The sequence below is a fragment of the Myxine glutinosa genome, chromosome 3 (assembly GCF_964187855.1).
Source record: "Myxine glutinosa chromosome 3, kmMyxGlut1.1, whole genome shotgun sequence".
Lineage (NCBI taxonomy): Eukaryota > Metazoa > Chordata > Myxini > Myxiniformes > Myxinidae > Myxine > Myxine glutinosa.
In genome coordinates, this window is record NC_136263.1 from 50,199,928 (window position 1) to 50,272,016 (window position 72,089).

Consider the following 72,089-nt stretch of genomic DNA (forward strand, 5'->3'; position numbering starts at 1 on the left):
AAAATCCACTTTTCGCACTTGTGTTGGTGCAGGAAACCACTTTTGCACTTGTATTAGTGTGGAAAAAACACTTTTGCACTTGTGATAGTGTTGGAAAACCACTTTTCGCACTTGTGTTAGTGTTGAAAAACCACTTTTCGCACTTGTGTTGGTGCAGGAAACCACTTTTGCACTTGTATTAGTGTGGAAAAAACACTTTTTGCACTTGTGTTAGTGTTGAAAAACCACTTTTCGCACTTGTGTTAGTGTTGAAAAACCACTTTTCGCACTTGTGTTGGTGCAGGAAACCACTTTTGCACTTGTGTTAGTGTTGAAAAACCACTTTTCGCACTTGTGTTAGTGTTGAAAAACCACTTTTCGCACTTGTGTTAGTGTTGAAAAACCACTTTTTGCACTTGTGTTAGTGTTGAAAAACCACTTTTCGCACTTGTGTTGGTGCAGGAAACCACTTTTGCACTTGTATTAGTGTGGAAAAAACACTTTTCGCACTTGTGTTAGTGTTGAAAAACCACTTTTCGCACTTGTGTTAGTGTTGAAAAACCACTTTTCGCACTTGTGTTAGTGTTGAAAAACCACTTTTCGCACTTGTGTTAGTGTTGAAAAACCACTTTTCGCACTTGTGTTGGTGCAGGAAACCACTTTTGCACGTGTATTTGTGTGGAAAAACCACTTTTCGCACTTGTGTTAGTGTTGAAAAACCACTTTTCGCACTTGTGTTAGTGTTGAAAAACCACTTTTCGCACTTGTGTTAGTGTTTAAAAACCACTTTTCGCACTTGTGTTGGTGCAGGAAACCACTTGCACTTGTATTAGTGTGGAAAAACCACTTTTCGCACTTGTGTTAGTGTTGAAAAACCACTTTTGCATTTGTATTACTGTGGAAAAAACACTTTTCGCACTTGTGTTAATGTTGAAAAACCACTTTTCGCACTTGTGTTAGTGTTGAAAAACCACTTTTCGCACTTGTGTTAGTGTTGAAAAACCACTGTTGCACTTGTAATAGTGTTGAAAAACCACTTTTCGCACTTGTGTTAGTGTTGAAAAACCACTTTTCGCACTTGTGTTGGTGCAGGAAACCACTTTTGCACTTGTATTAGTGTGGAAAAAACACTTTTCGCACTTGTGTTAGTGTTGAAAAACCACTTTTCGCACTTGTGTTAGTGTTGAAAAACCACTTTTCGCACTTGTGTTGGTGCAGGAAACCACTTAGGAACTTGTATTAGTGTGGAAAAACCACTTTTCGCACTTGTGTTAGTGTTGAAAAACCACTTTTCGCACTTGTGTTAGTGTTGAAAAACCACTTTTCGCACTTGTGTTGGTGCAGGAAACCACTTTTGCACTTGTGTTAGTGTTGAAAAACCACTTTTCGCACTTGTTTAATTTGTTGAAAAACCACTTTTCGCACTTGTGTTAGTGTTGAAAAACCACTTTTCGCACTTGTGTTAGTGTTGAAAAACCACTTTTCGCACTTGTGTTGGTGCAGGAAACCACTTTTGCACTTGTATTAGTGTGGAAAAAACACTTTTCGCACTTGTGTTAGTGTTGAAAAACCACTTTTCGCACTTGTGTTAGTGTTGAAAAACCACTTTTCGCACTTGTGTTAGTGTTGAAAAACCACTTTTCGCACTTGTGTTAGTGTTGAAAAACCACTTTTGCACTTGTACTAGTGTGGAAAAAACACTTTTGCACTTGTATTAGTGTGGAAAAAACACTTTTCACACTTGTGTTAGTGTTGAAAAACCACTTTTCGCACTTGTGTTAGTGTTGAAAAACCACTTTTCGCACTTGTGTTGGTGCAGGAAACCACTTTTCGCACTTGTGTTGGTGCAGGAACCACTTTTGCACTTGTATTAGTGTGGAAAAGACACTTTTTGCACTTGTGATAGTGTTGAAAATCCACTTTTCGCACTTGTGTTGGTGCAGGAAACCACTTTTGCACTTGTATTAGTGTGGAAAAAACACTTTTGCACTTGTGATAGTGTTGGAAAACCACTTTTCGCACTTGTGTTAGTGTTGAAAAACCACTTTTCGCACTTGTGTTGGTGCAGGAAACCACTTTTGCACTTGTATTAGTGTGGAAAAAACACTTTTTGCACTTGTGTTAGTGTTGAAAAACCACTTTTCGCACTTGTGTTAGTGTTGAAAAACCACTTTTCGCACTTGTGTTGGTGCAGGAAACCACTTTTGCACTTGTGTTAGTGTTGAAAAACCACTTTTCGCACTTGTGTTAGTGTTGAAAAACCACTTTTCGCACTTGTGTTAGTGTTGAAAAACCACTTTTCGCACTTGTGTTAGTGTTGAAAAACCACTTTTCGCACTTGTGTTGGTGCAGGAAACCACTTTTGCACTTGTATTAGTGTGGAAAAAACACTTTTCGCACTTGTGTTAGTGTTGAAAAACCACTTTTCGCACTTGTGTTAGTGTTGAAAAACCACTTTTCGCACTTGTGTTAGTGTTGAAAAACCACTTTTCGCACTTGTGTTAGTGTTGAAAAACCACTTTTGCACTTGTATTAGTGTGGAAAAAACACTTTTGCACTTGTATTAGTGTGGAAAAAACACTTTTCGCACTTGTGTTAGTGTTGAAAAATCACTTTTCGCACTTGTGTTAGTGTTGAAAAACCACTTTTCGCACTTGTGTTGGTGCAGGAAACCACTTTTCGCACTTGTGTTGGTGCAGGAACCACTTTTGCACTTGTATTAGTGTGGAAAAAACACTTTTTGCACTTGTGATAGTGTTGAAAATCCACTTTTCGCACTTGTGTTGGTGCAGGAAACCACTTTTGCACTTGTATTAGTGTGGAAAAAACACTTTTGCACTTGTGATAGTGTTGGAAAACCACTTTTCGCACTTGTGTTAGTGTTGAAAAACCACTTTTCGCACTTGTGTTGGTGCAGGAAACCACTTTTGCACTTATATTAGTGTGGAAAAAACACTTTTTGCACTTGTGTTAGTGTTGAAAAACCACTTTTCGCACTTGTGTTAGTGTTGAAAAACCACTTTTCGCACTTGTGTTGGTGCAGGAAACCACTTTTGCACTTATATTAGTGTGGAAAAATCACTTTTTGCACTTGTGATAGTGTTGAAAAACCACTTTTCGCACTTGTGTTGGTGCAGGAAACCACTTTTGCACTTGTATTAGTGTGGAAAAAACACTTTTTGCACTTGTGTTAGTGTTGAAAAACCACTTTTCGCACTTGTGTTAGTGTTGAAAAACCACTTTTCGCACGTGTGTTGGTGCAGGAAACCACTTTTGCACTTGTATTAGTGTGGAAAAAACACTTTTTGCACTTGTGTTAGTGTTGAAAAACCACTTTTCGCACTTGTGTTAGTGTTGAAAAACCACTTTTCGCACTTGTGTTGGTGCAGGAAACCACTTTTGCACGTGTATTAGTGTGGAAAAACCACTTTTCGCACTTGTGTTAGTGTTGAAAAACCACTTTTCGCACTTGTGTTAGTGTTTAAAAACCACTTTTCACACTTGTGTTGGTGCAGGAAACCACTTTTGCACTTGTATTAGTGTGGAAAAACCACTTTTCGCACTTGTGTTAGTGTTGAAAAACCACTTTTGCATTTGTATTACTGTGGAAAAAACACTTTTCGCACTTGTGTTAATGTTGAAAAACCACTTTTCGCACTTGTGTTAGTGTTGAAAAACCACTTTTCGCACTTGTGTTAGTGTTGAAAAACCACTGTTGCACTTGTTATAGTGTTGAAAAACCACTTTTCGCACTTGTGTTAGTGTTGAAAAACCACTTTTCGCACTTGTGTTGGTGCAGGAAACCACTTTTGCACTTGTATTAGTGTGGAAAAAACACTTTTCGCACTTGTGTTAGTGTTGAAAAACCACTTTTCGCACTTGTGTTAGTGTTGAAAAACCACTTTTCGCACTTGTGTTGGTGCAGGAAACCACTTAGGAACTTGTATTAGTGTGGAAAAACCACTTTTCGCACTTGTGTTAGTGTTGAAAAACCACTTTTCGCACTTGTGTTAGTGTTGAAAAACCACTTTTCACACTTGTGTTGGTGCAGGAAACCACTTTTGCACTTGTGTTAGTGTTGAAAAACCACTTTTCGCACTTGTGTTAGTGTTGAAAAACCACTTTTCGCACTTGTGTTAGTGTTGAAAAACCACTTTTCGCACTTGTGTTAGTGTTGAAAAACCACTTTTCGCACTTGTGTTGGTGCAGGAAACCACTTTTGCACTTGTAATAGTGTGGAAAAAACACTTTTCGCACTTGTGTTAGTGTTGAAAAACCACTTTTCGCACTTGTGTTAGTGTTGAAAAACCACTTTTCGCACTTGTGTTAGTGTTGAAAAACCACTTTTCGCACTTGTGTTAGTGTTGAAAAACCACTTTTCGCACTTGTGTTGGTGCAGGAAACCACTTTTCGCACTTGTGTTGGTGCAGGAACCACTTTTGCACTTGTATTAGTGTGGAAAAAACACTTTTTGCACTTGTGATAGTGTTGAAAATCCACTTTTCGCACTTGTGTTGGTGCAGGAAACCACTTTTGCACTTGTATTAGTGTGGAAAAAACACTTTTGCACTTGTGATATTGTTGGAAAACCACTTTTCGCACTTGTGTTAGTGTTGAAAAACCACTTTTCGCACTTGTGTTGGTGCAGGAAACCACTTTTGCACTTGTATTAGTGTGGAAAAAACACTTTTTGCACTTGTGTTAGTGTTGAAAAACCACTTTTTGCACTTGTGTTAGTGTTGAAAAACCACTTTTCGCACTTGTGTTGGTGCAGGAAACCACTTTTGCACTTATATTAGTGTGGAAAAAACACTTTTTGCACTTGTGTTAGTGTTGAAAAACCATTTTTCGCACTTGTGTTGGTGCAGGAAACCACTTTTGCACTTGTATTAGTGTGGAAAAACCACTTTTTGCACTTGTGATAGTGTTGAAAACCCACTTTTTGCACATGTGTTAGTGAAGGAAACCACTTTTCGCACTTGTGTTGGTGCAGGAACCACTTTTGCACTTGTAATAGTGTGGAAAAAACACTTTTTGCAGTTGTGATAGTGTTGAAAAACCACTTTTCGCACTTGTGTTAGTGTTGAAAAACCACTTTTCGCACTTGTGTTGGTGCAGTAAACCACTTTTGCACTTGTATTAGTGTGAAAAAACCACTTTTCGCACTTGTGTTAGTGTTGAAAAACCACTTTTCGCACTTGTGTTGGTGCAGGAAACCACTTTTGCACTTGTATTAGTGTGGAAAAAACACTTTTTGCAGTTGTGATAGTGTTGAAAAACCACTTTTCGCACTTGTGTTAGTGTTGTAAAACCACTTTTCGCACTTGTGTTGGTGCAGGAAACCACTTTTGCATTTGTATTAGTGTGGAAAAAACACTTTTCGCACTTGTGTTAATGTTGAAAAACCACTTTTCGCACTTGTGTTAGTGTTGAAAAACCACTTTTCGCACTTGTGTTAGTGCAGGAAACCACTTTTGCACTTGTATTAGTGTGGTAAAACCACTTTGCGCACTTGTGTTAGTGTTGAAAAACCACTTTTCGCACTTGTGTTAGTGTTGAAAAACCACTTTTCGCACTTGTGTTAGTGTTGAAAAACCACTTTTCGCACTTGTGTTAGTGTTGAAAAACCACTTTTCGCACTTGTGTTAGTTTTGAAAAACCACTTTTCGCACTTGTGTTAGTGTTGAAAAACCACTTTTCGCACTTGTGTTAGTGTTGAAAAACCACTTTTCGCACTTGTGTTGGTGCAGGAAACCACTTTTGCACTTGTATTAGTGTGGAAAAAACACTTTTCGCACTTGTGTTAGTGTTGAAAAACCACTTTTCGCACTTGTGTTAGTGTTGAAAAACCACTTTTCGCACTTGTGTTGGTGCAGGAAACCACTTAGGAACTTGTATTAGTGTGGAAAAACCACTTTTCGCACTTGTGTTAATGTTGAAAAACCACTTTTCGCACTTGTGTTAGTGTTGAAAAACCACTTTTCGCACTTGTGTTGGTGCAGGAAACCACTGTTGCACTTGTAATAGTGTTGAAAAACCACTTTTCGCACTTGTGTTAGAGTTGAAAAACCACTTTTCGCACTTGTGTTGGTGCAGGAAACCACTTTTGCACTTGTATTAGTGTGGAAAAAACACTTTTCGCACTTGTGTTAGTGTTGAAAAACCACTTTTCGCACTTGTGTTAGTGTTGAAAAACCACTTTTCGCACTTGTGTTGGTGCAGGAAACCACTTAGGAACTTGTATTAGTGTGGAAAAACCACTTTTCGCACTTGTGTTAGTGTTGAAAAACCACTTTTCGCACTTGTGTTAGTGTTGAAAAACCACTTTTCGCACTTGTGTTGGTGCAGGAAACCACTTTTGCACTTGTGTTAGTGTTGAAAAACCACTTTTTGCACTTGTGTTAGTGTTGAAAAACCACTTTTCGCATTTGTGTTAGTGTTGAAAAACCACTTTTCGCACTTGTGTTGGTGCAGGAAACCACTTTTGCACTTGTATTAGTGTGGAAAAAACACTTTTCGCACTTGTGTTAGTGTTGAAAAACCACTTTTCGCACTTGTGTTAGTGTTGAAAAACCACTTTTCGCACTTGTGTTAGTGTTGAAAAACCACTTTTCGCACTTGTGTTAGTGTTGAAAAACCACTTTTGCACTTGTATTAGTGTGGAAAAAACACTTTTGCACTTGTATTAGTGTGGAAAAAACACTTTTCGCACTTGTGTTAGTGTTGAAAAACCACTTTTCGCACTTGTGTTAGTGTTGAAAAACCACTTTTCGCACTTGTGTTGGTGCAGGAAACCACTTTTCGCACTTGTGTTGGTGCAGGAACCACTTTTGCACTTGTATTAGTGTGGAAAAAACACTTTTTGCACTTGTGATAGTGTTGAAAATCCACTTTTCGCACTTGTGTTGGTGCAGGAAACCACTTTTGCACTTGTATTAGTGTGGAAAAAACACTTTTGCACTTATGATAGTGTTGGAAAACCACTTTTCGCACTTGTGTTAGTGTTGAAAAACCACTTTTCGCACTTGTGTTGGTGCAGGAAACCACTTTTGCACTTGTATTAGTGTGGAAAAAACACTTTTTGCACTTGTGTTAGTGTTGAAAAACCACTTTTCGCACTTGTGTTAGTGTTGAAAAACCACTTTTCGCACTTGTGTTGGTGCAGGAAACCACTTTTGCACTTATATTAGTGTGGAAAAAACACTTTTTGCACTTGTGATAGTGTTGAAAAACCACTTTTCGCACTTGTGTTGGTGCAGGAAACCACTTTTGCACTTGTATTAGTGTGGAAAAAACACTTTTTGCACTTGTGTTAGTGTTGAAAAACCACTTTTCGCACTTGTGTTAGTGTTGAAAAACCACTTTTTGCACGTGTGTTGGTGCAGGAAACCACTTTTGCACTTGTATTAGTGTGGAAAAAACACTTTTTGCACTTGTGTTAGTGTTGAAAAACCACTTTTCGCACTTGTGTTAGTGTTGAAAAACCACTTTTCGCACTTGTGTTGGTGCAGAAAACCACTTTTGCACGTGTATTAGTGTGGAAAAAGCACTTTTCGCACTTGTGTTAGTGTTGAAAAACCACTTTTCGCACTTGTGTTAGTGTTGAAAAACCACTTTTCGCACTTGTGTTAGTGTTTAAAAACCACTTTTCGCACTTGTGTTGGTGCAGGAAACCACTTTTGCACTTGTATTAGTGTGGAAAAACCACTTTTCGCACTTGTGTTAGTGTTGAAAAACCACTTTTGCATTTGTATTACTGTGGAAAAAACACTTTTCGCACTTGTGTTAATGTTGAAAAACCACTTTTCGCACTTGTGTTAGTGTTGAAAAACCACTTTTCGCACTTGTGTTAGTGTTGAAAAACCACTGTTGCACTTGTAATAGTGTTGAAAAACCACTTTTCGCACTTGTGTTAGTGTTGAAAAACCACTTTTCGCACTTGTGTTGGTGCAGGAAACCACTTTTGCACTTGTATTAGTGTGGAAAAAACACTTTTCGCACTTGTGTTAGTGTTGAAAAACCACTTTTCGCACTTGTGTTAGTGTTGAAAAACCACTTTTCGCACTTGTCTTGGTGCAGGAAACCACTTAGGAACTTGTATTAGTGTGGAAAAACCACTTTTCGCACTTGTGTTAGTGTTGAAAAACCACTTTTCGCACTTGTGTTAGTGTTGAAAAACCACTTTTCGCACTTGTGTTGGTGCAGGAAACCACTTTTGCACTTGTGTTAGTGTTGAAAAACCACTTTTCGCACTTGTGTTAGTGTTGAAAAACCACTTTTCGCACTTGTGTTAGTGTTGAAAAACCACTTTTCGCACTTGTGTTAGTGTTGAAAAACCACTTTTCGCACTTGTGTTGGTGCAGGAAACCACTTTTGCACTTGTATTAGTGTGGAAAAAACACTTTTCGCACTTGTGTTAGTGTTGAAAAACCACTTTTCGCACTTGTGTTAGTGTTGAAAAACCACTTTTCGCACTTGTGTTAGTGTTGAAAAACCACTTTTCGCACTTGTGTTAGTGTTGAAAAACCACTTTTGCACTTGTATTAGTGTGGAAAAAACACTTTTGCACTTGTGATAGTGTTGAAAAACCACTTTTCGCACTTGTGTTAGTGTTGAAAAACCACTTTTCGCACTTGTGTTGGTGCAGGAAACCACTTTTGCACTTGTATTAGTGTGGAAAAAACACTTTTCGCACTTGTGTTGGTGCAGGAAACCACTTTTGCACTTATATTAGTGTGGAAAAAACACTTTTTGCACTTGTGTTAGTGTTGAAAAACCACTTTTCGCACTTGTGTTGGTGCAGGAAACCACTTTTGCACTTATATTAGTGTGGAAAAAACACTTTTTGCACTTGTGATAGTGTTGAAAACCCACTTTTCGCACTTGTGTTAGTGTTGAAAAAACACTTTTCACACTTGTGTTAGTGTTGAAAAACCACTTTTCGCACTTGTGTTAGTGTTGAAAAACCACTTTTCGCACTTGTGTTGGTGCAGGAAACCACTTTTCGCACTTGTGTTGGTGCAGGAACCACTTTTGCACTTGTATTAGTGTGGAAAAAACACTTTTTGCACTTGTGATAGTGTTGAAAATCCACTTTTCGCACTTGTGTTGGTGCAGGAAACCACTTTTGCACTTGTATTAGTGTGGAAAAAACACTTTTGCACTTGTGATAGTGTTGGAAAACCACTTTTCGCACTTGTGTTAGTGTTGAAAAACCACTTTTCGCACTTGTGTTGGTGCAGGAAACCACTTTTGCACTTGTATTAGTGTGGAAAAAACACTTTTTGCACTTGTGTTAGTGTTGAAAAACCACTTTTCGCACTTGTGTTAGTGTTGAAAAACCACTTTTCGCACTTGTGTTGGTGCAGGAAACCACTTTTGCACTTGTGTTAGTGTTGAAAAACCACTTTTCGCACTTGTGTTAGTGTTGAAAAACCACTTTTCGCACTTGTGTTAGTGTTGAAAAACCACTTTTCGCACTTGTGTTAGTGTTGAAAAACCACTTTTCGCACTTGTGTTGGTGCAGGAAACCACTTTTGCACTTGTATTAGTGTGGAAAAAACACTTTTCGCACTTGTGTTAGTGTTGAAAAACCACTTTTCGCACTTGTGTTAGTGTTGAAAAACCACTTTTCGCACTTGTGTTAGTGTTGAAAAACCACTTTTCGCACTTGTGTTAGTGTTGAAAAACCACTTTTCGCACTTGTGTTGGTGCAGGAAACCACTTTTGCACTTGTATTAGTGTGGAAAAAACACTTTTCGCACTTGTGTTGGTGCAGGAAACCACTTTTGCACTTATATTAGTGTGGAAAAAACACTTTTTGCACTTGTGTTAGTGTTGAAAAACCACTTTTCGCACTTGTGTTGGTGCAGGAAACCACTTTTGCACTTATATTAGTGTGGAAAAAACACTTTTTGCACTTGTGATAGTGTTGAAAACCCACTTTTCGCACTTGTGTTAGTGTTGAAAAACCACTTTTCGCACTTGTGTTGGTGCAGGAAACCACTTAGGAACTTGTATTAGTGTGGAAAAACCACTTTTCGCACTTGTGTTAGTGTTGAAAAACCACTTTTCGCACTTGTGTTAGTGTTGAAAAACCACTTTTCGCACTTGTGTTGGTGCAGGAAACCACTTTTGCAGTTGTGTTAGTGTTGAAAAACCACTTTTCGCACTTGTGTTAGTGTTGAAAAACCACTTTTCGCACTTGTGTTAGTGTTGAAAAACCACTTTTCGCACTTGTGTTGGTGCAGGAAACCACTTTTGCACTTGTATTAGTGTGGAAAAAACACTTTTCGCACTTGTGTTAGTGTTGAAAAACCACTTTTCGCACTTGTGTTAGTGTTGAAAAACCACTTTTCGCACTTGTGTTAGTGTTGAAAAACCACTTTTCGCACTTGTGTTAGTGTTGAAAAACCACTTTTGCACTTGTATTAGTGTGGAAAAAACAGTTTTGCACTTGTATTAGTGTGGAAAAAACACTTTTCGCACTTGTGTTAGTGTTGAAAAACCACTTTTCGCACTTGTGTTAGTGTTGAAAAACCACTTTTCGCACTTGTGTTGGTGCAGGAAACCACTTTTCGCACTTGTGTTGGTGCAGGAACCACTTTTGCACTTGTATTAGTGTGGAAAAAACACTTTTTGCACTTGTGATAGTGTTGAAAATCCACTTTTCGCACTTGTGTTGGTGCAGGAAACCACTTTTGCACTTGTATTAGTGTGGAAAAAACAATTTTGCACTTGTGATAGTGTTGGAAAACCACTTTTCGCACTTGTGTTAGTGTTGAAAAACCACTTTTCGCACTTGTGTTGGTGCAGGAAACCACTTTTGCACTTGTATTAGTGTGGAAAAAACACTTTTTGCACTTGTGTTAGTGTTGAAAAACCACTTTTCGCACTTGTGTTAGTGTTGAAAAACCACTTTTCGCACTTGTGTTGGTGCAGGAAACCACTTTTGCACTTATATTAGTGTGGAAAAAACACTTTTTGCACTTGTGATAGTGTTGAAAAACCACTTTTCGCACTTGTGTTGGTGCAGGAAACCACTTTTGCACTTGTATTAGTGTGGAAAAAACACTTTTTGCACTTGTGTTAGTGTTGAAAAACCACTTTTCGCACTTGTGTTAGTGTTGAAAAACCACTTTTCGCACGTGTGTTGGTGCAGGAAACCACTTTTGCACTTGTATTAGTGTGGAAAAAACACTTTTTGCACTTGTGTTAGTGTTGAAAAACCACTTTTCGCACTTGTGTTAGTGTTGAAAAACCACTTTTCGCACTTGTGTTGGTGCAGGAAACCACTTTTGCACGTGTATTAGTGTGGAAAAACCACTTTTCGCACTTGTGTTAGTGTTGAAAAACCACTTTTCGCACTTGTGTTAGTGTTGAAAAACCACTTTTCGCACTTGTGTTAGTGTTTAAAAACCACTTTTCGCACTTGTGTTGGTGCAGGAAACCACTTTTGCACTTGTATTAGTGTGGAAAAACCACTTTTCGCACTTGTGTTAGTGTTGAAAAACCACTTTTGCATTTGTATTACTGTGGAAAAAACACTTTTCGCACTTGTGTTAATGTTGAAAAACCACTTTTCGCACTTGTGTTAGTGTTGAAAAACCACTTTTCGCACTTGTGTTAGTGTTGAAAAACCACTGTTGCACTTGTAATAGTGTTGAAAAACCACTTTTCGCACTTGTGTTAGTGTTGAAAAACCACTTTTCGCACTTGTGTTGGTGCAGGAAACCACTTTTGCACTTGTATTAGTGTGGAAAAAACACTTTTCGCACTTGTGTTAGTGTTGAAAAACCACTTTTCGCACTTGTGTTAGTGTTGAAAAACCACTTTTCGCACTTGTGTTGGTGCAGGAAACCACTTAGGAACTTGTATTAGTGTGGAAAAACCACTTTTCGCACTTGTGTTAGTGTTGAAAAACCACTTTTCGCACTTGTGTTAGTGTTGAAAAACCACTTTTCGCACTTGTGTTGGTGCAGGAAACCACTTTTGCACTTGTGTTAGTGTTGAAAAACCACTTTTCGCACTTGTGTTAGTGTTGAAAAACCACTTTTCGCACTTGTGTTAGTGTTGAAAAACCACTTTTCGCACTTGTGTTAGTGTTGAAAAACCACTTTTCGCACTTGTGTTGGTGCAGGAAACCACTTTTGCACTTGTATTAGTGTGGAAAAAACACTTTTCGCACTTGTGTTAGTGTTGAAAAACCACTTTTCGCACTTGTGTTAGTGTTGAAAAACCACTTTTCGCACTTGTGTTAGTGTTGAAAAACCACTTTTCGCACTTGTGTTAGTGTTGAAAAACCACTTTTGCACTTGTATTAGTGTGGAAAAAACACTTTTGCACTTGTATTAGTGTGGAAAAAACACTTTTCACACTTGTGTTAGTGTTGAAAAACCACTTTTCGCACTTGTGTTAGTGTTGAAAAACCACTTTTCGCACTTGTGTTGGTGCAGGAAACCACTTTTCGCACTTGTGTTGGTGCAGGAACCACTTTTGCACTTGTATTAGTGTGGAAAAAACACTTTTTGCACTTGTGATAGTGTTGAAAATCCACTTTTCGCACTTGTGTTGGTGCAGGAAACCACTTTTGCACTTGTATTAGTGTGGAAAAAACACTTTTGCACTTGTGATAGTGTTGGAAAACCACTTTTCGCACTTGTGTTAGTGTTGAAAAACCACTTTTCGCACTTGTGTTGGTGCAGGAAACCACTTTTGCACTTGTATTAGTGTGGAAAAAACACTTTTTGCACTTGTGTTAGTGTTGAAAAACCACTTTTCGCACTTGTGTTAGTGTTGAAAAACCACTTTTCGCACTTGTGTTGGTGCAGGAAACCACTTTTGCACTTGTGTTAGTGTTGAAAAACCACTTTTCGCACTTGTGTTAGTGTTGAAAAACCACTTTTCGCACTTGTGTTAGTGTTGAAAAACCACTTTTCGCACTTGTGTTAGTGTTGAAAAACCACTTTTCGCACTTGTGTTGGTGCAGGAAACCACTTTTGCACTTGTATTAGTGTGGAAAAAACACTTTTCGCACTTGTGTTAGTGTTGAAAAACCACTTTTCGCACTTGTGTTAGTGTTGAAAAACCACTTTTCGCACTTGTGTTAGTGTTGAAAAACCACTTTTCGCACTTGTGTTAGTGTTGAAAAACCACTTTTGCACTTGTATTAGTGTGGAAAAAACACTTTTGCACTTGTATTAGTGTGGAAAAAACACTTTTCGCACTTGTGTTAGTGTTGAAAAATCACTTTTCGCACTTGTGTTAGTGTTGAAAAACCACTTTTCGCACTTGTGTTGGTGCAGGAAACCACTTTTCGCACTTGTGTTGGTGCAGGAACCACTTTTGCACTTGTATTAGTGTGGAAAAAACACTTTTTGCACTTGTGATAGTGTTGAAAATCCACTTTTCGCACTTGTGTTGGTGCAGGAAACCACTTTTGCACTTGTATTAGTGTGGAAAAAACACTTTTGCACTTGTGATAGTGTTGGAAAACCACTTTTCGCACTTGTGTTAGTGTTGAAAAACCACTTTTCGCACTTGTGTTGGTGCAGGAAACCACTTTTGCACTTGTATTAGTGTGGAAAAAACACTTTTTGCACTTGTGTTAGTGTTGAAAAACCACTTTTCGCACTTGTGTTGGTGCAGGAAACCACTTTTGCACTTGTATTAGTGTGGAAAAAACACTTTTTGCACTTGTGTTAGTGTTGAAAAACCACTTTTCGCACTTGTGTTAGTGTTGAAAAACCACTTTTCGCACTTGTGTTGGTGCAGGAAACCACTTTTGCACTTGTATTAGTGTGGAAAAACCACTTTTCGCACTTATGTTAGTGTTGAAAAACCACTTTTCGCACTTGTGTTAGTGTTGAAAAACCACTTTTCGCACTTGTGTTAGTGTTGAAAAACCACTTTTCGCACTTGTGTTGGTGCAGGAAACCACTTTTGCACTTGTATTAGTGTGGAAAAACCACTTTTCGCACATGTGTTAGTGTTGAAAAACCACTTTTCGCACTTGTGTTAGTGTTGAAAAACCATTTTTCGCACTTGTGTTAGTGTTGAAAAACCACTTTTCGCACTTGTGTTAGTGTTGAAAAACCACTTTTCGCACTTGTGTTAGTGTTGAAAAACCACTTTTCGCACTTGTGTTGGTGCAGGAAACCACTTTTGCACTTGTATTAGTGTGGAAAAACCACTTTTCGCACATGTGTTAGTGTTGAAAAACCACTTTTCGCACTTGTGTTAGTGTTGAAAAACCATTTTTCGCACTTGTGTTAGTGTTGAAAAACCACTTTTCGCACTTGTGTTAGTGTTGAAAAACCACTTTTCGCACTTGTGTTGGTGCAGGAAACCACTTTTGCACTTGTGTTAGTGTTGAAAAACCACTTTTCGCACTTGTGTTAGTGTTGAAAAACCACTTTTCGCACTTGTGTTAGGGTTGAAAAACCACTTTTCGCAATTGTGTTAGTGTTGAAAAACCACTTTTCGCACTTGTGTTGGTGCAGGAAACCACTTTTGCACTTGTATTAGTGTGGAAAAAACACTTTTCGCACTTGTGTTAGTGTTGAAAAACCACTTTTGCACTTGTATTAGTGTGGAAAAAACACTTTTGCACTTGTATTAGTGTGGAAAAAACACTTTTCGCACTTGTGTTAGTGTTGAAAAACCACTTTTCGCACTTGTGTTAGTGTTGAAAAACCACTTTTCGCACTTGTGTTGGTGCAGGAAACCACTTTTCGCACTTGTGTTGGTGCAGGAACCACTTTTGCACTTGTATTAGTGTGGAAAAAACACTTTTTGCACTTGTGATAGTGTTGAAAATCCACTTTTCGCACTTGTGTTGGTGCAGGAAACCACTTTTGCACTTGTATTAGTGTGGAAAAAACACTTTTGCACTTGTGATAGTGTTGCAAAACCACTTTTTGCACTTGTGTTAGTGTTGAAAAACCACTTTTCGCACTTGTGTTGGTGCAGGAAACCACTTTTGCACTTGTATTAGTGTGGAAAAAACACTTTTTGCACTTGTGTTAGTGTTGAAAAACCACTTTTCGCACTTGTGTTAGTGTTGAAAAACCACTTTTCGCACTTGTGTTGGTGCAGGAAACCACTTTTGCACTTATATTAGTGTGGAAAAAACACTTTTGCACTTGTGATAGTGTTGGAAAACCACTTTTCGCACTTGTGTTAGTGTTGAAAAACCACTTTTCGCACTTGTGTTGGTGCAGGAAACCACTTTTGCACTTGTATTAGTGTGGAAAAAACACTTTTTGCACTTGTGTTAGTGTTGAAAAACCACTTTTCGCACTTGTGTTAGTGTTGAAAAACCACTTTTCGCACTTGTGTTGGTGCAGGAAACCACTTTTGCACTTGTATTAGTGTGGAAAAAACACTTTTCGCACTTGTGTTAGTGTTGAAAAACCACTTTTCGCACTTGTGTTAGTGTTGAAAAACCACTTTTCGCACTTGTGTTGGTGCAGGAAACCACTTAGGAACTTGTATTAGTGTGGAAAAACCACTTTTCGCACTTGTGTTAGTGTTGAAAAACCACTTTTCGCACTTGTGTTAGTGTTGAAAAACCACTTTTCGCACTTGTGTTGGTGCAGGAAACCACTTTTGCACTTGTGTTAGTGTTGAAAAACCACTTTTCGCACTTGTGTTAGTGTTGAAAAACCACTTTTCGCACTTGTGTTAGTGTTGAAAAACCACTTTTCGCACTTGTGTTAGTGTTGAAAAACCACTTTTCGCACTTGTGTTGGTGCAGGAAACCACTTTTGCACTTGTATTAGTGTGGAAAAAACACTTTTCGCACTTGTGTTAGTGTTGAAAAACCACTTTTCGCACTTGTGTTAGTGTTGAAAAACCACTTTTCGCACTTGTGTTAGTGTTGAAAAACCACTTTTCGCACTTGTGTTAGTGTTGAAAAACCACTTTTGCACTTGTATTAGTGTGGAAAAAACACTTTTGCACTTGTATTAGTGTGGAAAAAACACTTTTCGCACTTGTGTTAGTGTTGAAAAACCACTTTTCGCACTTGTGTTAGTGTTGAAAAACCACTTTTCGCACTTGTGTTGGTGCAGGAAACCACTTTTCGCACTTGTGTTGGTGCAGGAACCACTTTTGCACTTGTATTAGTGTGGAAAAAACACTTTTTGCACTTGTGATAGTGTTGAAAATCCACTTTTCGCACTTGTGTTGGTGCAGGAAACCACTTTTGCACTTGTATTAGTGTGGAAAAAACACTTTTGCACTTGTGATAGTGTTGGAAAACCACTTTTCGCACTTGTGTTAGTGTTGAAAAACCACTTTTCGCACTTGTGTTGGTGCAGGAAACCACTTTTGCACTTGTATTAGTGTGGAAAAAACACTTTTTGCACTTGTGTTAGTGTTGAAAAACCACTTTTCGCACTTGTGTTAGTGTTGAAAAACCACTTTTCGCACTTGTGTTGGTGCAGGAAACCACTTTTGCACTTATATTAGTGTGGAAAAAACACTTTTTGCACTTGTGATAGTGTTGAAAAACCACTTTTCGCACTTGTGTTGGTGCAGGAAACCACTTTTGCACTTGTATTAGTGTGGAAAAAACACTTTTTGCACTTGTGTTAGTGTTGAAAAACCACTTTTCGCACTTGTGTTAGTGTTGAAAAACCACTTTTCGCACGTGTGTTGGTGCAGGAAACCACTTTTGCACTTGTATTAGTGTGGAAAAAACACTTTTTGCACTTGTGTTAGTGTTGAAAAACCACTTTTCGCACTTGTGTTAGTGTTGAAAAACCACTTTTCGCACTTGTGTTGGTGCAGGAAACCACTTTTGCACGTGTATTAGTGTGGAAAAACCACTTTTCGCACTTGTGTTAGTGTTGAAAAACCACTTTTCGCACTTGTGTTAGTGTTGAAAAACCACTTTTCGCACTTGTGTTAGTGTTTAAAAACCACTTTTCGCACTTGTGTTGGTGCAGGAAACCACTTTTGCACTTGTATTAGTGTGGAAAAACCACTTTTCGCACTTGTGTTAGTGTTGAAAACCCACTTTTGCATTTGTATTACTGTGGAAAAAACACTTTTCGCACTTGTGTTAATGTTGAAAAACCACTTTTCGCACTTGTGTTAGTGTTGAAAAACCACTTTTCGCACTTGTGTTAGTGTTGAAAAACCACTGTTGCACTTGTAATAGTGTTGAAAAACCACTTTTCGCACTTGTGTTAGTGTTGAAAAACCACTTTTCGCACTTGTGTTAGTGTTGAAAAACCACTTTTCGCACTTGTGTTGGTGCAGGAAACCACTTTTGCACTTGTATTAGTGTGGAAAAACCACTTTTCGCACATGTGTTAGTGTTGAAAAACCACTTTTCGCACTTGTGTTAGTGTTGAAAAACCATTTTTCGCACTTGTGTTAGTGTTGAAAAACCACTTTTCGCACTTGTGTTAGTGTTGAAAAACCACTTTTCGCACTTGTGTTGGTGCAGGAAACCACTTTTGCACTTGTGTTAGTGTTGAAAAACCACTTTTCGCACTTGTGTTAGTGTTGAAAAACCACTTTTCGCACTTGTGTTAGGGTTGAAAAACCACTTTTCGCAATTGTGTTAGTGTTGAAAAACCACTTTTCGCACTTGTGTTGGTGCAGGAAACCACTTTTGCACTTGTATTAGTGTGGAAAAAACACTTTTCGCACTTGTGTTAGTGTTGAAAAACCACTTTTGCACTTGTATTAGTGTGGAAAAAACACTTTTGCACTTGTATTAGTGTGGAAAAAACACTTTTCGCACTTGTGTTAGTGTTGAAAAACCACTTTTCGCACTTGTGTTAGTGTTGAAAAACCACTTTTCGCACTTGTGTTGGTGCAGGAAACCACTTTTCGCACTTGTGTTGGTGCAGGAACCACTTTTGCACTTGTATTAGTGTGGAAAAAACACTTTTTGCACTTGTGATAGTGTTGAAAATCCACTTTTCGCACTTGTGTTGGTGCAGGAAACCACTTTTGCACTTGTATTAGTGTGGAAAAAACACTTTTGCACTTGTGATAGTGTTGCAAAACCACTTTTCGCACTTGTGTTAGTGTTGAAAAACCACTTTTCGCACTTGTGTTGGTGCAGGAAACCACTTTTGCACTTGTATTAGTGTGGAAAAAACACTTTTTGCACTTGTGTTAGTGTTGAAAAACCACTTTTCGCACTTGTGTTAGTGTTGAAAAACCACTTTTCGCACTTGTGTTGGTGCAGGAAACCACTTTTGCACTTATATTAGTGTGGAAAAAACACTTTTGCACTTGTGATAGTGTTGGAAAACCACTTTTCGCACTTGTGTTAGTGTTGAAAAACCACTTTTCGCACTTGTGTTGGTGCAGGAAACCACTTTTGCACTTGTATTAGTGTGGAAAAAACACTTTTTGCACTTGTGTTAGTGTTGAAAAACCACTTTTCGCACTTGTGTTAGTGTTGAAAAACCACTTTTCGCACTTGTGTTGGTGCAGGAAACCACTTTTGCACTTGTATTAGTGTGGAAAAAACACTTTTCGCACTTGTGTTATTGTTGAAAAACCACTTTTCGCACTTGTGTTAGTGTTGAAAAACCACTTTTCGCACTTGTGTTGGTGCAGGAAACCACTTAGGAACTTGTATTAGTGTGGAAAAACCACTTTTCGCACTTGTGTTAGTGTTGAAAAACCACTTTTCGCACTTGTGTTAGTGTTGAAAAACCACTTTTCGCACTTGTGTTGGTGCAGGAAACCACTTTTGCACTTGTGTTAGTGTTGAAAAACCACTTTTCGCACTTGTGTTAGTGTTGAAAAACCACTTTTCGCACTTGTGTTAGTGTTGAAAAACCACTTTTCGCACTTGTGTTAGTGTTGAAAAACCACTTTTCGCACTTGTGTTGGTGCAGGAAACCACTTTTGCACTTGTATTAGTGTGGAAAAAACACTTTTCGCACTTGTGTTAGTGTTGAAAAACCACTTTTCGCACTTGTGTTAGTGTTGAAAAACCACTTTTCGCACTTGTGTTAGTGTTGAAAAACCACTTTTCGCACTTGTGTTAGTGTTGAAAAACCACTTTTGCACTTGTATTAGTGTGGAAAAAACACTTTTGCACTTGTATTAGTGTGGAAAAAACACTTTTCGCACTTGTGTTAGTGTTGAAAAACCACTTTTCGCACTTGTGTTAGTGTTGAAAAACCACTTTTCGCACTTGTGTTGGTGCAGGAAACCACTTTTCGCACTTGTGTTGGTGCAGGAACCACTTTTGCACTTGTATTAGTGTGGAAAAAACACTTTTTGCACTTGTGATAGTGTTGAAAATCCACTTTTCGCACTTGTGTTGGTGCAGGAAACCACTTTTGCACTTGTATTAGTGTGGAAAAAACACTTTTGCACTTGTGATAGTGTTGGAAAACCACTTTTCGCACTTGTGTTAGTGTTGAAAAACCACTTTTCGCACTTGTGTTGGTGCAGGAAACCACTTTTGCACTTGTATTAGTGTGGAAAAAACACTTTTTGCACTTGTGTTAGTGTTGAAAAACCACTTTTCGCACTTGTGTTAGTGTTGAAAAACCACTTTTCGCACTTGTGTTGGTGCAGGAAACCACTTTTGCACTTATATTAGTGTGGAAAAAACACTTTTTGCACTTGTGATAGTGTTGAAAAACCACTTTTCGCACTTGTGTTGGTGCAGGAAACCACTTTTGCACTTGTATTAGTGTGGAAAAAACACTTTTTGCACTTGTGTTAGTGTTGAAAAACCACTTTTCGCACTTGTGTTAGTGTTGAAAAACCACTTTTCGCACGTGTGTTGGTGCAGGAAACCACTTTTGCACTTGTATTAGTGTGGAAAAAACACTTTTTGCACTTGTGTTAGTGTTGAAAAACCACTTTTCGCACTTGTGTTAGTGTTGAAAAACCACTTTTCGCACTTGTGTTGGTGCAGGAAACCACTTTTGCACGTGTATTAGTGTGGAAAAACCACTTTTCGCACTTGTGTTAGTGTTGAAAAACCACTTTTCGCACTTGTGTTAGTGTTGAAAAACCACTTTTCGCACTTGTGTTAGTGTTTAAAAACCACTTTTCGCACTTGTGTTGGTGCAGGAAACCACTTTTGCACTTGTATTAGTGTGGAAAAACCACTTTTCGCACTTGTGTTAGTGTTGAAAACCCACTTTTGCATTTGTATTACTGTGGAAAAAACACTTTTCGCACTTGTGTTAATGTTGAAAAACCACTTTTCGCACTTGTGTTAGTGTTGAAAAACCACTTTTCGCACTTGTGTTAGTGTTGAAAAACCACTGTTGCACTTGTAATAGTGTTGAAAAACCACTTTTCGCACTTGTGTTAGTGTTGAAAAACCACTTTTCGCACTTGTGTTAGTGTTGAAAAACCACTTTTCGCACTTGTGTTGGTGCAGGAAACCACTTTTGCACTTGTGTTAGTGTTGAAAAACCACTTTTGCACTTGTATTAGTGTGGAAAAAACACTTTTGCACTTGTGATAGTGTTGAAAAACCACTTTTCGCACTTGTGTTAGTGTTGAAAAACCACTTTTCGCACTTGTGTTGGTGCAGGAAACCACTTTTGCACTTGTATTAGTGTGGAAAAAACACTTTTCGCACTTGTGTTGGTGCAGGAAACCACTTTTGCACTTATATTAGTGTGGAAAAAACACTTTTTGCACTTGTGTTAGTGTTGAAAAACCACTTTTCGCACTTGTGTTGGTGCAGGAAACCACTTTTGCACTTATATTAGTGTGGAAAAAACACTTTTTGCACTTGTGATAGTGTTGAAAACCCACTTTTCGCACTTGTGTTAGTGTTGAAAAAACACTTTTCACACTTGTGTTAGTGTTGAAAAACCACTTTTCGCACTTGTGTTAGTGTTGAAAAACCACTTTTCGCACTTGTGTTGGTGCAGGAAACCACTTTTCGCACTTGTGTTGGTGCAGGAACCACTTTTGCACTTGTATTAGTGTGGAAAAAACACTTTTTGCACTTGTGATAGTGTTGAAAATCCACTTTTCGCACTTGTGTTGGTGCAGGAAACCACTTTTGCACTTGTATTAGTGTGGAAAAAACACTTTTGCACTTGTGATAGTGTTGGAAAACCACTTTTCGCACTTGTGTTAGTGTTGAAAAACCACTTTTCGCACTTGTGTTGGTGCAGGAAACCACTTTTGCACTTGTATTAGTGTGGAAAAAACACTTTTTGCACTTGTGTTAGTGTTGAAAAACCACTTTTCGCACTTGTGTTAGTGTTGAAAAACCACTTTTCGCACTTGTGTTGGTGCAGGAAACCACTTTTGCACTTGTGTTAGTGTTGAAAAACCACTTTTCGCACTTGTGTTAGTGTTGAAAAACCACTTTTCGCACTTGTGTTAGTGTTGAAAAACCACTTTTCGCACTTGTGTTAGTGTTGAAAAACCACTTTTCGCACTTGTGTTGGTGCAGGAAACCACTTTTGCACTTGTATTAGTGTGGAAAAAACACTTTTCGCACTTGTGTTAGTGTTGAAAAACCACTTTTCGCACTTGTGTTAGTGTTGAAAAACCACTTTTCGCACTTGTGTTAGTGTTGAAAAACCACTTTTCGCACTTGTGTTAGTGTTGAAAAACCACTTTTCGCACTTGTGTTGGTGCAGGAAACCACTTTTGCACTTGTATTAGTGTGGAAAAAACACTTTTCGCACTTGTGTTGGTGCAGGAAACCACTTTTGCACTTATATTAGTGTGGAAAAAACACTTTTTGCACTTGTGTTAGTGTTGAAAAACCACTTTTCGCACTTGTGTTGGTGCAGGAAACCACTTTTGCACTTATATTAGTGTGGAAAAAACACTTTTTGCACTTGTGATAGTGTTGAAAACCCACTTTTCGCACTTGTGTTAGTGTTGAAAAACCACTTTTCGCACTTGTGTTGGTGCAGGAAACCACTTAGGAACTTGTATTAGTGTGGAAAAACCACTTTTCGCACTTGTGTTAGTGTTGAAAAACCACTTTTCGCACTTGTGTTAGTGTTGAAAAACCACTTTTCGCACTTGTGTTGGTGCAGGAAACCACTTTTGCAGTTGTGTTAGTGTTGAAAAACCACTTTTCGCACTTGTGTTAGTGTTGAAAAACCACTTTTCGCACTTGTGTTAGTGTTGAAAAACCACTTTTCGCACTTGTGTTGGTGCAGGAAACCACTTTTGCACTTGTATTAGTGTGGAAAAAACACTTTTCGCACTTGTGTTAGTGTTGAAAAACCACTTTTCGCACTTGTGTTAGTGTTGAAAAACCACTTTTCGCACTTGTGTTAGTGTTGAAAAACCACTTTTCGCACTTGTGTTAGTGTTGAAAAACCACTTTTGCACTTGTATTAGTGTGGAAAAAACAGTTTTGCACTTGTATTAGTGTGGAAAAAACACTTTTCGCACTTATGTTAGTGTTGAAAAACCACTTTTCGCACTTGTGTTAGTGTTGAAAAACCACTTTTCGCACTTGTGTTGGTGCAGGAAACCACTTTTCGCACTTGTGTTGGTGCAGGAACCACTTTTGCACTTGTATTAGTGTGGAAAAAACACTTTTTGCACTTGTGATAGTGTTGAAAATCCACTTTTCGCACTTGTGTTGGTGCAGGAAACCACTTTTGCACTTGTATTAGTGTGGAAAAAACAATTTTGCACTTGTGATAGTGTTGGAAAACCACTTTTCGCACTTGTGTTAGTGTTGAAAAACCACTTTTCGCACTTGTGTTGGTGCAGGAAACCACTTTTGCACTTGTATTAGTGTGGAAAAAACACTTTTTGCACTTGTGTTAGTGTTGAAAAACCACTTTTCGCACTTGTGTTAGTGTTGAAAAACCACTTTTCGCACTTGTGTTGGTGCAGGAAACCACTTTTGCACTTATATTAGTGTGGAAAAAACACTTTTTGCACTTGTGATAGTGTTGAAAAACCACTTTTCGCACTTGTGTTGGTGCAGGAAACCACTTTTGCACTTGTATTAGTGTGGAAAAAACACTTTTTGCACTTGTGTTAGTGTTGAAAAACCACTTTTCGCACTTGTGTTAGTGTTGAAAAACCACTTTTCGCACGTGTGTTGGTGCAGGAAACCACTTTTGCACTTGTATTAGTGTGGAAAAAACACTTTTTGCACTTGTGTTAGTGTTGAAAAACCACTTTTCGCACTTGTGTTAGTGTTGAAAAACCACTTTTCGCACTTGTGTTGGTGCAGGAAACCACTTTTGCACGTGTATTAGTGTGGAAAAACCACTTTTCGCACTTGTGTTAGTGTTGAAAAACCACTTTTCGCACTTGTGTTAGTGTTGAAAAACCACTTTTCGCACTTGTGTTAGTGTTTAAAAACCACTTTTCGCACTTGTGTTGGTGCAGGAAACCACTTTTGCACTTGTATTAGTGTGGAAAAACCACTTTTCGCACTTGTGTTAGTGTTGAAAAACCACTTTTGCATTTGTATTACTGTGGAAAAAACACTTTTCGCACTTGTGTTAATGTTGAAAAACCACTTTTCGCACTTGTGTTAGTGTTGAAAAACCACTTTTCGCACTTGTGTTAGTGTTGAAAAACCACTGTTGCACTTGTAATAGTGTTGAAAAACCACTTTTCGCACTTGTGTTAGTGTTGAAAAACCACTTTTCGCACTTGTGTTGGTGCAGGAAACCACTTTTGCACTTGTATTAGTGTGGAAAAAACACTTTTCGCACTTGTGTTAGTGTTGAAAAACCACTTTTCGCACTTGTGTTAGTGTTGAAAAACCACTTTTCGCACTTGTGTTGGTGCAGGAAACCACTTAGGAACTTGTATTAGTGTGGAAAAACCACTTTTCGCACTTGTGTTAGTGTTGAAAAACCACTTTTCGCACTTGTGTTAGTGTTGAAAAACCACTTTTCGCACTTGTGTTGGTGCAGGAAACCACTTTTGCACTTGTGTTAGTGTTGAAAAACCACTTTTCGCACTTGTGTTAGTGTTGAAAAACCACTTTTCGCACTTGTGTTAGTGTTGAAAAACCACTTTTCGCACTTGTGTTAGTGTTGAAAAACCACTTTTCGCACTTGTGTTGGTGCAGGAAACCACTTTTGCACTTGTATTAGTGTGGAAAAAACACTTTTCGCACTTGTGTTAGTGTTGAAAAACCACTTTTCGCACTTGTGTTAGTGTTGAAAAACCACTTTTCGCACTTGTGTTAGTGTTGAAAAACCACTTTTCGCACTTGTGTTAGTGTTGAAAAACCACTTTTGCACTTGTATTAGTGTGGAAAAAACACTTTTGCACTTGTATTAGTGTGGAAAAAACACTTTTCACACTTGTGTTAGTGTTGAAAAACCACTTTTCGCACTTGTGTTAGTGTTGAAAAACCACTTTTCGCACTTGTGTTGGTGCAGGAAACCACTTTTCGCACTTGTGTTGGTGCAGGAACCACTTTTGCACTTGTATTAGTGTGGAAAAAACACTTTTTGCACTTGTGATAGTGTTGAAAATCCACTTTTCGCACTTGTGTTGGTGCAGGAAACCACTTTTGCACTTGTATTAGTGTGGAAAAAACACTTTTGCACTTGTGATAGTGTTGGAAAACCACTTTTCGCACTTGTGTTAGTGTTGAAAAACCACTTTTCGCACTTGTGTTGGTGCAGGAAACCACTTTTGCACTTGTATTAGTGTGGAAAAAACACTTTTTGCACTTGTGTTAGTGTTGAAAAACCACTTTTCGCACTTGTGTTAGTGTTGAAAAACCACTTTTCGCACTTGTGTTGGTGCAGGAAACCACTTTTGCACTTGTGTTAGTGTTGAAAAACCACTTTTCGCACTTGTGTTAGTGTTGAAAAACCACTTTTCGCACTTGTGTTAGTGTTGAAAAACCACTTTTCGCACTTGTGTTAGTGTTGAAAAACCACTTTTCGCACTTGTGTTGGTGCAGGAAACCACTTTTGCACTTGTATTAGTGTGGAAAAAACACTTTTCGCACTTGTGTTAGTGTTGAAAAACCACTTTTCGCACTTGTGTTAGTGTTGAAAAACCACTTTTCGCACTTGTGTTAGTGTTGAAAAACCACTTTTCGCACTTGTGTTAGTGTTGAAAAACCACTTTTGCACTTGTATTAGTGTGGAAAAAACACTTTTGCACTTGTATTAGTGTGGAAAAAACACTTTTCGCACTTGTGTTAGTGTTGAAAAATCACTTTTCGCACTTGTGTTAGTGTTGAAAAACCACTTTTCGCACTTGTGTTGGTGCAGGAAACCACTTTTCGCACTTGTGTTGGTGCAGGAACCACTTTTGCACTTGTATTAGTGTGGAAAAAACACTTTTTGCACTTGTGATAGTGTTGAAAATCCACTTTTCGCACTTGTGTTGGTGCAGGAAACCACTTTTGCACTTGTATTAGTGTGGAAAAAACACTTTTGCACTTGTGATAGTGTTGGAAAACCACTTTTCGCACTTGTGTTAGTGTTGAAAAACCACTTTTCGCACTTGTGTTGGTGCAGGAAACCACTTTTGCACTTGTATTAGTGTGGAAAAAACACTTTTTGCACTTGTGTTAGTGTTGAAAAACCACTTTTCGCACTTGTGTTGGTGCAGGAAACCACTTTTGCACTTGTATTAGTGTGGAAAAAACACTTTTTGCACTTGTGTTAGTGTTGAAAAACCACTTTTCGCACTTGTGTTAGTGTTGAAAAACCACTTTTCGCACTTGTGTTGGTGCAGGAAACCACTTTTGCACTTGTATTAGTGTGGAAAAACCACTTTTCGCACTTATGTTAGTGTTGAAAAACCACTTTTCGCACTTGTGTTAGTGTTGAAAAACCACTTTTCGCACTTGTGTTAGTGTTGAAAAACCACTTTTCGCACTTGTGTTGGTGCAGGAAACCACTTTTGCACTTGTATTAGTGTGGAAAAACCACTTTTCGCACATGTGTTAGTGTTGAAAAACCACTTTTCGCACTTGTGTTAGTGTTGAAAAACCATTTTTCGCACTTGTGTTAGTGTTGAAAAACCACTTTTCGCACTTGTGTTAGTGTTGTAAAACCACTTTTCGCACTTGTGTTAGTGTTGAAAAACCACTTTTCGCACTTGTGTTGGTGCAGGAAACCACTTTTGCACTTGTATTAGTGTGGAAAAACCACTTTTCGCACATGTGTTAGTGTTGAAAAACCACTTTTCGCACTTGTGTTAGTGTTGAAAAACCATTTTTCGCACTTGTGTTAGTGTTGAAAAACCACTTTTCGCACTTGTGTTAGTGTTGAAAAACCACTTTTCGCACTTGTGTTGGTGCAGGAAACCACTTTTGCACTTGTGTTAGTGTTGAAAAACCACTTTTCGCACTTGTGTTAGTGTTGAAAAACCACTTTTCGCACTTGTGTTAGGGTTGAAAAACCACTTTTCGCAATTGTGTTAGTGTTGAAAAACCACTTTTCGCACTTGTGTTGGTGCAGGAAACCACTTTTCGCACTTGTGTTGGTGCAGGAAACCACTTTTGCACTTGTATTAGTGTGGAAAAAACACTTTTCGCACTTGTGTTAGTGTTGAAAAACCACTTTTGCACTTGTATTAGTGTGGAAAAAACACTTTTGCACTTGTATTAGTGTGGAAAAAACACTTTTCGCACTTGTGTTAGTGTTGAAAAACCACTTTTCGCACTTGTGTTAGTGTTGAAAAACCACTTTTCGCACTTGTGTTGGTGCAGGAAACCACTTTTCGCACTTGTGTTGGTGCAGGAACCACTTTTGCACTTGTATTAGTGTGGAAAAAACACTTTTTGCACTTGTGATAGTGTTGAAAATCCACTTTTCGCACTTGTGTTGGTGCAGGAAACCACTTTTGCACTTGTATTAGTGTGGAAAAAACACTTTTGCACTTGTGATAGTGTTGCAAAACCACTTTTCGCACTTGTGTTAGTGTTGAAAAACCACTTTTCGCACTTGTGTTGGTGCAGGAAACCACTTTTGCACTTGTATTAGTGTGGAAAAAACACTTTTTGCACTTGTGTTAGTGTTGAAAAACCACTTTTCGCACTTGTGTTAGTGTTGAAAAACCACTTTTCGCACTTGTGTTGGTGCAGGAAACCACTTTTGCACTTATATTAGTGTGGAAAAAACACTTTTGCACTTGTGATAGTGTTGGAAAACCACTTTTCGCACTTGTGTTAGTGTTGAAAAACCACTTTTCGCACTTGTGTTGGTGCAGGAAACCACTTTTGCACTTGTATTAGTGTGGAAAAAACACTTTTTGCACTTGTGTTAGTGTTGAAAAACCACTTTTCGCACTTGTGTTAGTGTTGAAAAACCACTTTTCGCACTTGTGTTGGTGCAGGAAACCACTTTTGCACTTGTATTAGTGTGGAAAAAACACTTTTCGCACTTGTGTTAGTGTTGAAAAACCACTTTTCGCACTTGTGTTAGTGTTGAAAAACCACTTTTCGCACTTGTGTTGGTGCAGGAAACCACTTAGGAACTTGTATTAGTGTGGAAAAACCACTTTTCGCACTTGTGTTAGTGTTGAAAAACCACTTTTCGCACTTGTGTTAGTGTTGAAAAACCACTTTTCGCACTTGTGTTGGTGCAGGAAACCACTTTTGCACTTGTGTTAGTGTTGAAAAACCACTTTTCGCACTTGTGTTAGTGTTGAAAAACCACTTTTCGCACTTGTGTTAGTGTTGAAAAACCACTTTTCGCACTTGTGTTAGTGTTGAAAAACCACTTTTCGCACTTGTGTTGGTGCAGGAAACCACTTTTGCACTTGTATTAGTGTGGAAAAAACACTTTTCGCACTTGTGTTAGTGTTGAAAAACCACTTTTCGCACTTGTGTTAGTGTTGAAAAACCACTTTTCGCACTTGTGTTAGTGTTGAAAAACCACTTTTCGCACTTGTGTTAGTGTTGAAAAACCACTTTTGCACTTGTATTAGTGTGGAAAAAACACTTTTGCACTTGTATTAGTGTGGAAAAAACACTTTTCGCACTTGTGTTAGTGTTGAAAAACCACTTTTCGCACTTGTGTTAGTGTTGAAAAACCACTTTTCGCACTTGTGTTGGTGCAGGAAACCACTTTTCGCACTTGTGTTGGTGCAGGAACCACTTTTGCACTTGTATTAGTGTGGAAAAAACACTTTTTGCACTTGTGATAGTGTTGAAAATCCACTTTTCGCACTTGTGTTGGTGCAGGAAACCACTTTTGCACTTGTATTAGTGTGGAAAAAACACTTTTGCACTTGTGATAGTGTTGGAAAACCACTTTTCGCACTTGTGTTAGTGTTGAAAAACCACTTTTCGCACTTGTGTTGGTGCAGGAAACCACTTTTGCACTTGTATTAGTGTGGAAAAAACACTTTTTGCACTTGTGTTAGTGTTGAAAAACCACTTTTCGCACTTGTGTTAGTGTTGAAAAACCACTTTTCGCACTTGTGTTGGTGCAGGAAACCACTTTTGCACTTATATTAGTGTGGAAAAAACACTTTTTGCACTTGTGATAGTGTTGAAAAACCACTTTTCGCACTTGTGTTGGTGCAGGAAACCACTTTTGCACTTGTATTAGTGTGGAAAAAACACTTTTTGCACTTGTGTTAGTGTTGAAAAACCACTTTTCGCACTTGTGTTAGTGTTGAAAAACCACTTTTCGCACGTGTGTTGGTGCAGGAAACCACTTTTGCACTTGTATTAGTGTGGAAAAAACACTTTTTGCACTTGTGTTAGTGTTGAAAAACCACTTTTCGCACTTGTGTTAGTGTTGAAAAACCACTTTTCGCACTTGTGTTGGTGCAGGAAACCACTTTTGCACGTGTATTAGTGTGGAAAAACCACTTTTCGCACTTGTGTTAGTGTTGAAAAACCACTTTTCGCACTTGTGTTAGTGTTGAAAAACCACTTTTCGCACTTGTGTTAGTGTTTAAAAACCACTTTTCGCACTTGTGTTGGTGCAGGAAACCACTTTTGCACTTGTATTAGTGTGGAAAAACCACTTTTCGCACTTGTGTTAGTGTTGAAAACCCACTTTTGCATTTGTATTACTGTGGAAAAAACACTTTTCGCACTTGTGTTAATGTTGAAAAACCACTTTTCGCACTTGTGTTAGTGTTGAAAAACCACTTTTCGCACTTGTGTTAGTGTTGAAAAACCACTGTTGCACTTGTAATAGTGTTGAAAAACCACTTTTCGCACTTGTGTTAGTGTTGAAAAACCACTTTTCGCACTTGTGTTAGTGTTGAAAAACCACTTTTCGCACTTGTGTTGGTGCAGGAAACCACTTTTGCACTTGTATTAGTGTGGAAAAAACACTTTTCGCACTTGTGTTAGTGTTGAAAAACCACTTTTCGCACTTGTGTTAGTGTTGAAAAACCACTTTTCGCACTTGTGTTAGTGTTGAAAAACCACTTTTCGCACTTGTGTTAGTGTTGAAAAACCACTTTTGCACTTGTATTAGTGTGGAAAAAACACTTTTGCACTTGTGATAGTGTTGAAAAACCACTTTTCGCACTTGTGTTAGTGTTGAAAAACCACTTTTCGCACTTGTGTTGGTGCAGGAAACCACTTTTGCACTTGTATTAGTGTGGAAAAAACACTTTTCGCACTTGTGTTGGTGCAGGAAACCACTTTTGCACTTATATTAGTGTGGAAAAAACACTTTTTGCACTTGTGTTAGTGTTGAAAAACCACTTTTCGCACTTGTGTTGGTGCAGGAAACCACTTTTGCACTTATATTAGTGTGGAAAAAACACTTTTTGCACTTGTGATAGTGTTGAAAACCCACTTTTCGCACTTGTGTTAGTGTTGAAAGCAACACTTTTCACACTTGTGTTAGTGTTGAAAAACCACTTTTCGCACTTGTGTTAGTGTTGAAAAACCACTTTTCGCACTTGTGTTGGTGCAGGAAACCACTTTTCGCACTTGTGTTGGTGCAGGAACCACTTTTGCACTTGTATTAGTGTGGAAAAAACACTTTTTGCACTTGTGATAGTGTTGAAAATCCACTTTTCGCACTTGTGTTGGTGCAGGAAACCACTTTTGCACTTGTATTAGTGTGGAAAAAACACTTTTGCACTTGTGATAGTGTTGGAAAACCACTTTTCGCACTTGTGTTAGTGTTGAAAAACCACTTTTCGCACTTGTGTTGGTGCAGGAAACCACTTTTGCACTTGTATTAGTGTGGAAAAAACACTTTTTGCACTTGTGTTCGTGTTGAAAAACCACTTTTCGCACTTGTGTTAGTGTTGAAAAACCACTTTTCGCACTTGTGTTGGTGCAGGAAACCACTTTTGCACTTGTGTTAGTGTTGAAAAACCACTTTTCGCACTTGTGTTAGTGTTGAAAAACCACTTTTCGCACTTGTGTTAGTGTTGAAAAACCACTTTTCGCACTTGTGTTAGTGTTGAAAAACCACTTTTCGCACTTGTGTTGGTGCAGGAAACCACTTTTGCACTTGTATTAGTGTGGAAAAAACACTTTTCGCACTTGTGTTAGTGTTGAAAAACCACTTTTCGCACTTGTGTTAGTGTTGAAAAACCACTTTTCGCACTTGTGTTAGTGTTGAAAAACCACTTTTCGCACTTGTGTTAGTGTTGAAAAACCACTTTTCGCACTTGTGTTGGTGCAGGAAACCACTTTTGCACTTGTATTAGTGTGGAAAAAACACTTTTCGCACTTGTGTTGGTGCAGGAAACCACTTTTGCACTTATATTAGTGTGGAAAAAACACTTTTTGCACTTGTGTTAGTGTTGAAAAACCACTTTTCGCACTTGTGTTGGTGCAGGAAACCACTTTTGCACTTATATTAGTGTGGAAAAAACACTTTTTGCACTTGTGATAGTGTTGAAAACCCACTTTTCGCACTTGTGTTCGTGTTGAAAAACCACTTTTCGCACTTGTGTTGGTGCAGGAAACCACTTAGGAACTTGTATTAGTGTGGAAAAACCACTTTTCGCACTTGTGTTAGTGTTGAAAAACCACTTTTCGCACTTGTGTTAGTGTTGAAAAACCACTTTTCGCACTTGTGTTGGTGCAGGAAACCACTTTTGCAGTTGTGTTAGTGTTGAAAAACCACTTTTCGCACTTGTGTTAGTGTTGAAAAACCACTTTTCGCACTTGTGTTAGTGTTGAAAAACCACTTTTCGCACTTGTGTTGGTGCAGGAAACCACTTTTGCACTTGTATTAGTGTGGAAAAAACACTTTTCGCACTTGTGTTAGTGTTGAAAAACCACTTTTCGCACTTGTGTTAGTGTTGAAAAACCACTTTTCGCACTTGTGTTAGTGTTGAAAAACCACTTTTCGCACTTGTGTTAGTGTTGAAAAACCACTTTTGCACTTGTATTAGTGTGGAAAAAACAGTTTTGCACTTGTATTAGTGTGGAAAAAACACTTTTCGCACTTGTGTTAGTGTTGAAAAACCACTTTTCGCACTTGTGTTAGTGTTGAAAAACCACTTTTCGCACTTGTGTTGGTGCAGGAAACCACTTTTCGCACTTGTGTTGGTGCAGGAACCACTTTTGCACTTGTATTAGTGTGGAAAAAACAATTTTTGCACTTGTGATAGTGTTGAAAATCCACTTTTCGCACTTGTGTTGGTGCAGGAAACCACTTTTGCACTTGTATTAGTGTGGAAAAAACAATTTTGCACTTGTGATAGTGTTGGAAAACCACTTTTCGCACTTGTGTTAGTGTTGAAAAACCACTTTTCGCACTTGTGTTGGTGCAGGAAACCACTTTTGCACTTGTATTAGTGTGGAAAAAACACTTTTTGCACTTGTGTTAGTGTTGAAAAACCACTTTTCGCACTTGTGTTAGTGTTGAAAAACCACTTTTCGCACTTGTGTTGGTGCAGGAAACCACTTTTGCACTTATATTAGTGTGGAAAAAACACTTTTTGCACTTGTGATAGTGTTGAAAAACCACTTTTCGCACTTGTGTTGGTGCAGGAAACCACTTTTGCACTTGTATTAGTGTGGAAAAAACACTTTTTGCACTTGTGTTAGTGTTGAAAAACCACTTTTCGCACTTGTGTTAGTGTTGAAAAACCACTTTTCGCACGTGTGTTGGTGCAGGAAACCACTTTTGCACTTGTATTAGTGTGGAAAAAACACTTTTTGCACTTGTGTTAGTGTTGAAAAACCACTTTTCGCACTTGTGTTAGTGTTGAAAAACCACTTTTCGCACTTGTGTTGGTGCAGGAAACCACTTTTGCACGTGTATTAGTGTGGAAAAACCACTTTTCGCACTTGTGTTAGTGTTGAAAAACCACTTTTCGCACTTGTGTTAGTGTTGAAAAACCACTTTTCGCACTTGTGTTAGTGTTTAAAAACCACTTTTCGCACTTGTGTTGGTGCAGGAAACCACTTTTGCACTTGTATTAGTGTGGAAAAACCACTTTTCGCACTTGTGTTAGTGTTGAAAAACCACTTTTGCATTTGTATTACTGTGGAAAAAACACTTTTCGCACTTGTGTTAATGTTGAAAAACCACTTTTCGCACTTGTGTTAGTGTTGAAAAACCACTTTTCGCACTTGTGTTAGTGTTGAAAAACCACTGTTGCACTTGTAATAGTGTTGAAAAACCACTTTTCGCACTTGTGTTAGTGTTGAAAAACCACTTTTCGCACTTGTGTTGGTGCAGGAAACCACTTTTGCACTTGTATTAGTGTGGAAAAAACACTTTTCGCACTTGTGTTAGTGTTGAAAAACCACTTTTCGCACTTGTGTTAGTGTTGAAAAACCACTTTTCGCACTTGTGTTGGTGCAGGAAACCACTTAGGAACTTGTATTAGTGTGGAAAAACCACTTTTCGCACTTGTGTTAGTGTTGAAAAACCACTTTTCGCACTTGTGTTAGTGTTGAAAAACCACTTTTCGCACTTGTGTTGGTGCAGGAAACCACTTTTGCACTTGTGTTAGTGTTGAAAAACCACTTTTCGCACTTGTGTTAGTGTTGAAAAACCACTTTTCGCACTTGTGTTAGTGTTGAAAAACCACTTTTCGCACTTGTGTTAGTGTTGAAAAACCACTTTTCGCACTTGTGTTGGTGCAGGAAACCACTTTTGCACTTGTATTAGTGTGGAAAAAACACTTTTCGCACTTGTGTTAGTGTTGAAAAACCACTTTTCGCACTTGTGTTAGTGTTGAAAAACCACTTTTCGCACTTGTGTTAGTGTTGAAAAACCACTTTTCGCACTTGTGTTAGTGTTGAAAAACCACTTTTGCACTTGTATTAGTGTGGAAAAAACACTTTTGCACTTGTATTAGTGTGGAAAAAACACTTTTCACACTTGTGTTAGTGTTGAAAAACCACTTTTCGCACTTGTGTTAGTGTTGAAAAACCACTTTTCGCACTTGTGTTGGTGCAGGAAACCACTTTTCGCACTTGTGTTGGTGCAGGAACCACTTTTGCACTTGTATTAGTGTGGAAAAAACACTTTTTGCACTTGTGATAGTGTTGAAAATCCACTTTTCGCACTTGTGTTGGTGCAGGAAACCACTTTTGCACTTGTATTAGTGTGGAAAAAACACTTTTGCACTTGTGATAGTGTTGGAAAACCACTTTTCGCACTTGTGTTAGTGTTGAAAAACCACTTTTCGCACTTGTGTTGGTGCAGGAAACCACTTTTGCACTTGTATTAGTGTGGAAAAAACACTTTTTGCACTTGTGTTAGTGTTGAAAAACCACTTTTCGCACTTGTGTTAGTGTTGAAAAACCACTTTTCGCACTTGTGTTGGTGCAGGAAACCACTTTTGCACTTGTGTTAGTGTTGAAAAACCACTTTTCGCACTTGTGTTAGTGTTGAAAAACCACTTTTCGCACTTGTGTTAGTGTTGAAAAACCACTTTTCGCACTTGTGTTAGTGTTGAAAAACCACTTTTCGCACTTGTGTTGGTGCAGGAAACCACTTTTGCACTTGTATTAGTGTGGAAAAAACACTTTTCGCACTTGTGTTAGTGTTGAAAAACCACTTTTCGCACTTGTGTTAGTGTTGAAAAACCACTTTTCGCACTTGTGTTAGTGTTGAAAAACCACTTTTCGCACTTGTGTTAGTGTTGAAAAACCACTTTTGCACTTGTATTAGTGTGGAAAAAACACTTTTGCACTTGTATTAGTGTGGAAAAAACACTTTTCGCACTTGTGTTAGTGTTGAAAAATCACTTTTCGCACTTGTGTTAGTGTTGAAAAACCACTTTTCGCACTTGTGTTGGTGCAGGAAACCACTTTTCGCACTTGTGTTGGTGCAGGAACCACTTTTGCACTTGTATTAGTGTGGAAAAAACACTTTTTGCACTTGTGATAGTGTTGAAAATCCACTTTTCGCACTTGTGTTGGTGCAGGAAACCACTTTTGCACTTGTATTAGTGTGGAAAAAACACTTTTGCACTTGTGATAGTGTTGGAAAACCACTTTTCGCACTTGTGTTAGTGTTGAAAAAACACTTTTCGCACTTGTGTTAGTGTTGAAAAATCACTTTTCGCACTTGTGTTAGTGTTGAAAAACCACTTTTCGCACTTGTGTTGGTGCAGGAAACCACTTTTCGCACTTGTGTTGGTGCAGGAAACCACTTTTGCACTTGTATTAGTGTGGAAAAAACACTTTTTGCACTTGTGTTAGTGTTGAAAAACCACTTTTCGCACTTGTGTTGGTGCAGGAAACCACTTTTGCACTTGTATTAGTGTGGAAAAAACACTTTTCGCACTTGTGTTAGTGTTGAAAAACCACTTTTCGCACTTGTGTTAGTGTTGAAAAACCACTTTTCGCACTTGTGTTGGTGCAGGAAACCACTTTTGCACTTGTATTAGTGTGGAAAAACCACTTTTCGCACTTGTGTTAGTGTTGAAAAACCACTTTTCGCACTTGTGTTAGTGTTGAAAAACCACTTTTCGCACTTGTGTTAGTGTTGAAAAACCACTTTTCGCACTTGTGTTGGTGCAGGAAACCACTTTTGCACTTGTATTAGTGTGGAAAAACCACTTTTCGCACATGTGTTAGTGTTGAAAAACCACTTTTCGCACTTGTGTTAGTGTTGAAAAACCATTTTTCGCACTTGTGTTAGTGTTGAAAAACCACTTTTCGCACTTGTGTTAGTGTTGAAAAACCACTTTTCGCACTTGTGTTAGTGTTGAAAAACCACTTTTCGCACTTGTGTTGGTGCAGGAAACCACTTTTGCACTTGTATTAGTGTGGAAAAACCACTTTTCGCACATGTGTTAGTGTTGAAAAACCACTTTTCGCACTTGTGTTAGTGTTGAAAAACCATTTTTCGCACTTGTGTTAGTGTTGAAAAACCACTTTTCGCACTTGTGTTAGTGTTGAAAAACCACTTTTCGCACTTGTGTTGGTGCAGGAAACCACTTTTGCACTTGTGTTAGTGTTGAAAAACCACTTTTCGCACTTGTGTTAGTGTTGAAAAACCACTTTTCGCACTTGTGTTAGGGTTGAAAAACCACTTTTCGCACTTGTGTTAGTGTTGAAAAACCACTTTTCGCACTTGTGTTGGTGCAGGAAACCACTTTTGCACTTGTATTAGTGTGGAAAAAACACTTTTCGCACTTGTGTTAGTGTTGAAAAACCACTTTTGCACTTGTATTAGTGTGGAAAAAACACTTTTGCACTTGTATTAGTGTGGAAAAAACACTTTTCGCACTTGTGTTAGTGTTGAAAAACCACTTTTCGCACTTGTGTTAGTGTTGAAAAACCACTTTTCGCACTTGTGTTGGTGCAGGAAACCACTTTTCGCACTTGTGTTGGTGCAGGAACCACTTTTGCACTTGTATTAGTGTGGAAAAAACACTTTTTGCACTTGTGATAGTGTTGAAAATCCACTTTTCGCACTTGTGTTGGTGCAGGAAACCACTTTTGCACTTGTATTAGTGTGGAAAAAACACTTTTGCACTTGTGATAGTGTTGCAAAACCACTTTTCGCACTTGTGTTAGTGTTGAAAAACCACTTTTCGCACTTGTGTTGGTGCAGGAAACCACTTTTGCACTTGTATTAGTGTGGAAAAAACACTTTTTGCACTTGTGTTAGTGTTGAAAAACCACTTTTCGCACTTGTGTTAGTGTTGAAAAACCACTTTTCGCACTTGTGTTGGTGCAGGAAACCACTTTTGCACTTATATTAGTGTGGAAAAAACACTTTTGCACTTGTGATAGTGTTGGAAAACCACTTTTCGCACTTGTGTTAGTGTTGAAAAACCACTTTTCGCACTTGTGTTGGTGCAGGAAACCACTTTTGCACTTGTATTAGTGTGGAAAAAACACTTTTTGCACTTGTGTTAGTGTTGAAAAACCACTTTTCGCACTTGTGTTAGTGTTGAAAAACCACTTTTCGCACTTGTGTTGGTGCAGGAAACCACTTTTGCACTTGTATTAGTGTGGAAAAAACACTTTTCGCACTTGTGTTAGTGTTGAAAAACCACTTTTCGCACTTGTGTTAGTGTTGAAAAACCACTTTTCGCACTTGTGTTGGTGCAGGAAACCACTTAGGAACTTGTATTAGTGTGGAAAAACCACTTTTCGCACTTGTGTTAGTGTTGAAAAACCACTTTTCGCACTTGTGTTAGTGTTGAAAAACCACTTTTCGCACTTGTGTTGGTGCAGGAAACCACTTTTGCACTTGTGTTAGTGTTGAAAAACCACTTTTCGCACTTGTGTTAGTGTTGAAAAACCACTTTTCGCACTTGTGTTAGTGTTGAAAAACCACTTTTCGCACTTGTGTTAGTGTTGAAAAACCACTTTTCGCACTTGTGTTGGTGCAGGAAACCACTTTTGCACTTGTATTAGTGTGGAAAAAACACTTTTCGCACTTGTGTTAGTGTTGAAAAACCACTTTTCGCACTTGTGTTAGTGTTGAAAAACCACTTTTCGCACTTGTGTTAGTGTTGAAAAACCACTTTTCGCACTTGTGTTAGTGTTGAAAAACCACTTTTGCACTTGTATTAGTGTGGAAAAAACACTTTTGCACTTGTATTAGTGTGGAAAAAACACTTTTCGCACTTGTGTTAGTGTTGAAAAACCACTTTTCGCACTTGTGTTAGTGTTGAAAAACCACTTTTCGCACTTGTGTTGGTGCAGGAAACCACTTTTCGCACTTGTGTTGGTGCAGGAACCACTTTTGCACTTGTATTAGTGTGGAAAAAACACTTTTTGCACTTGTGATAGTGTTGAAAATCCACTTTTCGCACTTGTGTTGGTGCAGGAAACCACTTTTGCACTTGTATTAGTGTGGAAAAAACACTTTTGCACTTGTGATAGTGTTGGAAAACCACTTTTCGCACTTGTGTTAGTGTTGAAAAACCACTTTTCGCACTTGTGTTGGTGCAGGAAACCACTTTTGCACTTGTATTAGTGTGGAAAAAACACTTTTTGCACTTGTGTTAGTGTTGAAAAACCACTTTTCGCACTTGTGTTAGTGTTGAAAAACCACTTTTCGCACTTGTGTTGGTGCAGGAAACCACTTTTGCACTTATATTAGTGTGGAAAAAACACTTTTTGCACTTGTGATAGTGTTGAAAAACCACTTTTCGCACTTGTGTTGGTGCAGGAAACCACTTTTGCACTTGTATTAGTGTGGAAAAAACACTTTTTGCACTTGTGTTAGTGTTGAAAAACCACTTTTCGCACTTGTGTTAGTGTTGAAAAACCACTTTTCGCACTTGTGTTAGTGTTGAAAAACCACTTTTCGCACTTGTGTTGGTGCAGGAAACCACTTTTGCACGTGTATTAGTGTGGAAAAACCACTTTTCGCACTTGTGTTAGTGTTGAAAAACCACTTTTCGCACTTGTGTTAGTGTTGAAAAACCACTTTTCGCACTTGTGTTAGTGTTTAAAAACCACTTTTCGCACTTGTGTTGGTGCAGGAAACCACTTTTGCACTTGTATTAGTGTGGAAAAACCACTTTTCGCACTTGTGTTAGTGTTGAAAACCCACTTTTGCATTTGTATTACTGTGGAAAAAACACTTTTCGCACTTGTGTTAATGTTGAAAAACCACTTTTCGCACTTGTGTTAGTGTTGAAAAACCACTTTTCGCACTTGTGTTAGTGTTGAAAAACCACTGTTGCACTTGTAATAGTGTTGAAAAACCACTTTTCGCACTTGTGTTAGTGTTGAAAAACCACTTTTCGCACTTGTGTTGGTGCAGGAAACCACTTTTGCACTTGTATTAGTGTGGAAAAAACACTTTTCGCACTTGTGTTAGTGTTGAAAAACCACTTTTCGCACTTGTGTTAGTGTTGAAAAACCACTTTTCGCACTTGTGTTGGTGCAGGAAACCACTTAGGAACTTGTATTAGTGTGGAAAAACCACTTTTCGCACTTGTGTTAGTGTTGAAAAACCACTTTTCGCACTTGTGTTAGTGTTGAAAAACCACTTTTTGCACTTGTGTTGGTGCAGGAAACCACTTTTGCACTTGTGTTAGTGTTGAAAAACCACTTTTCGCACTTGTGTTAGTGTTGAAAAACCACTTTTCGCACTTGTGTTAGTGTTGAAAAACCACTTTTCGCACTTGTGTTAGTGTTGAAAAACCACTTTTCGCACTTGTGTTGGTGCAGGAAACCACTTTTGCACTTGTATTAGTGTGGAAAAAACACTTTTCGCACTTGTGTTAGTGTTGAAAAACCACTTTTCGCACTTGTGTTAGTGTTGAAAAACCACTTTTCGCACTTGTGTTAGTGTTGAAAAACCACTTTTCGCACTTGTGTTAGTGTTGAAAAACCACTTTTGCACTTGTATTAGTGTGGAAAAAACACTTTTGCACTTGTATTAGTGTGGAAAAAACACTTTTCGCACTTGTGTTAGTGTTGAAAAACCACTTTTCGCACTTGTGTTAGTGTTGAAAAACCACTTTTCGCACTTGTGTTGGTGCAGGAAACCACTTTTCGCACTTGTGTTGGTGCAGGAACCACTTTTGCACTTGTATTAGTGTGGAAAAAACACTTTTTGCACTTGTGATAGTGTTGAAAATCCACTTTTCGCACTTGTGTTGGTGCAGGAAACCACTTTTGCACTTGTATTAGTGTGGAAAAAACACTTTTGCACTTGTGATAGTGTTGGAAAACCACTTTTCGCACTTGTGTTAGTGTTGAAAAACCACTTTTCGCACTTGTGTTGGTGCAGGAAACCACTTTTGCACTTGTATTAGTGTGGAAAAAACACTTTTTGCACTTGTGTTAGTGTTGAAAAACCACTTTTCGCACTTGTGTTAGTGTTGAAAAACCACTTTTCGCACTTGTGTTGGTGCAGGAAACCACTTTTGCACTTATATTAGTGTGGAAAAAACACTTTTTGCACTTGTGATAGTGTTGAAAAACCACTTTTCGCACTTGTGTTGGTGCAGGAAACCACTTTTGCACTTGTATTACTGTGGAAAAAACACTTTTTGCACTTGTGTTAGTGTTGAAAAACCACTTTTCGCACTTGTGTTAGTGTTGAAAAACCACTTTTCGCACTTGTGTTGGTGCAGGAAACCACTTTTGCACTTGTATTAGTGTGGAAAAAACACTTTTTGCACTTGTGTTAGTGTTGAAAAACCACTTTTCGCACTTGTGTTAGTGTTGAAAAACCACTTTTCGCACTTGTGTTGGTGCAAGAAACCACTTTTGCACTTGTATTAGTGTGGAAAAAACACTTTTTGCACTTGTGTTAGTGTTGAAAAACCACTTTTCGCACTTGTGTTAGTGTTGAAAACCCACTTTTCGCACTTGTGTTGGTGCAGGAAACCACTTTTGCACTTGTATTAGTGTGGAAAAAACACTTTTCGCACTTGTGTTAGTGTTGAAAAACCACTTTTCGCACTTGTGTTAGTGTTGAAAAACCACTTTTCGCACTTGTGTTAGTGTTTAAAAACCACTTTTCGCACTTGTGTTGGTGCAGGAAACCACTTTTGCACTTGTATTAGTGTGGGAAAACCACTTTTCGCACTTGTGTTAGTGTTGAAAAACCACTTTTGCATTTGTATTACTGTGGAAAACACACTTTTCGCACTTGTGTTAATGTTGAAAAACCACTTTTCGCACTTGTGTTAGTGTTGAAAAACCACTTTTCGCACTTGTGTTAGTGTTGAAAAACCACTGTTGCACTTGTAATAGTGTGGAAAAACCACTTTTCGCACTTGTGTTAGTGTTGAAAAACAACTTTTCGCACTTGTGTTAGTGCAGGAAACCACTTTTGCACTTGTATTAGTGTGGTAAAAGCACTTTTCGCACTCGTGTTAGTTTGAAAAACCACTTTTCGCACTTGTGTTAGTGTTGAAAAACCACTTTTCGCACTTGTGTTAGTGTTGAAAAACCACTTTTCGCACTGTGTTAGTGTTGAAAAACCACTTTTCGCACTTGTGTTAGTGTTGAAAAACCACTTTTCGCACTTGTGTTAGTGTTGAAAAACCACTTTTCGCACTTGTGTTGGTGCAGGAAACCACTTTTCGCACTTGTGTTGGTGCAGGAACCACTTTTGCACTTGTATTAGTGTGGAAAAAACACTTTTTGCACTTGTGATAGTGTTGAAAATCCACTTTTCGCACTTGTGTTGGTGCAGGAAACCACTTTTGCACTTATATTAGTGTGGAAAAAACACTTTTGCACTTGTGATAGTGTTGGAAAACCACTTTTCGCACTTGTGTTAGTGTTGAAAAACCACTTTTCGCACTTGTGTTGGTGCAGGAAACCACTTTTGCACTTGTATTAGTGTGGAAAAAACACTTTTTGCACTTGTGTTAGTGTTGAAAAACCACTTTTCGCACTTGTGTTAGTGTTGAAAAACCACTTTTCGCACTTGTGTTTGTGCAGGAAACCACTTTTGCACTTATATTAGTGTGGAAAAAACACTTTTTGCACTTGTGATAGTGTTGAAAAACCACTTTTCGCACTTGTGTTAGTGTTGAAAAACCACTTTTCGCACTTGTGTTAGTGTTGAAAAACCACTTTTCGCACATGTGTTGGTGCAGGAAACCACTTTTGCACTTGTATTAGTGTGGAAAAACCACTTTTCGCACTTGTGTTAGTGTTGAAAAACCACTTTTCGCACTTGTGTTAGTGTTGAAAAACCACTTTTCGCACTTGTGTTAGTGTTGAAAAACCACTTTTCGCACTTGTGTTGGTGCAGGAAACCACTTTTGCACTTGTATTAGTGTGGAAAAACCACTTTTCGCACATGTGTTAGTGTTGAAAAACCACTTTTCGCACTTGTGTTAGTGTTGAAAAACCATTTTTCGCAATTGTGTTAGTGTTGAAAAACCATTTTTCGCACTTGTGTTGGTGCAGGAAACCACTTTTGCACTTGTATTAGTGTGGAAAAACCACTTTTTGCACTTGTGATAGTGTTGAAAACCCACTTTTTGCACATGTGTTAGTGAAGGAAACCACTTTTCGCACTTGTGTTGGTGCAGGAACCACTTTTGCACTTGTATTAGTGTGGCAAAAACACTTTTTGCACTTGTGATAGTGTTGAAAATCCACTTTTCGCACTTGTGTTGGTGCAGGAAACCACTTTTGCACTTGTATTAGTGTGGAAAAAACACTTTTTGCAGTTGTGATAGTGTTGAAAAACCACTTTTCGCACATGTGTTAGTGTGGAAAAAACACTTTTGCACTTGTGATAGTGTTGAAAAACCACTTTTCGCACTTGTGTTAGTGTTGAAAAACCACTTTTCGCACTTGTGTTGGTGCAGGAAACCACTTTTGCACTTGTAATAGTGTGGAAAAAACACTTTTTGCAGTTGTGATAGTGTTGAAAAACCACTTTTCGCACTTGTGTTAGTGTTGAAAAACCACTTTTCGCACTTGTGTTGGTGCAGTAAACCACTTTTGCACTTGTATTAGTGTGAAAAAACCACTATTCGCACTTGTGTTAGTGTTGAAAAACCACTTTTCGCACTTGTGTTGGTGCAGGAAACCACTTTTGCACTTGTATTAGTGTGGAAAAAACACTTTTTGCATTTGTGATAGTGTTGAAAAACCATTTTTCGCACTTGTGTTAGTGTTGAAAAACCACTTTTCGCACTTGTGTTGGTGCAGGAAACCACTTTTGCATTTGTATTAGTGTGGAAAAAACACTTTTCGCACTTGCGTTAATGTTGAAAAACCACTTTTCGCACTTGTGTTAGTGTTGAAAAACCACTTTTCGCACTTGTGTTAGTGTTGAAAAACCACTTTTCGCACTTGTGTTAGTGTTGAAAAACCACTTTTCGCACTTGTGTTAGTGTTGAAAAACCACTTTTCGCACTTGTGTTGGTGCAGGAAACCACTTTTGCACTTGTATTAGTGTGGAAAAAACACTTTTCGCACTTGTGTTAGTGTTGAAAAACCACTTTTCACACTTGTGTTAGTGTTGAAAAACCACTTTTCGCACTTGTGTTAGTGTTGAAAAACCACTTTTTGCACTTGTGTTAGTGTTGAAAAACCACTTTTCGCACTTGTGTTGGTGCAGGAAACCACTTTTGCAGTTGTGTTAGTGTTGAAAAACCACTTTTCGCACTTGTGTTAGTGTTGAAAAACCACTTTTCGCACTTGTGTTAGTGTTGAAAAACCACTTTTCGCACTTGTGTTGGTGCAGGAAACCACTTTTGCACTTGTATTAGTGTGGAAAAAACACTTTTCGCACTTGTGTTAGTGTTGAAAAACCACTTTTCGCACTTGTGTTAGTGTTGAAAAACCACTTTTCGCACTTGTGTTAGTGTTGAAAAACCACTTTTCGCACTTGTGTTAGTGTTGAAAAACCACTTTTGCACTTGTATTAGTGTGGAAAAAACAGTTTTGCACTTGTATTAGTGTGGAAAAAACACTTTTCGCACTTGTGTTAGTGTTGAAAAACCACTTTTCGCACTTGTGTTAGTGTTGAAAAACCACTTTTGCACTTGTATTAGTATGGAAAAAACACTTTTTGCACTTGTGATAGTGTTGAAAATCCACTTTTCGCACTTGTGTTGGTGCAGGAAACCACTTTTGCACTTATATTAGTGTGGAAAAAACACTTTTGCACTTGTGATAGTGTTGGAAAACCACTTTTCGCACTTGTGTTAGTGTTGAAAAACCACTTTTCGCACTTGTGTTGGTGCAGGAAACCACTTTTGCACTTGTATTAGTGTGGAAAAAACACTTTTTGCACTTGTGTTAGTGTTGAAAAACCACTTTTCGCACTTGTGTTAGTGTTGAAAAACCACTTTTCGCACTTGTGTTTGTGCAGGAAACCACTTTTGCACTTATATTAGTGTGGAAAAAACACTTTTTGCACTTGTGATAGTGTTGAAAAACCACTTTTCGCACTTGTGTTAGTGTTGAAAAACCACTTTTCGCACTTGTGTTAGTGTTGAAAAACCACTTTTCGCACATGTGTTGGTGCAGGAAACCACTTTTGCACTTGTATTAGTGTGGAAAAACCACTTTTCGCACTTGTGTTAGTGTTGAAAAACCACTTTTCGCACTTGTGTTAGTGTTGAAAAACCACTTTTCGCACTTGTGTTAGTGTTGAAAAACCACTTTTCGCACTTGTGTTGGTGCAGGAAACCACTTTTGCACTTGTATTAGTGTGGAAAAACCACTTTTCGCACATGTGTTAGTGTTGAAAAACCACTTTTCGCACTTGTGTTAGTGTTGAAAAACCATTTTTCGCAATTGTGTTAGTGTTGAAAAACCATTTTTCGCACTTGTGTTGGTGCAGGAAACCACTTTTGCACTTGTATTAGTGTGGAAAAACCACTTTTTGCACTTGTGATAGTGTTGAAAACCCACTTTTTGCACATGTGTTAGTGAAGGAAACCACTTTTCGCACTTGTGTTGGTGCAGGAACCACTTTTGCACTTGTATTAGTGTGGCAAAAACACTTTTTGCACTTGTGATAGTGTTGAAAATCCACTTTTCGCACTTGTGTTGGTGCAGGAAACCACTTTTGCACTTGTATTAGTGTGGAAAAAACACTTTTTGCAGTTGTGATAGTGTTGAAAAACCACTTTTCGCACATGTGTTAGTGTGGAAAAAACACTTTTGCACTTGTGATAGTGTTGAAAAACCACTTTTCGCACTTGTGTTAGTGTTGAAAAACCACTTTTCGCACTTGTGTTGGTGCAGGAAACCACTTTTGCACTTGTAATAGTGTGGAAAAAACACTTTTTGCAGTTGTGATAGTGTTGAAAAACCACTTTTCGCACTTGTGTTAGTGTTGAAAAACCACTTTTCGCACTTGTGTTGGTGCAGTAAACCACTTTTGCACTTGTATTAGTGTGAAAAAACCACTATTCGCACTTGTGTTAGTGTTGAAAAACCACTTTTCGCACTTGTGTTGGTGCAGGAAACCACTTTTGCACTTGTATTAGTGTGGAAAAAACACTTTTTGCATTTGTGATAGTGTTGAAAAACCATTTTTCGCACTTGTGTTAGTGTTGAAAAACCACTTTTCGCACTTGTGTTGGTGCAGGAAACCACTTTTGCATTTGTATTAGTGTGGAAAAAACACTTTTCGCACTTGCGTTAATGTTGAAAAACCACTTTTCGCACTTGTGTTAGTGTTGAAAAACCACTTTTCGCACTTGTGTTAGTGTTGAAAAACCACTTTTCGCACTTGTGTTAGTGTTGAAAAACCACTTTTCGCACTTGTGTTAGTGTTGAAAAACCACTTTTCGCACTTGTGTTGGTGCAGGAAACCACTTTTGCACTTGTATTAGTGTGGAAAAAACACTTTTCGCACTTGTGTTAGTGTTGAAAAACCACTTTTCACACTTGTGTTAGTGTTGAAAAACCACTTTTCGCACTTGTGTTAGTGTTGAAAAACCACTTTTTGCACTTGTGTTAGTGTTGAAAAACCACTTTTCGCACTTGTGTTGGTGCAGGAAACCACTTTTGCAGTTGTGTTAGTGTTGAAAAACCACTTTTCGCACTTGTGTTAGTGTTGAAAAACCACTTTTCGCACTTGTGTTAGTGTTGAAAAACCACTTTTCGCACTTGTGTTGGTGCAGGAAACCACTTTTGCACTTGTATTAGTGTGGAAAAAACACTTTTCGCACTTGTGTTAGTGTTGAAAAACCACTTTTCGCACTTGTGTTAGTGTTGAAAAACCACTTTTCGCACTTGTGTTAGTGTTGAAAAACCACTTTTCGCACTTGTGTTAGTGTTGAAAAACCACTTTTGCACTTGTATTAGTGTGGAAAAAACAGTTTTGCACTTGTATTAGTGTGGAAAAAACACTTTTCGCACTTGTGTTAGTGTTGAAAAACCACTTTTCGCACTTGTGTTAGTGTTGAAAAACCACTTTTCGCACTTGTGTTGGTGCAGGAAACCACTTTTCGCACTTGTGTTGGTGCAGGAACCACTTTTGCACTTGTATTAGTGTGGAAAAAACACTTTTTGCACTTGTGATAGTTTTGAAAATCCACTTTTCGCACTTGTGTTGGTGCAGGAAACCACTTTTGCACTTGTATTAGTGTGGAAAAAACAATTTTGCACTTGTGATAGTGTTGGAAAACCACTTTTCGCACTTGTGTTAGTGTTGAAAAACCACTTTTCGCACTTGTGTTGGTGCAGGAAACCACTTTTGCACTTGTATTAGTGTGGAAAAAACACTTTTTGCACTTGTGTTAGTGTTGAAAAACCACTTTTCGCACTTGTGTTAGTGTTGAAAAACCACTTTTCGCACTTGTGTTGGTGCAGGAAACCACTTTTGCACTTATATTAGTGTGGAAAAAACACTTTTTGCACTTGTGATAGTGTTGAAAAACCACTTTTCGCACTTGTGTTGGTGCAGGAAACCACTTTTGCACTTGTATTCGTGTGGAAAAAACACTTTTTGCACTTGTGTTAGTGTTGAAAAACCACTTTTCGCACTTGTGTTAGTGTTGAAAAACCACTTTTCGCACGTGTGTTGGTGCAGGAAACCACTTTTGCACTTGTATTAGTGTGGAAAAAACACTTTTTGCACTTGTGTTAGTGTTGAAAAACCACTTTTCGCACTTGTGTTAGTGTTGAAAAACCACTTTTCGCACTTGTGTTGGTGCAGGAAACCACTTTTGCACGTGTATTAGTGTGGAAAAACCACTTTTCGCACTTGTGTTAGTGTTGAAAAACCACTTTTCGCACTTGTGTTAGTGTTGAAAAACCACTTTTCGCACTTGTGTTAGTGTTTAAAAACCACTTTTCGCACTTGTGTTGGTGCAGGAAACCACTTTTGCACTTGTATTAGTGTGGAAAAACCACTTTTCGCACTTGTGTTAGTGTTGAAAAACCACTTTTGCATTTGTATTACTGTGGAAAAAACACTTTTCGCACTTGTGTTAATGTTGAAAAACCACTTTTCGCACTTGTGTTAGTGTTGAAAAACCACTTTTCGCACTTGTGTTAGTGTTGAAAAACCACTGTTGCACTTGTAATAGTGTTGAAAAACCACTTTTCGCACTTGTGTTAGTGTTGAAAAACCACTTTTCGCACTTGTGTTGGTGCAGGAAACCACTTTTGCACTTGTATTAGTGTGGAAAAAACACTTTTCGCACTTGTGTTAGTGTTGAAAAACCACTTTTCGCACTTGTGTTAGTGTTGAAAAACCACTTTTCGCACTTGTGTTGGTGCAGGAAACCACTTAGGAACTTGTATTAGTGTGGAAAAACCACTTTTCGCACTTGTGTTAGTGTTGAAAAACCACTTTTCGCACTTGTGTTAGTGTTGAAAAACCACTTTTCGCACTTGTGTTGGTGCAGGAAACCACTTTTGCACTTGTGTTAGTGTTGAAAAACCACTTTTCGCACTTGTGTTAGTGTTGAAAAACCACTTTTCGCACTTGTGTTAGTGTTGAAAAACCACTTTTCGCACTTGTGTTAGTGTTGAAAAACCACTTTTCGCACTTGTGTTGGTGCAGGAAACCACTTTTGCACTTGTATTAGTGTGGAAAAAACACTTTTCGCACTTGTGTTAGTGTTGAAAAACCACTTTTCGCACTTGTGTTAGTGTTGAAAAACCACTTTTCGCACTTGTGTTAGTGTTGAAAAACCACTTTTCGCACTTGTGTTAGTGTTGAAAAACCACTTTTGCACTTGTATTAGTGTGGAAAAAACACTTTTGCACTTGTATTAGTGTGGAAAAAACACTTTTCGCACTTGTGTTAGTGTTGAAAAATCACTTTTCGCACTTGTGTTAGTGTTGAAAAACCACTTTTCGCACTTGTGTTGGTGCAGGAAACCACTTTTCGCACTTGTGTTGGTGCAGGAACCACTTTTGCACTTGTATTAGTGTGGAAAAAACACTTTTTGCACTTGTGATAGTGTTGAAAATCCACTTTTCGCACTTGTGTTGGTGCAGGAAACCACTTTTGCACTTGTATTAGTGTGGAAAAAACACTTTTGCACTTGTGATAGTGTTGGAAAACCACTTTTCGCACTTGTGTTAGTGTTGAAAAACCACTTTTCGCACTTGTGTTGGTGCAGGAAACCACTTTTGCACTTGTATTAGTGTGGAAAAAACACTTTTTGCACTTGTGTTAGTGTTGAAAAACCACTTTTCGCACTTGTGTTGGTGCAGGAAACCACTTTTGCACTTGTATTAGTGTGGAAAAAACACTTTTTGCACTTGTGTTAGTGTTGAAAAACCACTTTTCGCACTTGTGTTAGTGTTGAAAACCACTTTTCGCACTTGTGTTGGTGCAGGAAACCACTTTTGCACTTGTATTAGTGTGGAAAAACCACTTTTCGCACTTGTGTTAGTGTTGAAAAACCACTTTTCGCACTTGTGTTAGTGTTGAAAAACCACTTTTCGCACTTGTGTTAGTGTTGAAAAACCACTTTTCGCACTTGTGTTGGTGCAGGAAACCACTTTTGCACTTGTATTAGTGTGGAAAAACCACTTTTCGCACATGTGTTAGTGTTGAAAAACCACTTTTCGCACTTGTGTTAGTGTTGAAAAACCATTTTTCGCACTTGTGTTAGTGTTGAAAAACCACTTTTCGCACTTGTGTTAGTGTTGAAAAACCACTTTTCGCACTTGTGTTAGTGTTGAAAAACCACTTTTCGCACTTGTGTTGGTGCAGGAAACCACTTTTGCACTTGTATTAGTGTGGAAAAACCACTTTTCGCACATGTGTTAGTGTTGAAAAACCACTTTTCGCACTTGTGTTAGTGTTGAAAAACCATTTTTCGCACTTGTGTTAGTGTTGAAAAACCACTTTTCGCACTTGTGTTAGTGTTGAAAAACCACTTTTCGCACTTGTGTTGGTGCAGGAAACCACTTTTGCACTTGTGTTAGTGTTGAAAAACCACTTTTCGCACTTGTGTTAGTGTTGAAAAACCACTTTTCGCACTTGTGTTAGGGTTGAAAAACCACTTTTCGCACTTGTGTTAGTGTTGAAAAACCACTTTTCGCACTTGTGTTGGTGCAGGAAACCAATTTTGCACTTGTATTAGTGTGGAAAAAACACTTTTCGCACTTGTGTTAGTGTTGAAAAACCACTTTTGCACTTGTATTAGTGTGGAAAAAACACTTTTGCACTTGTATTAGTGTGGAAAAAACACTTTTCGCACTTGTGTTAGTGTTGAAAAACCACTTTTCGCACTTGTGTTAGTGTTGAAAAACCACTTTTCGCACTTGTGTTGGTGCAGGAAACCACTTTTCGCACTTGTGTTGGTGCAGGAACCACTTTTGCACTTGTATTAGTGTGGAAAAAACACTTTTTGCACTTGTGATAGTGTTGAAAATCCACTTTTCGCACTTGTGTTGGTGCAGGAAACCACTTTTGCACTTGTATTAGTGTGGAAAAAACACTTTTGCACTTGTGATAGTGTTGCAAAACCACTTTTCGCACTTGTGTTAGTGTTGAAAAACCACTTTTCGCACTTGTGTTGGTGCAGGAAACCACTTTTGCACTTGTATTAGTGTGGAAAAAACACTTTTTGCACTTGTGTTAGTGTTGAAAAACCACTTTTCGCACTTGTGTTAGTGTTGAAAAACCACTTTTCGCACTTGTGTTGGTGCAGGAAACCACTTTTGCACTTATATTAGTGTGGAAAAAACACTTTTGCACTTGTGATAGTGTTGGAAAACCACTTTTCGCACTTGTGTTAGTGTTGAAAAACCACTTTTCGCACTTGTGTTGGTGCAGGAAACCACTTTTGCACTTGTATTAGTGTGGAAAAAACACTTTTTGCACTTGTGTTAGTGTTGAAAAACCACTTTTCGCACTTGTGTTAGTGTTGAAAAACCACTTTTCGCACTTGTGTTGGTGCAGGAAACCACTTTTGCACTTGTATTAGTGTGGAAAAAACACTTTTCGCACTTGTGTTAGTGTTGAAAAACCACTTTTCGCACTTGTGTTAGTGTTGAAAAACCACTTTTCGCACTTGTGTTGGTGCAGGAAACCACTTAGGAACTTGTATTAGTGTGGAAAAACCACTTTTCGCACTTGTGTTAGTGTTGAAAAACCACTTTTCGCACTTGTGTTAGTGTTGAAAAACCACTTTTCGCACTTGTGTTGGTGCAGGAAACCACTTTTGCACTTGTGTTAGTGTTGAAAAACCACTTTTCGCACTTGTGTTAGTGTTGAAAAACCACTTTTCGCACTTGTGTTAGTGTTGAAAAACCACTTTTCGCACTTGTGTTAGTGTTGAAAAACCACTTTTCGCACTTGTGTTGGTGCAGGAAACCACTTTTGCACTTGTATTAGTGTGGAAAAAACACTTTTCGCACTTGTGTTAGTGTTGAAAAACCACTTTTCGCACTTGTGTTAGTGTTGAAAAACCACTTTTCGCACTTGTGTTAGTGTTGAAAAACCACTTTTCGCACTTGTGTTAGTGTTGAAAAACCACTTTTGCACTTGTATTAGTGTGGAAAAAACACTTTTGCACTTGTATTAGTGTGGAAAAAACACTTTTCGCACTTGTGTTAGTGTTGAAAAACCACTTTTCGCACTTGTGTTAGTGTTGAAAAACCACTTTTCGCACTTGTGTTGGTGCAGGAAACCACTTTTCGCACTTGTGTTGGTGCAGGAACCACTTTTGCACTTGTATTAGTGTGGAAAAAACACTTTTTGCACTTGTGATAGTGTTGAAAATCCACTTTTCGCACTTGTGTTGGTGCAGGAAACCACTTTTGCACTTGTATTAGTGTGGAAAAAACACTTTTGCACTTGTGATAGTGTTGGAAAACCACTTTTCGCACTTGTGTTAGTGTTGAAAAACCACTTTTCGCACTTGTGTTGGTGCAGGAAACCACTTTTGCACTTGTATTAGTGTGGAAAAAACACTTTTTGCACTTGTGTTAGTGTTGAAAAACCACTTTTCGCACTTGTGTTAGTGTTGAAAAACCACTTTTCGCACTTGTGTTGGTGCAGGAAACCACTTTTGCACTTATATTAGTGTGGAAAAAACACTTTTTGCACTTGTGATAGTGTTGAAAAACCACTTTTCGCACTTGTGTTGGTGCAGGAAACCACTTTTGCACTTGTATTAGTGTGGAAAAAACGCTTTTTGCACTTGTGTTAGTGTTGAAAAACCACTTTTCGCACTTGTGTTAGTGTTGAAAAACCACTTTTCGCACTTGTGTTAGTGTTGAAAAACCACTTTTCGCACTTGTGTTGGTGCAGGAAACCACTTTTGCACGTGTATTAGTGTGGAAAAACCACTTTTCGCACTTGTGTTAGTGTTGAAAAACCACTTTTCGCACTTGTGTTAGTGTTGAAAAACCACTTTTCGCACTTGTGTTAGTGTTTAAAAACCACTTTTCGCACTTGTGTTGGTGCAGGAAACCACTTTTGCACTTGTATTAGTGTGGAAAAACCACTTTTCGCACTTGTGTTAGTGTTGAAAACCCACTTTTGCATTTGTATTACTGTGGAAAAAACACTTTTCGCACTTGTGTTAATGTTGAAAAACCACTTTTCGCACTTGTGTTAGTGTTGAAAAACCACTTTTCGCACTTGTGTTAGTGTTGAAAAACCACTGTTGCACTTGTAATAGTGTTGAAAAACCACTTTTCGCACTTGTGTTAGTGTTGAAAAACCACTTTTCGCACTTGTGTTGGTGCAGGAAACCACTTTTGCACTTGTATTAGTGTGGAAAAAACACTTTTCGCACTTGTGTTAGTGTTGAAAAACCACTTTTCGCACTTGTGTTAGTGTTGAAAAACCACTTTTCGCACTTGTGTTGGTGCAGGAAACCACTTAGGAACTTGTATTAGTGTGGAAAAACCACTTTTCGCACTTGTGTTAGTGTTGAAAAACCACTTTTCGCACTTGTGTTAGTGTTGAAAAACCACTTTTTGCACTTGTGTTGGTGCAGGAAACCACTTTTGCACTTGTGTTAGTGTTGAAAAACCACTTTTCGCACTTGTGTTAGTGTTGAAAAACCACTTTTCGCACTTGTGTTAGTGTTGAAAAACCACTTTTCGCACTTGTGTTAGTGTTGAAAAACCACTTTTCGCACTTGTGTTGGTGCAGGAAACCACTTTTGCACTTGTATTAGTGTGGAAAAAACACTTTTCGCACTTGTGTTAGTGTTGAAAAACCACTTTTCGCACTTGTGTTAGTGTTGAAAAACCACTTTTCGCACTTGTGTTAGTGTTGAAAAACCACTTTTCGCACTTGTGTTAGTGTTGAAAAACCACTTTTGCACTTGTATTAGTGTGGAAAAAACACTTTTGCACTTGTATTAGTGTGGAAAAAACACTTTTCGCACTTGTGTTAGTGTTGAAAAACCACTTTTCGCACTTGTGTTAGTGTTGAAAAACCACTTTTCGCACTTGTGTTGGTGCAGGAAACCACTTTTCGCACTTGTGTTGGTGCAGGAACCACTTTTGCACTTGTATTAGTGTGGAAAAAACACTTTTTGCACTTGTGATAGTGTTGAAAATCCACTTTTCGCACTTGTGTTGGTGCAGGAAACCACTTTTGCACTTGTATTAGTGTGGAAAAAACACTTTTGCACTTGTGATAGTGTTGGAAAACCACTTTTCGCACTTGTGTTAGTGTTGAAAAACCACTTTTCGCACTTGTGTTGGTGCAGGAAACCACTTTTGCACTTGTATTAGTGTGGAAAAAACACTTTTTGCACTTGTGTTAGTGTTGAAAAACCACTTTTCGCACTTGTGTTAGTGTTGAAAACCCACTTTTCGCACTTGTGTTGGTGCAGGAAACCACTTTTGCACGTGTATTAGTGTGGAAAAACCACTTTTCGCACTTGTGTTAGTGTTGAAAAACCACTTTTCGCACTTGTGTTAGTGTTGAAAAACCACTTTTCGCACTTGTGTTAGTGTTTAAAAACCACTTTTCGCACTTGTGTTGGTGCAGGAAACCACTTTTGCACTTGTATTAGTGTGGGAAAACCACTTTTCGCACTTGTGTTAGTGTTGAAAAACCACTTTTGCATTTGTATTACTGTGGAAAACACACTTTTCGCACTTGTGTTAATGTTGAAAAACCACTTTTCGCACTTGTGTTAGTGTTGAAAAACCACTTTTCGCACTTGTGTTAGTGTTGAAAAACCACTGTTGCACTTGTAATAGTGTGGAAAAACCACTTTTCGCACTTGTGTTAGTGTTGAAAAACAACTTTTCGCACTTGTGTTAGTGCAGGAAACCACTTTTGCACTTGTATTAGTGTGGTAAAAGCACTTTTCGCACTCGTGTTAGTTTGAAAAACCACTTTTCGCACTTGTGTTAGTGTTGAAAAACCACTTTTCGCACTTGTGTTAGTGTTGAAAAACCACTTTTCGCACTGTGTTAGTGTTGAAAAACCACTTTTCGCACTTGTGTTAGTGTTGAAAAACCACTTTTCGCACTTGTGTTAGTGTTGAAAAACCACTTTTCGCACTTGTGTTGGTGCAGGAAACCACTTTTCGCACTTGTGTTGGTGCAGGAACCACTTTTGCACTCGTATTAGTGTGGAAAAAACACTTTTTGCACTTGTGATAGTGTTGAAAATCCACTTTTCGCACTTGTGTTGGTGCAGGAAACCACTTTTGCACTTATATTAGTGTGGAAAAAACACTTTTGCACTTGTGATAGTGTTGGAAAACCACTTTTCGCACTTGTGTTAGTGTTGAAAAACCACTTTTCGCACTTGTGTTGGTGCAGGAAACCACTTTTGCACTTGTATTAGTGTGGAAAAAACACTTTTTGCACTTGTGTTAGTGTTGAAAAACCACTTTTCGCACTTGTGTTAGTGTTGAAAAACCACTTTTCGCACTTGTGTTTGTGCAGGAAACCACTTTTGCACTTATATTAGTGTGGAAAAAACACTTTTTGCACTTGTGATAGTGTTGAAAAACCACTTTTCGCACTTGTGTTAGTGTTGAAAAACCACTTTTCGCACTTGTGTTAGTGTTGAAAAACCACTTTTCGCACATGTGTTGGTGCAGGAAACCACTTTTGCACTTGTATTAGTGTGGAAAAACCACTTTTCGCACTTGTGTTAGTGTTGAAAAACCACTTTTCGCACTTGTGTTAGTGTTGAAAAACCACTTTTCGCACTTGTGTTAGTGTTGAAAAACCACTTTTCGCACTTGTGTTGGTGCAGGAAACCACTTTTGCACTTGTATTAGTGTGGAAAAACCACTTTTCGCACATGTGTTAGTGTTGAAAAACCACTTTTCGCACTTGTGTTAGTGTTGAAAAACCATTTTTCGCAATTGTGTTAGTGTTGAAAAACCATTTTTCGCACTTGTGTTGGTGCAGGAAACCACTTTTGCACTTGTATTAGTGTGGAAAAACCACTTTTTGCACTTGTGATAGTGTTGAAAACCCACTTTTTGCACATGTGTTAGTGAAGGAAACCACTTTTCGCACTTGTGTTGGTGCAGGAACCACTTTTGCACTTGTATTAGTGTGGCAAAAACACTTTTTGCACTTGTGATAGTGTTGAAAATCCACTTTTCGCACTTGTGTTGGTGCAGGAAACCACTTTTGCACTTGTATTAGTGTGGAAAAAACACTTTTTGCAGTTGTGATAGTGTTGAAAAACCACTTTTCGCACATGTGTTAGTGTGGAAAAAACACTTTTGCACTTGTGATAGTGTTGAAAAACCACTTTTCGCACTTGTGTTAGTGTTGAAAAACCACTTTTTGCACTTGTGTTGGTGCAGGAAACCACTTTTGCACTTGTAATAGTGTGGAAAAAACACTTTTTGCAGTTGTGATAGTGTTGAAAAACCACTTTTCGCACTTGTGTTAGTGTTGAAAAACCACTTTTCGCACTTGTGTTGGTGCAGTAAACCACTTTTGCACTTGTATTAGTGTGAAAAAACCACTATTCGCACTTGTGTTAGTGTTGAAAAACCACTTTTCGCACTTGTGTTGGTGCAGGAAACCACTTTTGCACTTGTATTAGTGTGGAAAAAACACTTTTTGCATTTGTGATAGTGTTGAAAAACCATTTTTCGCACTTGTGTTAGTGTTGAAAAACCACTTTTCGCACTTGTGTTGGTGCAGGAAACCACTTTTGCATTTGTATTAGTGTGGAAAAAACACTTTTCGCACTTGCGTTAATGTTGAAAAACCACTTTTCGCACTTGTGTTAGTGTTGAAAAACCACTTTTCGCACTTGTGTTAGTGTTGAAAAACCACTTTTCGCACTTGTGTTAGTGTTGAAAAACCACTTTTCGCACTTGTGTTAGTGTTGAAAAACCACTTTTCGCACTTGTGTTGGTGCAGGAAACCACTTTTGCACTTGTATTAGTGTGGAAAAAACACTTTTCGCACTTGTGTTAGTGTTGAAAAACCACTTTTCACACTTGTGTTAGTGTTGAAAAACCACTTTTCGCACTTGTGTTAGTGTTGAAAAACCACTTTTTGCACTTGTGTTAGTGTTGAAAAACCACTTTTCGCACTTGTGTTGGTGCAGGAAACCACTTTTGCAGTTGTGTTAGTGTTGAAAAACCACTTTTCGCACTTGTGTTAGTGTTGAAAAACCACTTTTCGCACTTGTGTTAGTGTTGAAAAACCACTTTTCGCACTTGTGTTGGTGCAGGAAACCACTTTTGCACTTGTATTAGTGTGGAAAAAACACTTTTCGCACTTGTGTTAGTGTTGAAAAACCACTTTTCGCACTTGTGTTAGTGTTGAAAAACCACTTTTCGCACTTGTGTTAGTGTTGAAAAACCACTTTTCGCACTTGTGTTAGTGTTGAAAAACCACTGTTGCACTTGTAATAGTGTGGAAAAACCACTTTTCGCACTTGTGTTAGTGTTGAAAAACAACTTTTCGCACTTGTGTTAGTGCAGGAAACCACTTTTGCACTTGTATTAGTGTGGTAAAAGCACTTTTCGCACTCGTGTTAGTTTGAAAAACCACTTTTCGCACTTGTGTTAGTGTTGAAAAACCACTTTTCGCACTTGTGTTAGTGTTGAAAAACCACTTTTCGCACTGTGTTAGTGTTGAAAAACCACTTTTCGCACTTGTGTTAGTGTTGAAAAACCACTTTTCGCACTTGTGTTAGTGTTGAAAAACCACTTTTCGCACTTGTGTTGGTGCAGGAAACCACTTTTCGCACTTGTGTTGGTGCAGGAACCACTTTTGCACTCGTATTAGTGTGGAAAAAACACTTTTTGCACTTGTGATAGTGTTGAAAATCCACTTTTCGCACTTGTGTTGGTGCAGGAAACCACTTTTGCACTTATATTAGTGTGGAAAAAACACTTTTGCACTTGTGATAGTGTTGGAAAACCACTTTTCGCACTTGTGTTAGTGTTGAAAAACCACTTTTCGCACTTGTGTTGGTGCAGGAAACCACTTTTGCACTTGTATTAGTGTGGAAAAAACACTTTTTGCACTTGTGTTAGTGTTGAAAAACCACTTTTCGCACTTGTGTTAGTGTTGAAAAACCACTTTTCGCACTTGTGTTTGTGCAGGAAACCACTTTTGCACTTATATTAGTGTGGAAAAAACACTTTTTGCACTTGTGATAGTGTTGAAAAACCACTTTTCGCACTTGTGTTAGTGTTGAAAAAACCACTTTTCGCACTTGTGTTAGTGTTGAAAAACCACTTTTCGCACATGTGTTGGTGCAGGAAACCACTTTTGCACTTGTATTAGTGTGGAAAAACCACTTTTCGCACTTGTTTAGTGTTGAAAAACCACTTTTCGCACTTGTGTTAGTGTTGAAAAACCACTTTTCGCACTTGTGTTAGTGTTGAAAAACCACTTTTCGCACTTGTGTTGGTGCAGGAAACCACTTTTGCACTTGTATTAGTGTGGAAAAACCACTTTTCGCACATGTGTTAGTGTTGAAAAACCACTTTTCGCACTTGTGTTAGTGTTGAAAAACCATTTTTCGCAATTGTGTTAGTGTTGAAAAACCATTTTTCGCACTTGTGTTGGTGCAGGAAACCACTTTTGCACTTGTATTAGTGTGGAAAAACCACTTTTTGCACTTGTGATAGTGTTGAAAACCCACTTTTTGCACATGTGTTAGTGAAGGAAACCACTTTTCGCACTTGTGTTGGTGCAGGAACCACTTTTGCACTTGTATTAGTGTGGCAAAAACACTTTTTGCACTTGTGATAGTGTTGAAAATCCACTTTTCGCACTTGTGTTGGTGCAGGAAACCACTTTTGCACTTGTATTAGTGTGGAAAAAACACTTTTTGCAGTTGTGATAGTGTTGAAAAACCACTTTTCGCACATGTGTTAGTGTGGAAAAAACACTTTTGCACTTGTGATAGTGTTGAAAAACCACTTTTCGCACTTGTGTTAGTGTTGAAAAACCACTTTTTGCACTTGTGTTGGTGCAGGAAACCACTTTTGCACTTGTAATAGTGTGGAAAAAACACTTTTTGCAGTTGTGATAGTGTTGAAAAACCACTTTTCGCACTTGTGTTAGTGTTGAAAAACCACTTTTCGCACTTGTGTTGGTGCAGTAAACCACTTTTGCACTTGTATTAGTGTGAAAAAACCACTATTCGCACTTGTGTTAGTGTTGAAAAACCACTTTTCGCACTTGTGTTGGTGCAGGAAACCACTTTTGCACTTGTATTAGTGTGGAAAAAACACTTTTTGCATTTGTGATAGTGTTGAAAAACCATTTTTCGCACTTGTGTTAGTGTTGAAAAACCACTTTTCGCACTTGTGTTGGTGCAGGAAACCACTTTTGCATTTGTATTAGTGTGGAAAAAACACTTTTCGCACTTGCGTTAATGTTGAAAAACCACTTTTCGCACTTGTGTTAGTGTTGAAAAACCACTTTTCGCACTTGTGTTAGTGTTGAAAAACCACTTTTCGCACTTGTGTTAGTGTTGAAAAACCACTTTTCGCACTTGTGTTAGTGTTGAAAAACCACTTTTCGCACTTGTGTTGGTGCAGGAAACCACTTTTGCACTTGTATTAGTGTGGAAAAAACACTTTTCGCACTTGTGTTAGTGTTGAAAAACCACTTTTCACACTTGTGTTAGTGTTGAAAAACCACTTTTCGCACTTGTGTTAGTGTTGAAAAACCACTTTTTGCACTTGTGTTAGTGTTGAAAAACCACTTTTCGCACTTGTGTTGGTGCAGGAAACCACTTTTGCAGTTGTGTTAGTGTTGAAAAACCACTTTTCGCACTTGTGTTAGTGTTGAAAAACCACTTTTCGCACTTGTGTTAGTGTTGAAAAACCACTTTTCGCACTTGTGTTGGTGCAGGAAACCACTTTTGCACTTGTATTAGTGTGGAAAAAACACTTTTCGCACTTGTGTTAGTGTTGAAAAACCACTTTTCGCACTTGTGTTAGTGTTGAAAAACCACTTTTCGCACTTGTGTTAGTGTTGAAAAACCACTTTTCGCACTTGTGTTAGTGTTGAAAAACCACTTTTGCACTTGTATTAGTGTGGAAAAAACAGTTTTGCACTTGTATTAGTGTGGAAAAAACACTTTTCGCACTTGTGTTAGTGTTGAAAAACCACTTTTCGCACTTGTGTTAGTGTTGAAAAACCACTTTTCGCACTTGTGTTGGTGCAGGAAACCACTTTTCGCACTTGTGTTGGTGCAGGAACCACTTTTGCACTTGTATTAGTGTGGAAAAAACACTTTTTGCACTTGTGATAGTGTTGAAAATCCACTTTTCGCACTTGTGTTGGTGCAGGAAACCACTTTTGCACTTGTATTAGTGTGGAAAAAACAATTTTGCACTTGTGATAGTGTTGGAAAACCACTTTTCGCACTTGTGTTAGTGTTGAAAAACCACTTTTCGCACTTGTGTTGGTGCAGGAAACCACTTTTGCACTTGTATTAGTGTGGAAAAAACACTTTTTGCACTTGTGTTAGTGTTGAAAAACCACTTTTCGCACTTGTGTTAGTGTTGAAAAACCACTTTTCGCACTTGTGTTGGTGCAGGAAACCACTTTTGCACTTATATTAGTGTGGAAAAAACACTTTTTGCACTTGTGATAGTGTTGAAAAACCACTTTTCGCACTTGTGTTGGTGCAGGAAACCACTTTTGCACTTGTATTCGTGTGGAAAAAACACTTTTTGCACTTGTGTTAGTGTTGAAAAACCACTTTTCGCACTTGTGTTAGTGTTGAAAAACCACTTTTCGCACGTGTGTTGGTGCAGGAAACCACTTTTGCACTTGTATTAGTGTGGAAAAAACACTTTTTGCACTTGTGTTAGTGTTGAAAAACCACTTTTCGCACTTGTGTTAGTGTTGAAAAACCACTTTTCGCACTTGTGTTGGTGCAGGAAACCACTTTTGCACGTGTATTAGTGTGGAAAAACCACTTTTCGCACTTGTGTTAGTGTTGAAAAACCACTTTTCGCACTTGTGTTAGTGTTGAAAAACCACTTTTCGCACTTGTGTTAGTGTTTAAAAACCACTTTTCGCACTTGTGTTGGTGCAGGAAACCACTTTTGCACTTGTATTAGTGTGGAAAAACCACTTTTCGCACTTGTGTTAGTGTTGAAAAACCACTTTTGCATTTGTATTACTGTGGAAAAAACACTTTTCGCACTTGTGTTAATGTTGAAAAACCACTTTTCGCACTTGTGTTAGTGTTGAAAAACCACTTTTCGCACTTGTGTTAGTGTTGAAAAACCACTGTTGCACTTGTAATAGTGTTGAAAAACCACTTTTCGCACTTGTGTTAGTGTTGAAAAACCACTTTTCGCACTTGTGTTGGTGCAGGAAACCACTTTTGCACTTGTATTAGTGTGGAAAAAACACTTTTCGCACTTGTGTTAGTGTTGAAAAACCACTTTTCGCACTTGTGTTAGTGTTGAAAAACCACTTTTCGCACTTGTGTTGGTGCAGGAAACCACTTAGGAACTTGTATTAGTGTGGAAAAACCACTTTTCGCACTTGTGTTAGTGTTGAAAAACCACTTTTCGCACTTGTGTTAGTGTTGAAAAACCACTTTTCGCACTTGTGTTGGTGCAGGAAACCACTTTTGCACTTGTGTTAGTGTTGAAAAACCACTTTTCACACTTGTGTTAGTGTTGAAAAACCACTTTTCGCACTTGTGTTAGTGTTGAAAAACCACTTTTCGCACTTGTGTTAGTGTTGAAAAACCACTTTTCGCACTTGTGTTGGTGCAGGAAACCACTTTTGCACTTGTATTAGTGTGGAAAAAACACTTTTCGCACTTGTGTTAGTGTTGAAAAACCACTTTTCGCACTTGTGTTAGTGTTGAAAAACCACTTTTCGCACTTGTGTTAGTGTTGAAAAACCACTTTTCGCACTTGTGTTAGTGTTGAAAAACCACTTTTGCACTTGTATTAGTGTGGAAAAAACACTTTTGCACTTGTATTAGTGTGGAAAAAACACTTTTCGCACTTGTGTTAGTGTTGAAAAATCACTTTTCGCACTTGTGTTAGTGTTGAAAAACCACTTTTCGCACTTGTGTTGGTGCAGGAAACCACTTTTCGCACTTGTGTTGGTGCAGGAACCACTTTTGCACTTGTATTAGTGTGGAAAAAACACTTTTTGCACTTGTGATAGTGTTGAAAATCCACTTTTCGCACTTGTGTTGGTGCAGGAAACCACTTTTGCACTTGTATTAGTGTGGAAAAAACACTTTTGCACTTGTGATAGTGTTGGAAAACCACTTTTCGCACTTGTGTTAGTGTTGAAAAACCACTTTTCGCACTTGTGTTGGTGCAGGAAACCACTTTTGCACTTGTATTAGTGTGGAAAAAACACTTTTTGCACTTGTGTTAGTGTTGAAAAACCACTTTTCGCACTTGTGTTGGTGCAGGAAACCACTTTTGCACTTGTATTAGTGTGGAAAAAACACTTTTTGCACTTGTGTTAGTGTTGAAAAACCACTTTTCGCACTTGTGTTAGTGTTGAAAAACCACTTTTCGCACTTGTGTTGGTGCAGGAAACCACTTTTGCACTTGTATTAGTGTGGAAAAACCACTTTTCGCACTTGTGTTAGTGTTGAAAAACCACTTTTCGCACTTGTGTTAGTGTTGAAAAACCACTTTTCGCACTTGTGTTAGTGTTGAAAAACCACTTTTCGCACTTGTGTTGGTGCAGGAAACCACTTTTGCACTTGTATTAGTGTGGAAAAACCACTTTTCGCACATGTGTTAGTGTTGAAAAACCACTTTTCGCACTTGTGTTAGTGTTGAAAAACCATTTTTCGCACTTGTGTTAGTGTTGAAAAACCACTTTTCGCACTTGTGTTAGTGTTGAAAAACCACTTTTCGCACTTGTGTTAGTGTTGAAAAACCACTTTTCGCACTTGTGTTGGTGCAGGAAACCACTTTTGCACTTGTATTAGTGTGGAAAAACCACTTTTCGCACATGTGTTAGTGTTGAAAAACCACTTTTCGCACTTGTGTTAGTGTTGAAAAACCATTTTTCGCACTTGTGTTAGTGTTGAAAAACCACTTTTCGCACTTGTGTTAGTGTTGAAAAACCACTTTTCGCACTTGTGTTGGTGCAGGAAACCACTTTTGCACTTGTGTTAGTGTTGAAAAACCACTTTTCGCACTTGTGTTAGTGTTGAAAAACCACTTTTCGCACTTGTGTTAGGGTTGAAAAACCACTTTTCGCACTTGTGTTAGTGTTGAAAAACCACTTTTCGCACTTGTGTTGGTGCAGGAAACCACTTTTGCACTTGTATTAGTGTGGAAAAAACACTTTTCGCACTTGTGTTAGTGTTGAAAAACCACTTTTGCACTTGTATTAGTGTGGAAAAAACACTTTTGCACTTGTATTAGTGTGGAAAAAACACTTTTCGCACTTGTGTTAGTGTTGAAAAACCACTTTTCGCACTTGTGTTAGTGTTGAAAAACCACTTTTCGCACTTGTGTTGGTGCAGGAAACCACTTTTCGCACTTGTGTTGGTGCAGGAACCACTTTTGCACTTGTATTAGTGTGGAAAAAACACTTTTTGCACTTGTGATAGTGTTGAAAATCCACTTTTCGCACTTGTGTTGGTGCAGGAAACCACTTTTGCACTTGTATTAGTGTGGAAAAAACACTTTTGCACTTGTGATAGTGTTGCAAAACCACTTTTCGCACTTGTGTTAGTGTTGAAAAACCACTTTTCGCACTTGTGTTGGTGCAGGAAACCACTTTTGCACTTGTATTAGTGTGGAAAAAACACTTTTTGCACTTGTGTTAGTGTTGAAAAACCACTTTTCGCACTTGTGTTAGTGTTGAAAAACCACTTTTCGCACTTGTGTTGGTGCAGGAAACCACTTTTGCACTTATATTAGTGTGGAAAAAACACTTTTGCACTTGTGATAGTGTTGGAAAACCACTTTTCGCACTTGTGTTAGTGTTGAAAAACCACTTTTCGCACTTGTGTTGGTGCAGGAAACCACTTTTGCACTTGTATTAGTGTGGAAAAAACACTTTTTGCACTTGTGTTAGTGTTGAAAAACCACTTTTCGCACTTGTGTTAGTGTTGAAAAACCACTTTTCGCACTTGTGTTGGTGCAGGAAACCACTTTTGCACTTGTATTAGTGTGGAAAAAACACTTTTCGCACTTGTGTTAGTGTTGAAAAACCACTTTTCGCACTTGTGTTAGTGTTGAAAAACCACTTTTCGCACTTGTGTTGGTGCAGGAAACCACTTAGGAACTTGTATTAGTGTGGAAAAACCACTTTTCGCACTTGTGTTAGTGTTGAAAAACCACTTTTCGCACTTGTGTTAGTGTTGAAAAACCACTTTTCGCACTTGTGTTGGTGCAGGAAACCACTTTTGCACTTGTGTTAGTGTTGAAAAACCACTTTTCGCACTTGTGTTAGTGTTGAAAAACCACTTTTCGCACTTGTGTTAGTGTTGAAAAACCACTTTTCGCACTTGTGTTAGTGTTGAAAAACCACTTTTCGCACTTGTGTTGGTGCAGGAAACCACTTTTGCACTTGTATTAGTGTGGAAAAAACACTTTTCGCACTTGTGTTAGTGTTGAAAAACCACTTTTCGCACTTGTGTTAGTGTTGAAAAACCACTTTTCGCACTTGTGTTAGTGTTGAAAAACCACTTTTCGCACTTGTGTTAGTGTTGAAAAACCACTTTTGCACTTGTATTAGTGTGGAAAAAACACTTTTGCACTTGTATTAGTGTGGAAAAAACACTTTTCGCACTTGTGTTAGTGTTGAAAAACCACTTTTCGCACTTGTGTTAGTGTTGAAAAACCACTTTTCGCACTTGTGTTGGTGCAGGAAACCACTTTTCGCACTTGTGTTGGTGCAGGAACCACTTTTGCACTTGTATTAGTGTGGAAAAAACACTTTTTGCACTTGTGATAGTGTTGAAAATCCACTTTTCGCACTTGTGTTGGTGCAGGAAACCACTTTTGCACTTGTATTAGTGTGGAAAAAACACTTTTGCACTTGTGATAGTGTTGGAAAACCACTTTTCGCACTTGTGTTAGTGTTGAAAAACCACTTTTCGCACTTGTGTTGGTGCAGGAAACCACTTTTGCACTTGTATTAGTGTGGAAAAAACACTTTTTGCACTTGTGTTAGTGTTGAAAAACCACTTTTCGCACTTGTGTTAGTGTTGAAAAACCACTTTTCGCACTTGTGTTGGTGCAGGAAACCACTTTTGCACTTATATTAGTGTGGAAAAAACACTTTTTGCACTTGTGATAGTGTTGAAAAACCACTTTTCGCACTTGTGTTGGTGCAGGAAACCACTTTTGCACTTGTATTAGTGTGGAAAAAACGCTTTTTGCACTTGTGTTAGTGTTGAAAAACCACTTTTCGCACTTGTGTTAGTGTTGAAAAACCACTTTTCGCACTTGTGTTAGTGTTGAAAAACCACTTTTCGCACTTGTGTTGGTGCAGGAAACCACTTTTGCACGTGTATTAGTGTGGAAAAACCACTTTTCGCACTTGTGTTAGTGTTGAAAAACCACTTTTCGCACTTGTGTTAGTGTTGAAAAACCACTTTTCGCACTTGTGTTAGTGTTTAAAAACCACTTTTCGCACTTGTGTTGGTGCAGGAAACCACTTTTGCACTTGTATTAGTGTGGAAAAACCACTTTTCGCACTTGTGTTAGTGTTGAAAACCCACTTTTGCATTTGTATTACTGTGGAAAAAACACTTTTCGCACTTGTGTTAATGTTGAAAAACCACTTTTCGCACTTGTGTTAGTGTTGAAAAACCACTTTTCGCACTTGTGTTAGTGTTGAAAAACCACTGTTGCACTTGTAATAGTGTTGAAAAACCACTTTTTGCACTTGTGTTAGTGTTGAAAAACCACTTTTCGCACTTGTGTTGGTGCAGGAAACCACTTTTGCACTTGTATTAGTGTGGAAAAAACACTTTTCGCACTTGTGTTAGTGTTGAAAAACCACTTTTCGCACTTGTGTTAGTGTTGAAAAACCACTTTTCGCACTTGTGTTGGTGCAGGAAACCACTTAGGAACTTGTATTAGTGTGGAAAAACCACTTTTCGCACTTGTGTTAGTGTTGAAAAACCACTTTTCGCACTTGTGTTAGTGTTGAAAAACCACTTTTTGCACTTGTGTTGGTGCAGGAAACCACTTTTGCACTTGTGTTAGTGTTGAAAAACCACTTTTCGCACTTGTGTTAGTGTTGAAAAACCACTTTTCGCACTTGTGTTAGTGTTGAAAAACCACTTTTCGCACTTGTGTTAGTGTTGAAAAACCACTTTTCGCACTTGTGTTGGTGCAGGAAACCACTTTTGCACTTGTATTAGTGTGGAAAAAACACTTTTCGCACTTGTGTTAGTGTTGAAAAACCACTTTTCGCACTTGTGTTAGTGTTGAAAAACCACTTTTCGCACTTGTGTTAGTGTTGAAAAACCACTTTTCGCACTTGTGTTAGTGTTGAAAAACCACTTTTGCACTTGTATTAGTGTGGAAAAAACACTTTTGCACTTGTATTAGTGTGGAAAAAACACTTTTCGCACTTGTGTTAGTGTTGAAAAACCACTTTTCGCACTTGTGTTAGTGTTGAAAAACCACTTTTCGCACTTGTGTTGGTGCAGGAAACCACTTTTCGCACTTGTGTTGGTGCAGGAACCACTTTTGCACTTGTATTAGTGTGGAAAAAACACTTTTTGCACTTGTGATAGTGTTGAAAATCCACTTTTCGCACTTGTGTTGGTGCAGGAAACCACTTTTGCACTTGTATTAGTGTGGAAAAAACACTTTTGCACTTGTGATAGTGTTGGAAAACCACTTTTCGCACTTGTGTTAGTGTTGAAAAACCACTTTTCGCACTTGTGTTGGTGCAGGAAACCACTTTTGCACTTGTATTAGTGTGGAAAAAACACTTTTTGCACTTGTGTTAGTGTTGAAAAACCACTTTTCGCACTTGTGTTAGTGTTGAAAAACCACTTTTCGCACTTGTGTTGGTGCAGGAAACCACTTTTGCACTTATATTAGTGTGGAAAAAACACTTTTTGCACTTGTGATAGTGTTGAAAAACCACTTTTCGCACTTGTGTTGGTGCAGGAAACCACTTTTGCACTTGTATTACTGTGGAAAAAACACTTTTTGCACTTGTGTTAGTGTTGAAAAACCACTTTTCGCACTTGTGTTAGTGTTGAAAAACCACTTTTCGCACTTGTGTTGGTGCAGGAAACCACTTTTGCACTTGTATTAGTGTGGAAAAAACACTTTTTGCACTTGTGTTAGTGTTGAAAAACCACTTTTCGCACTTGTGTTAGTGTTGAAAAACCACTTTTCGCACTTGTGTTGGTGCAAGAAACCACTTTTGCACTTGTATTAGTGTGGAAAAAACACTTTTTGCACTTGTGTTAGTGTTGAAAAACCACTTTTCGCACTTGTGTTAGTGTTGAAAACCCACTTTTCGCACTTGTGTTGGTGCAGGAAACCACTTTTGCACGTGTATTAGTGTGGAAAAACCACTTTTCGCACTTGTGTTAGTGTTGAAAAACCACTTTTCGCACTTGTGTTAGTGTTGAAAAACCACTTTTCGCACTTGTGTTAGTGTTTAAAAACCACTTTTCGCACTTGTGTTGGTGCAGGAAACCACTTTTGCACTTGTATTAGTGTGGGAAAACCACTTTTCGCACTTGTGTTAGTGTTGAAAAACCACTTTTGCATTTGTATTACTGTGGAAAACACACTTTTCGCACTTGTGTTAATGTTGAAAAACCACTTTTCGCACTTGTGTTAGTGTTGAAAAACCACTTTTCGCACTTGTGTTAGTGTTGAAAAACCACTGTTGCACTTGTAATAGTGTGGAAAAACCACTTTTCGCACTTGTGTTAGTGTTGAAAAACAACTTTTCGCACTTGTGTTAGTGCAGGAAACCACTTTTGCACTTGTATTAGTGTGGTAAAAGCACTTTTCGCACTCGTGTTAGTTTGAAAAACCACTTTTCGCACTTGTGTTAGTGTTGAAAAACCACTTTTCGCACTTGTGTTAGTGTTGAAAAACCACTTTTCGCACTGTGTTAGTGTTGAAAAACCACTTTTCGCACTTGTGTTAGTGTTGAAAAACCACTTTTCGCACTTGTGTTAGTGTTGAAAAACCACTTTTCGCACTTGTGTTGGTGCAGGAAACCACTTTTCGCACTTGTGTTGGTGCAGGAACCACTTTTGCACTTGTATTAGTGTGGAAAAAACACTTTTTGCACTTGTGATAGTGTTGAAAATCCACTTTTCGCACTTGTGTTGGTGCAGGAAACCACTTTTGCACTTATATTAGTGTGGAAAAAACACTTTTGCACTTGTGATAGTGTTGGAAAACCACTTTTCGCACTTGTGTTAGTGTTGAAAAACCACTTTTCGCACTTGTGTTGGTGCAGGAAACCACTTTTGCACTTGTATTAGTGTGGAAAAAACACTTTTTGCACTTGTGTTAGTGTTGAAAAACCACTTTTCGCACTTGTGTTAGTGTTGAAAAACCACTTTTCGCACTTGTGTTTGTGCAGGAAACCACTTTTGCACTTATATTAGTGTGGAAAAAACACTTTTTGCACTTGTGATAGTGTTGAAAAACCACTTTTCGCACTTGTGTTAGTGTTGAAAAACCACTTTTCGCACTTGTGTTAGTGTTGAAAAACCACTTTTCGCACATGTGTTGGTGCAGGAAACCACTTTTGCACTTGTATTAGTGTGGAAAAACCACTTTTCGCACTTGTGTTAGTGTTGAAAAACCACTTTTCGCACTTGTGTTAGTGTTGAAAAACCACTTTTCGCACTTGTGTTAGTGTTGAAAAACCACTTTTCGCACTTGTGTTGGTGCAGGAAACCACTTTTGCACTTGTATTAGTGTGGAAAAACCACTTTTCGCACATGTGTTAGTGTTGAAAAACCACTTTTCGCACTTGTGTTAGTGTTGAAAAACCATTTTTCGCAATTGTGTTAGTGTTGAAAAACCATTTTTCGCACTTGTGTTGGTGCAGGAAACCACTTTTGCACTTGTATTAGTGTGGAAAAACCACTTTTTGCACTTCTGATAGTGTTGAAAACCCACTTTTTGCACATGTGTTAGTGAAGGAAACCACTTTTCGCACTTGTGTTGGTGCAGGAACCACTTTTGCACTTGTATTAGTGTGGCAAAAACACTTTTTGCACTTGTGATAGTGTTGAAAATCCACTTTTCGCACTTGTGTTGGTGCAGGAAACCACTTTTGCACTTGTATTAGTGTGGAAAAAACACTTTTTGCAGTTGTGATAGTGTTGAAAAACCACTTTTCGCACATGTGTTAGTGTGGAAAAAACACTTTTGCACTTGTGATAGTGTTGAAAAACCACTTTTCGCACTTGTGTTAGTGTTGAAAAACCACTTTTCGCACTTGTGTTGGTGCAGGAAACCACTTTTGCACTTGTAATAGTGTGGAAAAAACACTTTTTGCAGTTGTGATAGTGTTGAAAAACCACTTTTCGCACTTGTGTTAGTGTTGAAAAACCACTTTTCGCACTTGTGTTGGTGCAGTAAACCACTTTTGCACTTGTATTAGTGTGAAAAAACCACTATTCGCACTTGTGTTAGTGTTGAAAAACCACTTTTCGCACTTGTGTTGGTGCAGGAAACCACTTTTGCACTTGTATTAGTGTGGAAAAAACACTTTTTGCATTTGTGATAGTGTTGAAAAACCATTTTTCGCACTTGTGTTAGTGTTGAAAAACCACTTTTCGCACTTGTGTTGGTGCAGGAAACCACTTTTGCATTTGTATTAGTGTGGAAAAAACACTTTTCGCACTTGCGTTAATGTTGAAAAACCACTTTTCGCACTTGTGTTAGTGTTGAAAAACCACTTTTCGCACTTGTGTTAGTGTTGAAAAACCACTTTTCGCACTTGTGTTAGTGTTGAAAAACCACTTTTCGCACTTGTGTTAGTGTTGAAAAACCACTTTTCGCACTTGTGTTGGTGCAGGAAACCACTTTTGCACTTGTATTAATGTGGAAAAAACACTTTTCGCACTTGTGTTAGTGTTGAAAAACCACTTTTCACACTTGTGTTAGTGTTGAAAAACCACTTTTCGCACTTGTGTTAGTGTTGAAAAACCACTTTTTGCACTTGTGTTAGTGTTGAAAAACCACTTTTCGCACTTGTGTTGGTGCAGGAAACCACTTTTGCAGTTGTGTTAGTGTTGAAAAACCACTTTTCGCACTTGTGTTAGTGTTGAAAAACCACTTTTCGCACTTGTGTTAGTGTTGAAAAACCACTTTTCGCACTTGTGTTGGTGCAGGAAACCACTTTTGCACTTGTATTAGTGTGGAAAAAACACTTTTCGCACTTGTGTTAGTGTTGAAAAACCACTTTTCGCACTTGTGTTAGTGTTGAAAAACCACTTTTCGCACTTGTGTTAGTGTTGAAAAACCACTTTTCGCACTTGTGTTAGTGTTGAAAAACCACTTTTGCACTTGTATTAGTGTGGAAAAAACAGTTTTGCACTTGTATTAGTGTGGAAAAAACACTTTTCGCACTTGTGTTAGTGTTGAAAAACCACTTTTCGCACTTGTGTTAGTGTTGAAAAACCACTTTTCGCACTTGTGTTGGTGCAGGAAACCACTTTTCGCACTTGTGTTGGTGCAGGAACCACTTTTGCACTTGTATTAGTGTGGAAAAAACACTTTTTGCACTTGTGATAGTGTTGAAAATCCACTTTTCGCACTTGTGTTGGTGCAGGAAACCACTTTTGCACTTGTATTAGTGTGGAAAAAACAATTTTGCACTTGTGATAGTGTTGGAAAACCACTTTTCGCACTTGTGTTAGTGTTGAAAAACCACTTTTCGCACTTGTGTTGGTGCAGGAAACCACTTTTGCACTTGTATTAGTGTGGAAAAAACACTTTTTGCACTTGTGTTAGTGTTGAAAAACCACTTTTCGCACTTGTGTTGGTGCAGGAAACCACTTTTGCACTTATATTAGTGTGGAAAAAACACTTTTTGCACTTGTGATAGTGTTGAAAAACCACTTTTCGCACTTGTGTTGGTGCAGGAAACCACTTTTGCACTTGTATTAGTGTGGAAAAAACACTTTTTGCACTTGTGTTAGTGTTGAAAAACCACTTTTCGCACTTGTGTTAGTGTTGAAAAACCACTTTTCGCACGTGTGTTGGTGCAGGAAACCACTTTTGCACTTGTATTAGTGTGGAAAAAACACTTTTTGCACTTGTGTTAGTGTTGAAAAACCACTTTTCGCACTTGTGTTAGTGTTGAAAAACCACTTTTCGCACTTGTGTTGGTGCAGGAAACCACTTTTGCACGTGTATTAGTGTGGAAAAACCACTTTTCGCACTTGTGTTAGTGTTGAAAAACCACTTTTCGCACTTGTGTTAGTGTTGAAAAACCACTTTTCGCACTTGTGTTAGTGTTTAAAAACCACTTTTCGCACTTGTGTTGGTGCAGGAAACCACTTTTGCACTTGTATTAGTGTGGAAAAACCACTTTTCGCACTTGTGTTAGTGTTGAAAAACCACTTTTGCATTTGTATTACTGTGGAAAAAACACTTTTCGCACTTGTGTTAATGTTGAAAAACCACTTTTCGCACTTGTGTTAGTGTTGAAAAACCACTTTTCGCACTTGTGTTAGTGTTGAAAAACCACTGTTGCACTTGTAATAGTGTTGAAAAACCACTTTTCGCACTTGTGTTAGTGTTGAAAAACCACTTTTCGCACTTGTGTTGGTGCAGGAAACCACTTTTGCACTTGTATTAGTGTGGAAAAAACACTTTTCGCACTTGTGTTAGTGTTGAAAAACCACTTTTCGCACTTGTGTTAGTGTTGAAAAACCACTTTTCGCACTTGTGTTGGTGCAGGAAACCACTTAGGAACTTGTATTAGTGTGGAAAAACCACTTTTCGCACTTGTGTTAGTGTTGAAAAACCACTTTTCGCACTTGTGTTAGTGTTGAAAAACCACTTTTCGCACTTGTGTTGGTGCAGGAAACCACTTTTGCACTTGTGTTAGTGTTGAAAAACCACTTTTCGCACTTGTGTTAGTGTTGAAAAACCACTTTTCGCACTTGTGTTAGTGTTGAAAAACCACTTTTCGCACTTGTGTTAGTGTTGAAAAACCACTTTTCGCACTTGTGTTGGTGCAGGAAACCACTTTTGCACTTGTATTAGTGTGGAAAAAACACTTTTCGCACTTGTGTTAGTGTTGAAAAACCACTTTTCGCACTTGTGTTAGTGTTGAAAAACCACTTTTCGCACTTGTGTTAGTGTTGAAAAACCACTTTTCGCACTTGTGTTAGTGTTGAAAAACCACTTTTGCACTTGTATTAGTGTGGAAAAAACACTTTTGCACTTGTATTAGTGTGGAAAAAACACTTTTCACACTTGTGTTAGTGTTGAAAAACCACTTTTCGCACTTGTGTTAGTGTTGAAAAACCACTTTTCGCACTTGTGTTGGTGCAGGAAACCACTTTTCGCACTTGTGTTGGTGCAGGAACCACTTTTGCACTTGTATTAGTGTGGAAAAAACACTTTTTGCACTTGTGATAGTGTTGAAAATCCACTTTTCGCACTTGTGTTGGTGCAGGAAACCACTTTTGCACTTGTATTAGTGTGGAAAAAACACTTTTGCACTTGTGATAGTGTTGGAAAACCACTTTTCGCACTTGTGTTAGTGTTGAAAAACCACTTTTCGCACTTGTGTTGGTGCAGGAAACCACTTTTGCACTTGTATTAGTGTGGAAAAAACACTTTTTGCACTTGTGTTAGTGTTGAAAAACCACTTTTCGCACTTGTGTTAGTGTTGAAAAACCACTTTTCGCACTTGTGTTGGTGCAGGAAACCACTTTTGCACTTGTGTTAGTGTTGAAAAACCACTTTTCGCACTTGTGTTAGTGTTGAAAAACCACTTTTCGCACTTGTGTTAGTGTTGAAAAACCACTTTTCGCACTTGTGTTAGTGTTGAAAAACCACTTTTCGCACTTGTGTTGGTGCAGGAAACCACTTTTGCACTTGTATTAGTGTGGAAAAAACACTTTTCGCACTTGTGTTAGTGTTGAAAAACCACTTTTCGCACTTGTGTTAGTGTTGAAAAACCACTTTTCGCACTTGTGTTAGTGTTGAAAAACCACTTTTCGCACTTGTGTTAGTGTTGAAAAACCACTTTTGCACTTGTATTAGTGTGGAAAAAACACTTTTGCACTTGTATTAGTGTGGAAAAAACACTTTTCGCACTTGTGTTAGTGTTGAAAAATCACTTTTCGCACTTGTGTTAGTGTTGAAAAACCACTTTTCGCACTTGTGTTGGTGCAGGAAACCACTTTTCGCACTTGTGTTGGTGCAGGAACCACTTTTGCACTTGTATTAGTGTGGAAAAAACACTTTTTGCACTTGTGATAGTGTTGAAAATCCACTTTTCGCACTTGTGTTGGTGCAGGAAACCACTTTTGCACTTGTATTAGTGTGGAAAAAACACTTTTGCACTTGTGATAGTGTTGGAAAACCACTTTTCGCACTTGTGTTAGTGTTGAAAAACCACTTTTCGCACTTGTGTTGGTGCAGGAAACCACTTTTGCACTTGTATTAGTGTGGAAAAAACACTTTTTGCACTTGTGTTAGTGTTGAAAAACCACTTTTCGCACTTGTGTTGGTGCAGGAAACCACTTTTGCACTTGTATTAGTGTGGAAAAAACACTTTTTGCACTTGTGTTAGTGTTGAAAAACCACTTTTCGCACTTGTGTTAGTGTTGAAAAACCACTTTTCGCACTTGTGTTGGTGCAGGAAACCACTTTTGCACTTGTATTAGTGTGGAAAAACCACTTTTCGCACTTGTGTTAGTGTTGAAAAACCACTTTTCGCACTTGTGTTAGTGTTGAAAAACCACTTTTCGCACTTGTGTTAGTGTTGAAAAACCACTTTTCGCACTTGTGTTGGTGCAGGAAACCACTTTTGCACTTGTATTAGTGTGGAAAAACCACTTTTCGCACATGTGTTAGTGTTGAAAAACCACTTTTCGCACTTGTGTTAGTGTTGAAAAACCACTTTTCGCACTTGTGTTGGTGCAGGAAACCACTTTTGCACTTGTATTAGTGTGGAAAAACCACTTTTCGCACTTGTGTTAGTGTTGAAAAACCACTTTTCGCACTTGTGTTAGTGTTGAAAACCACTTTTCGCACTTGTGTTAGTGTTGAAAAACCACTTTTCGCACTTGTGTTGGTGCAGGAAACCACTTTTGCACTTGTATTAGTGTGGAAAAACCACTTTTCGCACATGTGTTAGTGTTGAAAAACCACTTTTCGCACTTGTGTTAGTGTTGAAAAACCACTTTTCGCACTTGTGTTGGTGCAGGAAACCACTTTTGCACTTGTATTAGTGTGGAAAAAACACTTTTCGCACTTGTGTTAGTGTTGAAAAACCACTTTTCGCACTTTGTATTAGTGTGGAAAAAACACTTTTCGCA